Source organism: Fringilla coelebs (genome assembly GCF_963513975.1).
Source record: "Fringilla coelebs genome assembly, chromosome: 3".
Classification (NCBI taxonomy): Eukaryota; Metazoa; Chordata; class Aves; order Passeriformes; family Fringillidae; genus Fringilla; species Fringilla coelebs.
The window spans coordinates 1,316,829-1,388,022 of NC_140030.1; the positions used below are offsets into that span (position 1 = coordinate 1,316,829).

Below are 71,194 nucleotides of genomic sequence, written 5' to 3' on the forward strand. Positions count from 1 at the left end.
AAAAAGGAAAAAAGGCCATTATTCTGACCATTCAAATTCAAACTTGAGCAAAGATGCCTAACCCACCAATTTTTGTATATGCCTAACCGTGCTGACCTTTACACTAATGAAAATACAGTACGTGATCCTTGTGATAATGAACTGAGGGAAAATGATTCTTTACTTCCCTCAAGTTCCCTTCCCTGCACTGGGTAATTAGATGTGAGCTATAGCGCTCATCTTGATATTTCCGGCTGTTTGAGGGGCGTCCCCAACAACTGCATATGTCCCATGTTAAGGTACAGATTCAGGACAAAAAACATTTGGGGTTTCAATTGCTTTGCCTTCCCCAGTAACCAACATATTTCTTTAGCTGTCATTTGGAGTTGTGCGTGCTCCCAAAGCATGCCCTACAAATATACTCTATACTGAAGGGTACAACGCCCCATGAGGAAGCATCTGTCCGTGGCTTGGACAGGAGCACTCTTTGTTGGGTTGGGAACTGGCTGCATGGCCAGGCCCAGGGAGTGGTGGTAAATGGTGCTGCATCCAACTGGCGGCCAGTCACCAGTGGTGTCCCTCAGGGGTCTGTGCTGTGGCCAGTTCTGTTTAATATTTTTATTGATGACATGGATGAGGGTTTAGAGTCCTTCATTAGTAAATTTGCAGATGACACTAAGCTGGGAGCGTGTGTCGATCTATTAGAGGGATGGAGGGCTTTACAGAGGGACTTGGAACGGTTGGATGGATGGGCAGAATCTAATGGGATGAAGTTCAATAAGTCCAAGTGCCGAGTCCTGCACTTTGGTCAGTAAGCCCCTGCAACGTTATAGGCTGGGGATGGTGTGGCTGGACATGCTCACGTGAAAAGGGACCTGGGGGTGCTGGTTGACAGTTGGCTGAACATGAGCCAGCAGTGTGCCCAGGTGGCCAAGAAGGCCAATGGCATCCTGGCCAGTATCAGGAATAGTGTGGCCAGCAGGAGCAGGGAGGTCATTCTTCCCCTGTACTTGGCACTGGTGAGGCCACACCTTCAGTATTGTGTCCAGTTCTGGGCCCCTCAGTTTAAGAGGGACGTTGAGATGCTTGAGCGTGTCCAAAGGAGAGCAATGAGGCTGGTGAGGGGCTTGGAACACAAGCCATATGAAGAACGACTGAGGGAGCTGGGGTTGTTCAGCCTGGAGAAAAGGAGACTCAGAGGTGACCTTATCACTCTCTTCCACTCCCTGAAGGGTGGTTGTGGTGAGCTGGAGGTCGGTCTCTTTCTTCGGGCAACAACAGACAGAACAAGGGGACACAGTCTCAAGCTGCGCCAAGGGAGATACAGGCTAGAATTAAGGAGGAAGTCTTTCCCAGAAAGAGTGGTCAAATACTGGAATCATCTGCCCAGGGAGGGTGTGGAGTCACCATCCCTCAATGTGTTTAAAAAAAGTCTGGATGTGGTACTTGGTGCCATGATCTAGTTGAGGTGTTAGAACACGGGTTGGATTTGATGATCTTAAAGGTTGCTTCCAACCCAGAAATTCTGTGATTCTGTCATTCTGTGATCTTTGAGGGAAGACACTTGTGCCCCAATATCTGTGAGAAAGGTTGTGGAGGCTTTACAGAGGCCAATAGCACAAGTGATTAGTAAATCTCCTTTTGAGTTTTTAGAGAGCCTTCTGATAAAAAGCCACCCTTCCTCCCGCAGTTCACCTACTGGGGATTAATAACTGGGTTTCCCAATGTCTTTCTTTTTGTGGATCTTCTAAGGGAGAAGCTGTAGTGGGGCAGGAACTTTGGCTGGTCCCTCCTTTTTCAGCCACCCTTTCACTAAAAACTCCAGGCTATCACTAGGCTGACCATCCATGACTGTTTTCAGGATCCCCTTTTGCAAACCAGACATCTAAGGACTATTTTTTTTTTTCTGTGTTCATCACTCCCGTTTACTCGTCCTCCCTGTCCAGGAGAAAATGTCACCTTTTTGGGTATTGTCAGGGGCATTGTTGTTTTCCATTCGCATCCATCAGAAAACTGATTTGGAATCAGTTCATAATCAATTCTTCTGCCACTTCTCTCCAGGCCCAGATTTTATGCTCTCTGTGACTATGATCAGGGGTTATAGCCCCTTCCAGGGTGGCAGCAGGTCTTTCCCCATTTGTGAGGCTTACTATCTGACCTTGGAGCTGAACACCCACAGGTTTTAGGGACTCTGGAAGTCCTCTGACAAGGGGAGTGTTTATTTCAGAATCTACTAGTATCACCTTGGGAGATTCATATTGAAGTTTTAATTCTCGGTCATGCACCATTTGCAAACAGGCAGCTTTTTGCACATTCTCTGCTCTTTGATCAGTAAGTCTTTGATCAGTCATCACCAGGGGATCTCCCCTTTCCAGGGGATTTAGTCTCCCAGCCCTGTAAGCTGCTCCCTGTGTGAGACCAGGGAGCTTGGTTGTCTCCTGCAGTCAGGGAGACCCTGAATCCCCAATAGCCTTTAGCCTTTTTATTTGACAATAAATGTGAACACCTCCACTGAGGCACACTCTCCAACATACTTCTCAGGCTCCTTAGAGGTTTGACCATATTCATGGTCAAAACTCTAGGGAGTCTGAGAAGTAATTAGCTATATTTATAATATAGCTAATCCAGTAGCCAGGTATGGGACTTCTTGAGTTGATATTTGAGATAACTCATCCTTTGGGCTGTCACACACATACTCAGTTTTATTTAGTGGTCCTTATTACCTAAATTACCTAAAGTTTGAGAGAAATTTTTAAACACAGTTTTGTGTATCAGAAAGCAGCCATTTGTTATTGCAGCACTGGTCACTCGGAATACTCCCTCTAATCGAGAGTGCTGAGCATGGGGTGACCAGAGTTGTTCTCATATACATGACTGCATATTCAGTAGCTATTCTCACTTACTTGATGGATATGTATTACTTTATTTTACATATTCACACCCCTTATGGGTAGCTGGTATGTGAGGGCTATTAGCTACTCCTTTGTGTGGCTTAATAACTGGCTATCTATTATTCCCCTCCCCAACAGCGTTATAATGATAACAAGAAAAAAAAAATCACTGATAAGCTGTAAGAAACGGTCCAAGGTTTCCCTCATTTGCTTCACAACCATCGCAAGGACAGAGACTAAGACCCTGAAGACCCTGACTGGAGTTCTGGCCTGGTTGAGGTGGATGCTTGCCAAGTGATTGTTTGCAGGTGGGCTTGCTGTGCCACCACAGTACATTGCTTGGAGCAGGGACTGGCAAGAAGCAGCTTGCTGCGTACCCTTACACCTGCTCCATGACCCCTACTCATCACAATAGCCTATGAATCTCCCTGCCTCTTGGCCAGATGCCACTTGCTTTAGAGAAAGACTTTATAAAGTAACTTTCTCCAAGGTAACTTTTGTGATCGCCCATGGAATGAGGACAAATACATTGGTTGGGCCACGAGGATTTCATCTCTCCATTGGTAGCTCTATCCCCCTTCTCGCTCTCTTTTCCTTTACTTTGTTTTCCTTAAATCTTTCTCTCTCTTTCTCTCTCTCCTGTCGCAAAATTGTTGTTGATGCCTGATAAAAGTGCACTGCTGTGATTAAACTGAAAGTGCCCTGCTGTGTGTCTTTTGCACTCTGAGATTGCTGAAATGAACCATCATGACCCCGGCTTGTACTGGCGGATTGTGACATAAGCCTAAACAGATAAGTGGGACCCAGATAACTAGGAGAAATGAGGCTCGCTCTTTATAATTTTTAAGAGTTTTTTAAGGAATAATAAGGGACAAATTAACAGTGCTGGGTGCCTGGCGATGGCCAAAAGCACACCAGTTAACTTAGAACAATTTTCTTATATACCTCTTCATTACTATGGTCAAATGCATATTCATGAGGATTATGCATATTCAAACATTCCTTTGATTTTACATGTTCTGTGAATTCTTCTGCTTGGTTTGACACTTGACCTGTCTTCTTAAAGCAGTGCCACTCTGTAGATGAAATTTATATATTTTATTTTCTTACCGGTCCCCCTGTTCCATGGTTTGACTGTTCTTGATAGCTAGAGTCAGTGGTGAATTCCTCCTTGCATTCTTTTTTTTTGATCTTTATTAACCTGTACTTTCAATGTTATCTTATACACGTAAGATACTCCACAAGTATATGAAATCAATGTTAGCTATTTCACACAATTATCTGAGTTATTCTCACCATTGTCAGTTAGCTACACAAAAAAACCCAGAAGCTACTTCTGCAACAGTTAATGTTATAATAGACAGCACATTGTCTCTATTTTAATATTTTGTGGGAGCCTGAACAATACTATATTAAACACACTAAAATATATCATCTACGCTGGGATTATGGTAAAAAGGCTGACAAATTATACTGTACAAAAAGCAGTTAAAAAGTGATTACAAACTGTACTATATCAAAATAATTTGCAAAAGCTAATATGTTAGTGAAAACCGATGACTACATAGTTACTTCTTACAGACCCCTACACTCCAGTAGCAGCACAGCAATCTCACTGGGTACAAGAGTTGACACCATGGCCAGGGACACCTCCACTCCCAATCTGACTCCAGCAGCTGGCCCAAATCCCCTTCCAGCCCAGGTATCCCAGTCCCTGGCACTTAGCCCGTGCAGCACACGCTCACACTGCCCAGCTCTGGCTCCTGTTGCTGGCCCTGGTCTGCTTGGCCAGGCCTGGGCTTGGCAGAGTTGGGGCCCGTTCTCCTGTTGTCCTACAGGTTTCCAGCTGAGCAGGGATTCCTTGCTGGGATCAGCTTCTCAGCCCTCTCTGTGTGTGACAGGCCAGGCTTGGTTCTGAGCCCTGCCTCCCTTGGCATCTGCCACTGACATTGGTTTCCCTGGATGTTGTGGTTTGGGTCTCCTCCCCTCTCTGCTGTCCCTGCAGCCAGTGAAGCTGCTCCTGGAGCAGAGACCCTGAATAGAGCAGAACCTCTGTTGTCACCCCCATTCTCAGCGCCACCCCCCTGTCCCCTGCCTATTTGCAAAACACAGAGCTCAAGTCATCCCCAACTGTGGACTCCCTGAACACAAAGGAGACACAGAGCAGTCCAAATCAACTCCTTTATTAGCAGAGCCTGCAGGGGATGAGGCTGAAGCAGCCCTTCAGCAGCTCTCCAGGAGGGCTTGGCCCTCCCATTGCCAGCGGGGTTGCAGCACCTGCACAGCAAAAGCCCCCACGGCTCCCTGGGGCAGAGCCAGCTGGTGCCACCTTCTCCAGAGCACGGCTCCGGTGCCACCAGCCTGCCTGAACTGCACCAGCACTGCCCCAAGGGCTGCTGCAGAAGGTGCTGGCAGACAGCATTCTCCACATGGAGCATTCCAAAGGCTTTTGCTCAGCAGAGAGGCCAAGAGCAGGAGCAGCTCCTGCTGGGGCTGAGGGCTGGAGGGAAGGGCAGCAGCCCCAGGCACCTGAGCAGGAGCGGCTGCCCTGGACAGAGACACAGCAGCCCCGAGACAGGGAGTGAAAGCACTGCCTGAGCCCTGGAGCGGTCATGTCACTGCTTTTCTGAGCCTGCAGGCACAACAGCTCCTGCTGGGAGAATGGCCTCAGTTGATCCAGGAGGCTGCAGTGAGGGAGGAAAGGATGACACCCAAAAGCCAAGCAGCCCAGCTTGCAGCCAACGTGGAGTTGGCCTCAGACCCTGCAGCCCTTTCTCTGAGCAGGACAGCTCCTTGCTGCAGGAAATCTGCCTTTGGGGCACTGTCCCTTCTTGTCTCACAGCAGCCAATCCAAGGGGTGCTTTGAGTGCTGCCTTTGCCCCATCCCTGCCCTTGGGCTCAGGATGGCCACAAGGCCGATTGCCCCAAGGAGGGGGTTTGGTTTGGCTCTAGGACAAAGCAGAGGGAAATATTTATGGCAAACAGGCAAGAGGAATCCAGCTTTCTCATGAAGCAAGGGAGTTGCTGAGTGATGGCCGCAGTAAGGTACCTTTGTTCACCAAATTTGGGAGCAATTGGATAACATTGTCTTCATTGGGCTTGAGAGCATCATCACTGTAACTGCACGCTGTGGAGAGCCTGGTACAAACTTTGCCAAAACTGCAAAGCTACTGTGGTTTTTCCTGCCCATGGATGTGGCCTAATGCTTCCTCAGCTCAGACAGTGCTTCCTGCTTGGTAATTCTCTGCCACGCCTCAGGGATTTCTCCTTTGCCCTGAAATTTCCGATGGTAAAAAGCTTCCAGCTGTGTCCTGAAATGAGACACAAACCATTTCCAGTACGCCTGCATGGATGAGTCAGGAAGAATGTTCCATGTGGAATAAGGGGGTCCTGCATTACGGTATGTTTTGTAAGGGATCCATGGGCCACCACCAAATCTGAATGTGCAGTCACTTGCAACAAGGCTGGAACAAATATCAATGACCATGTGGTTTGTCCCATGCCAGAGGTGTCCCATCAAAGCTTGTGGGCGATGGAAGACCACCTGATGGTCTCCATCGTGATTCCATATTGTATTTGTGCAGACAGCCCCACAAAAGGGACACTGCTCCCAGCACCGTGAAAAATGCCATGCCAGGATGATGTAAGGCTGCACTGCAAATGAGCTCAGGTCAGCACCAGCCAATTCTTTCATGAGCCTGTCCTTCAGGTCATCTAGAGCTTCTGCCACGGCACTGCTCAGGAACTCAATGTCTGTGACCTCCAGGTGCTCGATGCCCTTCAGGTTACTTCTGGGCAAGCTGATAATCTCTGACAGTTCCCTGCAAAATTCATCCAGCCAGAGAGAAACTTTGTCTTCTCTGTCTTTTCTGTCTTTGACAATTTGGGTTGATAAAGAAACAGCTGACAGGATGTTTCTATAGAGAATATCAAGGGAGGACCCTAAAAACATCCCCAGCCTCCTACTCCCATCCAAACAGTAATCTCTAACTCGTGTCTCAATGTAACTCTCACAAAATTGTTTTGGAAACCTAAGGTACTGCTTGAAATACTCAAAATTTTCCTGTTCTGCCAGGTATCTCAGGATGCAAACTTCCAGATTGGCTCTGCTGCCCTGGAAATCTGGGAGTTTGTCCCGCATGTCCTCAGCGATGTCTTTAGCTGCCCTCTCATAAACTGTATCGAGAAGAGCTGGTTCAATCTTGTCACAAAGGAAAACAGCAAAAGTTGTGATCGAAGTGGCTCCTTGGCAGGAAATCTGGAAACACTGGAAGAAGTCTTCTCTCTTGCTGCTCAGGTACACAACTGGGTCATTTGTCTTTTGGAATGCTTCGTGCATAGCTTTAAACCTTTCTGCTGCTATTTTGCACAGATATAGAGACAAATCTCTTGTATACTCTTTGTTAAAAGTGCATTTTGCCTTGATGGGGACAGAGTTGACACCTTTCTGTACTTCATTGAGTATTTCATGAATAAAACTTTGACAGTAATCTCGTTTCTCCTCTTCCTTCTTAGCAATGTTTGCTATCACACATGCTATAATGTTGTCTGTGATGTGCTGAAAGTTGATCATATCAGCATTGGAAATACTCCTGGGATCTGGGATAATGCCAAAAACCCTTTTCTTCATGATGTGTTTCTCTGGATCTAAGGAAAATTCCCTGCCTTTGGGAAATGACATGATCTGTGCATGGATACCTGGCTCCTTAAAGTGCTCTAGAAGGACATCTTCGATTTGTGCATCGATATCCACCTGCTCTGGATGACGAGAAGCACAGGAGACTTCAGCAATCAACTTGCTCCAGACAAGAGTAAAGTTGTCCTTCAGTTCTCTCTCACTGAGGCTCTTCCCTTTCAGACTCACAGCCAGCTCCCGACTCCTTCTCAGGAGCTCATCTTCATAGTCCAACTTCCTTGCATCCAGTTTCCTCTGCTCCTTCTGTAGCTCAATGAGATTCTCACATTTCTTTTTTGTTTCATGAAGAAGAGTCTCTTTTAATTCTTTCAGCTTCAGCTCTGTGCTTGACTTCCACTGGACCAGTGTCTCACGGTCTTTGTCTTCACCAAAATACTTTTCCACTTCTTTCTCAATGACATCACTTGTCTCTTGCACCAGCCCTTCAAGGTCTTCTCTGGTGACATTCTGCCAGTCCCCATTCCGAATTTTCTTGTCCAGTCTCATCTGCACATCTAAGATGTGACTCCTCAGCCTCCATGTCCACTGACTAAAGGCACTTTCCAGTTTCCTGTACACAGCAATCTCCAGGGAGTTCTTGAAGCTGAACACAAAGTTTTCATTCACCAAAGCATTCCAGAGGTCACCAATACGATCTTTCAGGCTGGAGAGCCTCAAAATGCTGCGCTGTGACTGCTTCTTGGCAGTCTGGAGGATTTTGCTCTTGAGTTGCTGGACATTCTGGCTATAGTTGGGGTTGGGTGGTGCCATTGGGGGGTTTCCTTCCCACAGGTGAGCAAAGTAGTGAATGTGGGTGTTCACATCAAAGCCAATGACATCGCTGAAGGAGGAGATGCCACAGAATTCCTGCTGAGCAGCTACCACGGTCATTTCATCCAGCTTTTCCTGCAAATGCCTTCGTCCTTCCATGTTCTGCTCCTTGGCAGTTGCTTCTCCCACGTTTTGGTGGACAAAGAGGCAGCTTGGGGAAAGATTGACTTGCTTCATCCTCAGGAAAGCCTGCACGGCAATCTGGAGAACATCTTGCATTTCTGATGGATTTTCTCCAAAGACATTGATCACAGTCATGTTGCCGACACCAATGACAAAGGTGGCCAGCTCGTTGTCATGGTTCAGGGACTGTTTATTTGCCATCTCGATGGCTCGAAGTCCCTCTGTGTCAACCACCAGCACAAAATCAAAGCCCAAGTCGTGCTGCAGCTCCTCGCTCACCGGGATGAGCTGCATGAAGGCCCCGCGGGTGCATCTCCCTGCGCTGACGTTGAACTGCAGACCAAACATGGCATTCAGCAGGGTGGACTTGCCTGTGCTCTGGATGCCCAGCACGGAGAGCACAAACACTCGTTTGTCCCCCAGCCTCTCAATTAAGCTGTCAAAGATTGCTCCCACCCAGCGCAAGGGCAGGTAAGAAGCGTCCCCATCCATCAGCTCCACAGGATACCCTGAAATCATCAGATCTGCTGCAATTTCTGACAGTTTGAGAAAATTGTCTTTTGTGGATTTCATAAATTGCAGAGCTTCATAAATCTGCCCTACCTCTCTCAGAAGGTGCTCCAGGCCAATGGATGAATTATTGATTTCATCAGAGAGGGCATCCAAGTGACTCAGTAACTCATCATTGCCACTGCCTTTTTTCATTATCTTCTTTCTTGACAGGATTTCACACCATAACTTATGATAATCTCTCCTCAGTTCTTCAAGGCGACCACAGGACACTTCATGCATAAAGACCTTCATCCACTGCAGAAAGTATTTCTTGGTATCAGCTGGCTGGTCATGGAGAAACTCAAGGAATGATTTCATCAGTGTGTTGAGAGGGAAAGCTTGCTCAAGTTGCTTTCTTCTTATTGCTTTCTTCTCATATTCAATTTGGCTTCGATGATGCTCAATGCTCTTGTTCCTCTTCTCCTGCAAGCGAGTGAGTTCTTTGTCCTTTTGGCACCACTGGTACCACAGTTTTCCTTGAAGCGGCAGCAGCTGGGATTTGATCTCAGACAGCTTCTCTTTCTTCAGAAGCTCCACCAGCTCCTTTGCCTTTGCTTTGGCTGTCACACACGCAGGTTGATCTGCGTCCACTATGAATCCGTGCTGGCGAGCTTTGTCCACGCAGGCATCCAGGCTGAAACATGGATAAGAATCTTCCAGGAGATTCCCAATTGTCTTGGTCAGTTGGTCCATCAGTTCTGCTTCGTTTCTATTCTTGATCCCTATTGTTATGGTTTTGCTGGCTTGTCCAGCTGCAACGTTCTCTTTTTCTGTGAGAAGACAAACAAAAGGCCTTTGTGACAGCCACAGGCCCTGCAGAATCTTTTTCCCCCTGTTGTCCATGTGCTCCCAATCTGACACAAGAGCCACATTGACAGCAGATATCTCCTGCAGGAACTGCAGCTGTGCTCCGTGGTCCCTGGCATCTCCATGCAGGTTACAGAAAGCCACACAGCGCTCAAAGCTGTCATCAGGGCTTCCACGGGGGCAGTACCAGGCAATCTCCACCAGCCCTTCCATCAGCAAACGCTCTCTGGTGCTGCCTCTGCAGTGGCGGTGGAAGAAAGTGTCGTGTTTGTGTTTGCTCAGCAGAGCGTTCAGGAGCTGGGACTTGGAAGAGGAGGCTGAGCTGCCAATGCGGATGAAGGACACAATGGGTGTCTGTGCCTGAAAGATGAGTTTGTTGCTGAAACTCTTTGTTTGGGTCTGCTTTCCGGATTTCTCCACCTCTTTCCAGCTCCTTTGGATTTGGCTGAGGGCGTAGAGCGGGAACTCAATGTGTGAAGTGCATGGGTTGGGCACCAGCAGAGGCAGCGCCAGTTGGCAGAATGCCAGCTTGGTTGCAAGGGTCTGTCTCAGGAAGTCATCAGCACAATGGAAAATGGCCATTTGCAGGTCCATGGGGTGCACATGACTGTTCTTGCTTTCACATTCAGTGACTGCTTCCATCAGCTTATCAAGAAAATTTTCAAAGGAGTCTGATTGTTGCTCCTCTTGCTCTGTGGTTTGTGGCACGGGTGCAAGGCCTGGGTTGCTCCTTTCCCAGCAAGTCAGGTACCTCACCCGATAATCCACCGTTAACAGCTTTTGCAAGAAGTATAGTGGCAGTTCTGTGTCCTGGCTGGGCTGGCTGTCCTGCAAAGATGTCTTGCAGATGGTGCGGAAATCTCCCATCCCCATCTTCCTTGGATAGTGACTTTCCAGTCCAAGGCGCTTGAGCAGCTGGAAGAACTCCTGATTGGCAATGGCTTCATTATCTTTGTATTGGCTGCTGTCTGAGTTGGACTGGGACTGACTGGGTGGCTCAGGTGTTGGAAAAGTGTCTTCCAGGTCTCTGAGTATGTTCTTCATCCTCTGTTCATCCCATTTGTCATCCAAGCACCCACTGACCAAGGAGTCCAAGGCCCGTTCCAGCCTCTCCCAGTCTTCGTCTCCATGGTGCTTTTGGAGGAGATTCTTTATCCGTGTGGACCACAAGCCTTCCATGTGATCTTCCATGAAGACTAAACACTCCCTCTTCTGCTCAAGGGACAGCTCTTGACTTTCAGGTGTCATAGTCAGACCCGTCAGCAGGAGGAAGGCCTCAGCTCTGTTAGCATCTTGCTCCTTCAGGTTCACATACTCTGCATGTGCCACTTCCATTTCCTTGGCCATGTACTGAATTTCTGGGTGTCCAAGCAGGTGCTGAAAAGTGCTGCTTTCCACCTGGTACCCTGCGCTGGTCACAATTAAGAGCACCAACAGTTCCATGTCCTTCTGAGCCTGTTCCTGGAGAGACTGGAGTAAGGAATAGATGGCGAGGCTGCTGGTCAGGGTGGCTTCTATCTTTGCTTCATGAACGTCAGAAGCAGAGCTTCCTGGTGCGTAGGTGACAGCATGGATGTGCTCCTTCATTTGCTGCAGTGTTTTGATGAGCTCTTGAAGCTCAGAGACTTTGGGAGATCTGGGAAGCGGGTGCTCAGTCTGGAAGACCCATTGCATAATGAAGGAAGCCTCAGGGAAGTCCTTGACAGAGTAGATGTGAGGATTCAGGAGGCTTCTCAACATTGTCTTGATAAAGGTGATGTTTTCTGGAGGTGACTCCTGGCATCTCCGCACGGTGTTCACCAGGAAGTTCTGCAGGGCTTTGTCCGACAGGCACACGTTGATCCATACACTGGGGTTCCTGGTTTTTGCACTCAGATCATCTTTTAGCTCCATCAGCATGAGCAGCTTCCTTTCATCCACCTCCTCCTTCCAGGCCTTCGTAGTCCCCATGAAATCTCTGGCCTCTTGCACTGCACTGTCCAGTTCCTCTCCAAAAATGGTGCCAACGCCCTGATTTGTCAGCACTCTGTATGCAGCCCTGAGGGTTCTGCTTATCTGTCCAACAGACTTAAAATCTCCACCGTGATTGTACCGGATGATGTCCCACACTGGGATCAGCTCAAAGCCACGGTCAATAACGCACCACGTTGTGTTATCAGACATGAGCCCCGTTTTCCACTGAGGAAGGGAAGCTGTGTCTGCTGGGCCCCCTGTGTTGACCACGTAGAGCTGAACAGCTGTATGAGAACTCTCTCTGGCTCTGCCCTGTACAGAAACCTGTGAGCTGGATTTGGAAACATCCAGGGTCCCTTCTGCACTGGCCCCAAAGCCACCCCAGCTGGCCCCAACAAAGCTGTTCAGTGCTTCAGACGTTTGTCGTTTCACCTCTTCCTGCTGCTCGGCTCGGAATCCTTCTGTAGACGCCTTCCACCAAAATATCCCCCCAAAGTGGAGGGGACCCTGGTTTATGTGAGAGCCAAACCTGCTGAAGAAGCTCTCACACATCTTCACCAAGGTGGGGCTGTCTTCTCCCTGACTGAAGCTCAAAAGCTGCTCCATGTCTTGCAGCTCCTGCAGAGCCACATCAGAGAGGCGAAGCTGATGCCTTTGGAAGTAGCAGGAGGCCAGAGGGATGTACTGGTACTTGGTCATGCAAAAGTAGCTCTGCTCAGAGTGGCACTGGTGTGTGTCCTCTGCCTGTGAGGAGCTGCTGTGATCTACACCCGCTCCCAGATTAATCCCCCAGAATGAGCATTTGGCAGAAACACTCATGCTGAACCCCAGCTGCTCCATGGACTTGGTGAAAGTGGATTCTGCTGCAGAGGAGGAGAACTCCTTCCTCTCAAGCAGCGATCCTTGCTCTGGACCGGCGAGCTGGAATCCCTCAGGAACCCTGAGGAGCTGCTCTCGCTTTGCCAGCACATCTTCAGGTCTGCTGGTTCTATAGATGCCCTGCAGGGCCAGTCCCCCCGACGCTCGCCTCAGCACCTCTGTGTCAGGGATGTTCTCCCTCCTGCCTGCTGACAGCTCCTGCTGCTCCAGCTGTTTCTGGATGCTCTCCAGTATATCTGCCAAGGGTTTCTCTGCTGGTGGCCAGAACTCTTTGGGAATCTCTATGGCTCGCCACAGAGTCTCTGCTTTCTCCCTCAGAACCTTCTGGCTGTGGCAGCTAAGCATTTCTGTCAGATTGTTCAGAGCTTTTTTGGCCTCATCTTGTCTCTGCTTTGTCTTCTCCAAGTTATGCTTTTGCAACTCCTCACACGTTTTCTTATCTGCTATATTCAGGAGTTTCTGGAGTGCCTTTTTCTCCCAGGGATGCCGTACCTCACACTCCAGCCTGAGGTAGTCTTTATATTCCAGATGTTGCAGGGCTTCTCTGCACTTGATTCCCAGGATCTGTGTCACTTTGGGCAGCCAGAATCCAGCATCCAGTCCTTCCTTCTCAAATGCCTCTGCCAGAAGCTGTGCCTTTGCATCCTCCTCCTGTGTGTCCTCCTGTGAAGCCATGGCTGTGGAGGAAGAACAGAGACTTTCCCTAAGATGTTTTCAGAGGCCCCAGGCTCCTGGCAGAGGCTCTGCAGCAGCTGCAGCTCTGGTGATTGCTCCCACCAGGCTGCTGGACCCAGGCCTGGGATGGCACAAGAGCCAGGGTCTCCTTCCCAGCACCTTGGATGTGCCTGTTGTTTTCCTGTTTGCAGGATCAACCCTGAAGATGAGTGTATATCCTAGAGACAGCACAAACACACAGAGACAAAAACACAGACACAGACACACAGACAGAAACACAGGCACACACAGACTCACTCAGCCACACAACCTGTCCTGGACAAGGTGCTGCCTTCACCATCACCCACATCCTCCCAGCACAACTCCTCAATCCACAAGTGCAGACAGCCGGGACCATTCCTGGCTCCCTAGAGCACTGGCACAGCCCCTCTGCCCATCCCACAGCCCTGCCTGCATCCTGCACCCTCTGCCCAGCCCTGCTCGCTGCCTGGCCCAGCCTGCTGCTCCCAGCACCCAGACACAGTGCTCACATACTCCCCAGATTACATGGGGACCCCACACTCCCCAGACACACTCCCGCCATGCCCCCCACGGGCTCTAAGCTCTGCTCCTGCTCTGGCTGCCAGCACAGGCCCTCCCTTGCCCCTCTCTGGTCTCTTCCCAGGAGCTGCTTCCTGGCACACTCAGGGGCCCACCCCAGTGCAGGGGAAAATCCACCTTGTCCCTGCCCACAGCTGTGCCTGGGGTAACCTGGTGACCCATCAGAAGTGACTGGAGACTTTGGGAGCCAAATCAGAGAGGTGCCTTATGTGATGTACTGCTCGTTAACAGAGAGGGTCTCGTCAGGCAGGTGCCGATTGGTGGCCATCTAGGCCACAGCCACCATGGAGCCACCAAATATAAAATCTCTGGTGACAGGAAGAAACGTGCCCAGCAAACCTTCAACCCTGTCCTTGAGGGGAGCAGACTTCAGGCTACTTAGGGGTGAGTTACATAGGGCCCCTGGAAAAGAGTTCTGAAAGTTGCTGGTCACTTTTGTTTGAAAAATCTCTGAAGGATGAGTCAGTCATGGGTCACAACTAAAACAGGCTCAGGAGGGGGAAGTCCTTCTTGTCACACTGAATTTCTTTTTGTAATAGACGAGTAATGAGATGGTCTGGTCTCACAATTAAGAGGAGAATGCTATATGTATGTAAAGAGAAGTTTTGTAGATGTATAGGTATGTTACTGTAATATGTTCTGTCCCATCCCCACCTCCTGCGTGGTATCACAGGATGGCCTTGGTAGTCAGGGCATTTGGGGAGGGTTGGCTTGTTCCTATAGTAACACCTAACCTCCAGTCAAGATGGAAGAAAGTGATCTCTACCACTGGACTGCAAGGAAGGAGTTGACTGACAAGACTCTAGGAGGGGCTAGAGATATAAAAGCGTGAGCATCCATTTTGAAGAGGAGCACGTGTCTGGTAGTCACAGGGGCTCCCAGTGTTTAAAACCTTTTCCTTATTCATCCTTTGTTGTAATCTTTATTAAGGTTTAATAAACCTTTGAAATTTTAAAAGTGACCAGTTGTTTCTCACAATGGTCTCTTATCTGGAATAAAAACTTCATCTCTGTGACTATAGGAGATTTGAAAAGAGAAGTGCACCATGCCACAATTTCGGCAGCTTGGTGGAGTTCTACTGTGCCCATCGGTGAGTGCAGGTATCCCCCAGGAACAGCAGAAGACTAAATAACGAAAAAGAAGAAGGGCACAAAAAAGCAGATGAAAATTTTGTGTATTTGCATGTGTGTGAGAGTGAGAGTCAGAGAGTGTGCTTGGAGTGTGTGTGAATTACCGGACTCAGGGGTGCTTGAGAACACGTGGGGTGAAACCAGTTGAGAGCCACCAGACTTGGGGGCTTGAGAACACCAGGTGGAGAGTTACCGGACTCATGGGTGCTTACAAAAACCTGGGGGAGACAGGTTGAGAGCTGCCAGACTTAGGGGTGCTTGAGAACACGTGGAGGACCAGATTGAGAGCAACCAGAATTGGGAGTCATCTGACCGCGCTTGTGCAAGCGGTAGGAGTCCATATAGGGCTCCATGTAGTGCAGCAGCTTGGGCAGCACCCAGGGTGGAGGCTGACTCTGGTGCATAGCTCGTGTATAATTTTCTGAGCCAGCCAAGGCTGGGGTCACAGTGGGGTAGGCCTGCTGCTGAGCAGGGAGAGGGGCGGAGCAGCCACTTGCCACAATGGGAGTGGGGCAGAAATGCCGCTCACTGAGCTGGAAGTGGAGCCACAGCTTGCTGAGTGGGGAGTGGGGTGGAGCTGCTGCTTGCTGAGCTGAGCGGAGAGTAGGGTGAAGATGCCACTTGCTGAGCTTGGACCAGGGTGGGGCCACCACTCACTGAGAGAGGAGCAGGGCAGATGCCAGGCTGTACCAGCTCCCCTGTAATACCTGCTGGCATAAGGCTGTGGGACCAGAACATCAAGCTGAGGCGGAGAGGAATGGCAGGGACCAATCCAGTGATACAGAGGCCCTTGGATCATAGGCAAGGTTTTTTTCACTTTTTGGAAGAAAGATAAGGTTTTTTCTCTCTTTTCTTTCCTTCTCTTGCCTCCTTTCCTTGTTTCCTCCCCCCCTCCGCCCCTGTCCTTTTCCCTTCTTAAGAAGGTGGGCCTCGCTGGGAGAGTTTGTGGTTAGCTGGGCTCTGTTGGGAGATCCTGTGGTTGGAAAGACTCTGCTGGGGGAAGACGTGTGATCAACCTGTCAGGATGTGACTATGGGTAAGTAGAGTATCCCAAAGGAGGATACCAATAGGTATACCTCCAGAGAGCCAACTGGGAAGGACACTAGCCTGGCAGAAGTATGACCCCAATGCCAGAGATAAGGACGAGCTCAAAATAATTCAATATTGCATAACAGAATGGACCAGAAAGGAAATCAGGAACAATCATGTATAATGGCTGAGATATGGATCAGAAGAAGGCTGGCTATGTCGACCATTAAACATATATGTAAGAGCTAAGAAACCATTCAACCAAGAAGAGAGATCTATGCTGCCTTCTGGGAAAGAGAGGCTTTGCCCTTGAAGGGGATGTTCCAGATTGCAAGGCAAGATGTATTCTATTCCCATCTGTTTGGCAGTTGTCTGCTGTCAAGTGGGCGATTATCTCTCTTCCTGAGTGATCATAATCATGGTCCCTCAGCAGGGAACATCTGCTGATAAGAAGCTATTGAATGTCACCACATGACTGATAAGAACTATAACATCCCATTGTGAGACGCTCCGCCCAGAGGGAGGAGCCAAGCATTCCTACCCCAATATAACCTGGAAGATTCTGACACACCAACACAGCTTTTTCCTCTACTGGACTCCCCAAAGGAACAGCAGCTGCTACTTCCATGGATCTGCGGAGGAAGAATACACCCCTTTCTTACAGAACTCCCTTGCTCCAACAGAACCACGCCTGACACTCCAGGAGGACTGCAGCCTGTTTTTCAAACTGGACAGCAGGGTGTCAGGTTGTGTTCTGACTCTGACAGTGTTGTTCTAGTGTATTGCATTGTTGTATTTTATAATTTTTTTTTTCCTTCCCTATTAAAGAACTGTTATTTCATGCTCCCATGTTTTTTGCCTGAGAGCCCCTTATTCATACCAATTCGGAGGGGTGGCGAGGGTTTGCATTCTCCATTTCAGGGGAGGCTCTTGTCTCCTTTAGCAGGCACCTGTCTTTCCAAACCAAGACAGGTGAGCGTGTTTAAAGTATCAGAGAATTAAGAATGGCATACTGTTGTGGTGCCTTTTTATTTCATGGATTGTTGATGTCAATAGTCTGTTCCAGTTCACCCCCTATTGTATTTTGTATTTCCCTAAACTGGCCTGTTCCCAGGTTATATCCCTCCGCTTTTACCCTTCAATCATTGCAATCCCCACCCAGTATTCCAGTGCCTTCCCTATCCATCACTGTAAACTCTGCCCCCTGCTCTGGACCCTTCCCTGTCAGTCTCCTGCAAACCCTTCCCCTGCCAGTTTTGCCCCCCTGGAATTCCCCTAATGTGCAATGCCCTATTGGTCCATGTGACCTTCCCTCTCCATCCCCTTACTCCCATTCCACCCCGCAACTCCCTGAATTGTATTCCTCTCCTGTTGCTCCTCCCTCTCGGATTCCCTATTGGTTTAGAGATTATACCCACCTCCAGTTCTAGTGTGGTATAAAATTCGAAACACACTGGTGCTTGGGGCTCTTCAATTCCTGTTCCCTTTCGGGAATAAGCCCTTCTAAGAATTTCACACCAAAGCCTTCCCTCTCCTCTTTTGTCCACTCCCTGACACTGATAACCATTCTAGCTGTAGAGGAGGCGGTTCTAAGGTTCAGTTCTCTATTTTGAGGGGAAGCTATTCCCCATTCATGGCACTCCATTGCCCCTGAGCTAGCTGTGGATTCCAGTGCGGTGTTAGTTGGCGTCCAGTGTGCAGCCTCCCCTCAGGTCCCCAGACCCCATGAAGAGATTGTATGTTTCTTTGTAGATTACAATTAAACCCTTTGGCCATCAGCCACCCCAGTTGTAGCAGGCCGGTTTCTGCCCAGCAGTGCTCCTGGGGGTGGAGATGAGATTCCTTAAAGCACCAAGGACTGTCTATGGGAGCAGAACTTCATCTGCAGTGCCTCTCTCAGGTCGAGACTAAAGGTGAGTATCCCTCAGTGGAGAGGGATCTTTAGGACGGGAAGGGTATTTTGTCTTGGGGAACCTAAAAGCCACATTGTGTATTTGGCTGTGGAATATACCCAATCCTTTGGGATAGTCTCCTGGACCCTTATTTTTAGTTAGCTGTTTTCACGTTTAGCTGTGGGTGAAGTTAGAGGTTGCTCTGTGGACTGGGAATCTCAAATGGGTGCTAGGTTATCCATGTGGTATGGAAGAGCTTGGCAGTTGGCCTGCAAGCAGAGCTGAGTTCGTAGAAGAAATAACAATTGATGATTTTTGAGCATATCCATAGCAAGGAAGAAGACAAGGCCGTCAACATGGAAACAGATTAGAAAAGATACATGGAAATTTTTGTAAGCTAGACTACATGCATAAGTAAATGTGTAAACGTGCCTTTTTAAATTTCTGTACAACTTTTGCCAGTTATATTGATGCTAATTGCTTTGCACCAATGAATATAATCAGTTATTGTGATGTAGTTAATGTCTTAAGATCACGCTTTGTTAATAGTATATAAGCTGGAGAACATGCAGAATAAAAAACTTTTTTCTTCTTGGACCTTGATCACGTGTGAATGTAACGTCTGACATAACGGTGACATTTGGTGACCCCGACGTGATGGAACTGCTGGGCGAGGGGCAGTGAGCTCAGAGCCCAGGGAAGCTGAAAGCAACGGGGTGCAGCTGCCAGTCCAGACCTGATTTTGACACCTGGGAAAAAAGTGACCTTCTAGGAACAATAAGAAATAATTTAACAAGCGAAGAACAGATTGCTTTATCTACATGGAAATCTTTGTTAAAAAGGAAAAGAGTTAAAACAATAGACTATGCTCTGCGTAGTTATTCAATATGGGCAAAGTCTCAAAATTTTAAGACTGATGTAACTACTGCTTTTAGTGTTAGAGCTTAGAAATAAGTTGGAGAAACACTCTGGGAAGTAATTCAGAATGGGAATAAAGAAACTGCAGATCTATCTCCTACTTGGAGGTTGCCTCATAACATCTTAAAAGAATGGAAAGTGCAGCAAGATAAAAAAGACTTGGAAGAAGTAGAAGGAGAATCAAAGGAAGAACTTGATGTTGCTGAGGGGCAGCAGAGGGGAGAAGCTCAGCCTGAGAGTTCGGCTGGAGTTTTTTCTGCAGAGACTGTAGCTAAGTGTCTTGCTACTGGAAATGAACAACAAGTTGATAATGCTTCTTCATATTTGTCTGCAAAAAGCTTTAAATCCACGTACCCTTCTGCTACACAGCAATTAGCTGAACTTAATGTTAAATCTAACTCTGAGTCTCCAGCACAGCAACTGGCTACGATGACCTTAAAAAAGAAACAAATTGAGCCACCCTCTACTTAGCTTGCTACTAATTATGAACTGCACAAACAAATGAAAGCACTAAGTCCTTCTCCTCCTTTGTTTTCTGAATCTGATAGTGACAATGAGTAAATTACAGAGATTAAAAAGTCTGAATTAATGCATATTTCTGTTTGCTGTAAAACTGGTACTGGTAAGCTGGGTAAAACTTGTAATAGAAATAGGCTTAGTGTTTTAAAAACTCTGCCTTCTGATAATGTTATTATAACTGTTCGGCAGTCTTTTCAGTGTTGAGACTATGTTAAAAGGAAAGCAGTTGAGATAGGAGACTGAAATTTAGTAAAAAAAATAAGCCCACCAAAAGGCTCAGATGCTGTTGATATAGATGATGCTAATGGTAAAATAGCTTTTCCTGTGTTTAAAGCAATTACTAATTCAAAACAAAATGTGAGTCAGGAGGTTTTTGCATAGAAAGTTGTGCAAGACCTTCAGTCTAAAGTAGCTAAATTTGGTATTAATTCTGCTAAAGTAATGCAATTAATTTGTATTATTAATACAGATTTGCTGTCCCTTTATGATATTGTGCATTTGGCTACAGTTTGTTTCCACCAGTACCATATAGAGTATCTCAAAACAATTGAAAGTAATTACCTGAGCAAAGAGCTTTAAATAATATGTAACTACCTCAGCAAAACCCTTGTCGTACTGTAAGAGTTGATATTTTGCTTAGTCAAGGGCCTTTTTCTAATCCAGATTTACAAGCATGGTGAAATCCTCTAGTTTTAACACTCAACAATTAAGTATGAGTGCTATAACTAAAAAAAATGGAAATAGCGGCTCCAAAACCAAAATATGTCACTATAAGACAAAGTCTTAAAGAGCTTTTTCTGCAATTTGTAGAAAAAAATTGCTGCAGCAATTAAAAAACAAGTAGAGGATGAAAATTTAGGGCAAATTCTATATAAGCAGTTGGCAAGAGATAACGCTAATGAAGATTGCAAAAAATTATTGAAGCCCTGCCAGGAAATCACTCGGTCCCTAAGATGGTCACAGCATATTCCAAAGTTGGCACAGCTGAACATAAAATGACTGCATTAGCAGCACCTCCAAGGCCTCCACCAAAATGTTTTACCTGTAGAGAACAAAGTCATTTACGATCGCAGTGTCCTAAAAATGTTGAACAAAAAGTGAAGTATAAACTGAATCTTACTTATAATCAATGTGGTAAAAAAAAGCACTTTGCAAAAGAATATTAATCAAAATACCATGCAAATAAACAACTGTTACCAAAAAAACAAGAGAAAAAACCGTAAAGGGGCATATATGGACACAAATACCTCAGCAACCACAAGCCCTCCCAGCACTGCAAAGTTATCCATTTGTGAACAATACTCAGAGGCAACAATTAGCTCAGCAAGAATTGATATACCCACCACCAACACAATAACTATTAATACTCATGATGTTGTTAAAGTACCTTCGCAAACATAGAGACCTATTGGGTAAAGTCTCAGTGCTCTTTTGATTAGAAGATCTAGTGCTGCTTTAATAGGACTTAATGTACATATTGGAGTAATTGATGCTAATTACACAAGACAAATTTGTGCAATGACTTCAAGTAATTTTCCACCAGTTACTATACCTAAAGGAACTTGTCTTGCTCAAATTGTTCCTTTTTTAAATTGTGTTCCCAAAACAGAAAATCAACTACATTCCACTAGAAGCTTCAAATCTACTAGGACACCTCAAGTTTGCTAAGCACAATGAATGACAGCTCAGCGACCTACATTAATGTGCACCTTGACACATTAATGTAAAATTCAAAACCTCAGTAAATAAAATTGAATGGTCTGCTAGACACGAAAGCTGATTTACAATTGTGTCTTTACACTCGTGGCCACCACAGTGGCCGGTGCAAACAAGTGACACTGGGATTGTTAAACTAAAAGGCACCACAGTAGGTAGAATTTCACTTAACAATCTTTTGATCAGAAATACTGAAAAGCAAAATGCAACTGTACAGCCATCTATTACCTCTATTGTCATGAAAAGCCCTGTGGATAGAGCAACTGTTTTTACAGATGGTTCTAGGAAAACAAAAAAAGTTGCAGTAACTTAGAAAGTCAATAGTATTTAGCAACATGTAATCAAATTTCAAACAAGATCACCTCAAATTATTGAAGTGCAAGCCATGACAACAGCTTTTCAGTTGTTCCTTCAAGCTGTGAACATTATCACAGATTCTGCTTACGTAACAAATTTGTCCAAAAAGTTAGATAAGGTTGTTTTATCTGAAATTAATCATTGTCCTTTACTTGGGGTGTTGCTGGAATTGTAGAATACAATTCAGCAACACACTAAACCCTATTTTGTACTACACATTTGTTGTCACCGTTCTTTACCAAGACTTTTCACTGAAAAGAACGCTGTAGGTAATGCTCTTGTTGCCAATACTGCTTTAACAGTTCCTAACTGTAAACAAAAAGTGTGTTTTTAATCTGTAGTGATCATGCTTGAGTTGGTATTCCAAGAAAGATAAGAAAAAGTTCCTGCAGTTTGGAGCAGTTAACTCTATTGACACCCAACATAACAATGATGCATCAAAAAACATGAAGCAAGCAATCACTTCAACATAAATGTGCTTCTCAATACCAGGATGAAGTGGCTTTTTGAAGACCTGCATCTATTACTTCTGCATGAATTTTTACACCTGGTGTAGCTTCAGCTCATGCTCTATCTTCCTTAAAGAAGCTTAGTTGTTGGCTTGCTAAGCAAAGCAATAACACATCTGTGGCTTTAAGTAGATTACTGCTAGGTGTAAAGAGCATTAGACATGCAACATTACAAAACAGAACAGCTATAGATTTCTTATTGTTATCTCATGGTCACGGATGCCACAATTTTAGAAGTATGTGTTGCATGAATTTATCAAATCACAGTAAATCAATCTACAAAAGTATTGCAAACTTGAAAGAGTCAGTAACTTACAAGTAAATGACAAATGGAGATAGCTGAATTTTCCAAAAGTTAAGGCATCACGAAGTGGCTTAAGGCCTTGTTGAAGACTAGATTGTTAATTTTGTTGGTAATTGTAATTATTGCTCTGTGCCTCCCTTGTCTGCTTGGATTTTTGCATCAGGCCCTGCAAAAATCCTTGTCAGCTGTGTGTGTCTCTCAAATGCAAAAAGTATGGAGGGGCTTGACAGCTGGCCTGCAAGCAGAGCTGAGTTCGTAGAAGAAATAACAATTGATGATTTTTGAGCATATCCATAGCAAAGAAGAAGACAAGGCCGTCAGCATCAAAACAGATTAGAAAAGATACATGGAAATTTTTGCAAGCTAGACTACATGCATAAGTAAATGTGTAAACATGCCTTTTTAAATTCCTGTACAACTTTTGCCAATTATATTGATGCTAATTGCTTTGCACCAATGAATATAATCAGTTATTGTGATGTAGTTCATGACTTAAGATCACACTTTGTTAAGTGTATATAAGCTGGAGAACACACAGAATAAAAAACTTTTATCTTCTTGGACCCTGATCACGTGTGTATGTCATGTCCGACCTAATGGTGACAAACAACAAGGGTTCATTTGTGAAAGTAATGCAGTCATAGCTCAAGACATTTGTTTGGACGCAGAGGAAAATATCTGTCACTCTGAAATTCATCCTAATGAGACTTCTGAAACAGTCCTTATAAACATAGGCAATGGGTGTGCATGCTTTAGAACCGCTTGTGATATTGTATTGGTAGCAAACGCAGTAGTGGATACTAAAAATCATTCCAATGCTTGTAACTTTACCAGAATTGCAGCGTGTGATTTTTCTTATGAAGCTCAGGTTACCTCTCACTACCTTTTACAATCCAACTACACACTGATTCCCAAACTGATGCCTACTCCTGTGGGAACGCAGGAAATTCCTCTGGCTGCCCTGGAGGACGTGAGACCCTGTCAGGGGGCTTGGAGACCTTGGCACAGAGCCCAACACCCCCGTGCCTTTGATTTACCCCTTGGAAAAAAAAAATTTACCAACCTTTATATGAAGAATTACAAACCACGAAAGTTTAAGCAGAATGGTAGTGAATTTATTACAAGGTGGAAAAATAGATTTTTTGGGGTTTTTAGAATGGGGGTTCAGGGGGCAAGATGGAGGAATCTGGGCATGTCCTTCTTCTTCTTCTTGGCCTCCATCTTCTGTTCTGATGTTGGCACTTTTGGATTGGTTTAAGGTAGAAGCTATCTGTCTAACATAGGTGATAGGTATTGGAAAGTAATTGTAAAGAGTGTACACATAGTTTTTAGTATAAAAAGATAACCCCAGCCCGGAGGCAGGCAGAGTGCCTTAGACTGTCCTGCTGAGGGGACCTCGGCAGGACAAGAGAAAGAATTTTACAGGTAAGAAACAATAAACAAACTTGAGACCAAGAACTGAAGAGCTCTGACTCCTCCTTCGAGCGCCGCGCTGGGAAAAGAGACTTTCTAGCGCATCTCGGGGTCACTCTGAGCAGCAGAGATTCCAAGATATTCCCATTGGGATGAACCTCACTTTGGTAAAGCAATTGTTGCTCCATCAAGACTTAATAAAAATTTTGGAAAAGGTCAAGAAAAACAGACTGAAAACCCCGGTAACTGTTCATCATAATGTGAGACAAATATACCGAGTCATGGAAAGATTAAGGAAAGATGTCAAGCATAGGTGATGGGATACTCTTTTTGGGTGGTCACTTACTGCCACAAGTATCCTGAGCAATATATCATCCCATCATTATCCTTTTGATTCCAGTTTTGATTAGTGTTATTTTATCAGCAATCTTATTCATTAGGAATAGGAGAGTGATGAAACGGTTAACAAAACTGACATCTATAATTAATGCACACAACTTGGCTGATGTCCTCTTCAATGTGGACTTCCACAAGACTGTTAGCACAAGGCGATTATAAATTAGAGTGTGTGTTTTGAAATAATCTTCAATTTCCTTTTATGATTTGTGAAAATGACTTCTGATTTTTAGTGAAATGTTTTAAAAGAAATTATTTTAAATTAATACTTATTGGATTTGTTTATTGCTTTTGATTATTTGTGATTTGTTTTGATTATGTGAAAAAACTTTAAAAAAAATTGTTTTAATTAATATAAACTATATTTGTTTGTTGTTTCCCTTTTTCCCTTTTTCTATCTTTTCCTTCTTTTCTCTCTCTCTCTCTCTCTCTCTCTCTCTCTGACATACTGTCTCTGATTTCCAGGATATGCTACCAACGATGATTCCTGAAGACTTCACAACGACACTGCGGAACCCTGCTGATGAAGACCCCTTGAAAAGTGTTGTGAGTCATGAGGTGGTGTGAGAGACAGTCTGGAGTTCCCCTCATTTGCCTCTCGACAACCCCAAGGATGGACATCGAGACCCTGGGGACCCTGATCGGAATTCTGGCCTGCCTGTGGTGGATGAACACCAAATAATCCTGAGGCCCCTGAGCAGAGTTGTGGCCTGCCCAGCGATTGTTCACAGCTGTGTCTACAGTGACCGCTTCTGGCAGGGCCTGCCAAGGGGGTGACACGCCCTATATGCTGGCACCTGTTTCGCAACAATAGCTTGTGAATTTCCCCACCTCTTGGCCTGGTTAGACTTTCCTGAGGTAACCTTTGGTGGTCTCTCCACGGAAGACCCCTCATCTGCTTTTAAACCACCGTGACGGATGGACTGAGATGGGAGCAGCCTCTCCTTCAAAGACTTAGACATGAAACCCCTCTATGGAGAAGCTCCTCATCCTCCCAAGGACCTACACTGAAACCCCTAACATGGGGGAGGTGTGTGGGGAGCTGACCTGACCAAAGTGAGATGTTTGCCTGCAGGTGTGGCCATTGGACCAAGAAGACAACGGTTCTCTCCTACTGCTGAGAACATTCTTCAATGCCTTCTTTCCCCCTCAGCGATTTCAATAGACTTATTCTTTCTTTTATCTGTTCCCCCTCAATAGTTTCAAGATCTGTTCCCCTCCCTCAGCAATGGACTATAATAGAACCTTGAGTTAACCAGGTTTTTCAAGATCTCTCTGACATGACAGGCGGATTCCTTCGGCTGGACTACAAAGGACTTCATCTCTATGTTTGGCAGCTATATTCCTCTCTCTCTCTTTCTCACCCCTCTTTTCTGTTCTTTTCCTTTCCCTAATTCATTTAACACATTTGCTGTGGCCATTCGATAAAGGTGCATTTGTTCTGATTAATGCTGCAATCCCCTTTCTGTGTTGGTTTTTGCACTCTGAGATCAGTAAAATGAACCATCATGACTCCCTGCTGGGAGAGCAGATCATGACACAATGGGGGGAACCATAAATTCCATAGAAAGTCCACTAATTGACAGATTGTTACTCACTCAAGACTGTGTGATATATCTGGATTTAGAGAAAAAGAACAGACACAAGGAAAAAATGAAGGGGGGGTTATACATCAGAGCATTAGAAGGGGGTCTGTATGAGGTGTTTTGGGAAGCCTGTATGTCTCAAGTTCTTCAGTCAATGGGGAAAGAGAGAGGGAAATGCAGCTGGCAAATTGGGACAAAAAAGAAGGCTGTGTCCCCCAAAAATGCTGAGAGACCTCAGGGGAAGTGCCCCATGGCCTCTCCCTTTATTGGAATAAAGTTACAGGATTCCTCTGTCTCATTTTGGACATAAACCTCTGGTGGTTGTGGATCTCGAGAATTGTGCCATTATCAATTCACTTGGATACTGGAGAGATTTATTTAATGCACCAACCCTTCCCTGGATTCAGCTTCCATTCCACCAAGGCCACAAGACCCTTAACAGCACAGGAATCAATCCCAGGGACTTGAACTCAGGTATAGATCTGAGGGCTCCTGCATGCCTCCAGAGCCTTCAGGGGCAGCTTTCCTTTGGGAATCCCTGCAAATCTGGGCAATGTGTGCAAGGGCTGTGGGCTCTGATTCCCCTCACTCACCTCACAGCAGATGCTCCCAGCCTTGGCTTCTCAGCAGATACTGGCAGCCAAGGGCCCCAGGTGCCTGGCCCAGCAGAGCACAGCAGCAGCGGCAGGCCTGGGGTACACGGTGGGTGTGGAGAAGAAGATGGGAAACACTTGAGAACTCAGGAGGAAGAACAGCAGGGAAAGGAAAGGCCCAAAATCCTGAAGAAGAAGAGCAGACAGTCAGCAGAAAGCAACCCATGAGTATGGCAGATTCATTCCAGGGAGCACTGGAGGCCAACCCTTCTCCTCCACTGGGGATTGCCCAAGCAGCAAAGACTCCTCAGGGCTCTTCTGGGGAGACAACGAGAGCAGGGTTTCACCTGGGACCTACATCCATTCTCTCCCACCAGAAGGAAGCTGGACATGCTGGAGAGGTGGGACAGAGCAAAGCCCCTGAAGGTCACCAAGGCCAAATGCAGGTGTTGCCCTTGGGTTGGTACATGTTCATGCACAGACACAAGCTGGGAAGAGAATGGATTGAGAGTAGCCCTGAGGAGAAGGACTTGGGGATGCTGATGGGTGAGAGGCTGTGCAGGGAACATCTGTGCTCTGGGGGCAGCAGACAAGGTGAGGAGGGGGCAGAGCCAGGGGAACAGCCCTGCCAATGGGGCAGCAGGGCCCTGTCCCACCACTGCCCACATCATGCAGGCGCTGCTGGGAGGAAGCTCAGGGCCCCAGAGAGGGGGGAGAAGCAGCGCTGGGCTTGGATCCCAGCAGGCACTGAGCCCTCCAGCACCTAGTGTGCTCCCACCAGCAGGATGGGGACAGGAGGGGGACAGCAGAAACAGGAAAAGCTGCTTTCTTAAGGTAATGGAAGTTCAGCAGCAGAGGAAAGCTGGGTGTGCTGGCAGAGCACAGGAGGGATTTCAGACACCAGCTGTTTTCTTTGGGCACATGTCCAGCTGCTCCCTGGGCAGCAGAGCCTCAGTGCAGGATGGCTGCTCAGGAAGGGAACTGCTGGCTCAGGATCATTGCTGGAGCTTGTCCACTTGAGACACTTGTCCCAGCCCTGTTCCCTCCCTCCCTGTTCTCTCCCACTGGAGCACTGTGAGGACTGGTTCAGTCTCTGGAGTCAGACTGCCCTGGATAACATTTACTCCAGCTCAGCCACACCCTGAACCTGTCCCCAGGCACCCTTGGCAGTCCCTGCATGGCTTCCCAGTGCTGCAGGAATAGGGAAAAAGCCCCATGTGACTGCGCCAGTGCCCGCTGAGAGGCACTGAGCACATTTAGGGCATAACTCAGGACCCAGATCCTCCTTGAAAGCAAATAAGGGAAGCAGCAAGGCTGGCAGCAGGACCTGCCACGGAATGCCTGCACCCCGTTTTATGGGAACAACCCCCCAAGAGTGATTTCTGCAGCCCTGCCCCAGGGAAAGGGGCTCTGGGGACACTGCTGCCTTTGTGGGGCTGTCCCAGGGACCACAGCGCTCGGGGTGGTGTCGTTTAGAGTGTAAGAGAGGAGAATCCCACCCTCCCTGCATGGGCAGGAAAAGGAATGATCCCCCCGGCTGCTGCCTTCAGGGGAGCGCAGCCATCCGGCCCCAGCGCGGGGCTGGGGGTGCCCGGGCCGGGTAGGGTCGGCCCCGCCTGCGGGGAGCATTTCCCGGCCGGGCACGGGCTGGTGGCAGGGAAGGGGCTCCGCTGGGGATCTGTGCCCGGCCAGCCCCGCTGCCAGCTCTCGGGACAACCTTTGCGCCTCTGCAGCCTTCCCTGAGCCCCTCCATCCCCCGCATCCCTCCTCCTTCTCCCGCCGCTCCGCTCCCCCCAGCTCTGACCCCGGCCCCGCCCCAGCTCAGCCCCCGCAGCGCACACGGCTCCCCCGAGCTCCCCCAAAGCGGTGCCAGCAAAGGCGGCTGCCTGCAGCCCCCGCTCGGAGCACACAGCGCCTGCCCACTGCCCTCAGCCCCCTCTTCTCCTGCCCTGACATCTCCCCAGCCGTAGGAAAGCACAGGGAACAGGAGGCAGGAGAGCAACCAAATCCCGCTCCCTGCTGCTCCCGGCTCCCAGCCCGCAGTTCATCCCCACCCCCATCCCCATCCCCATCCCCATCCCCATCCCCATCCCCATCCCCATCCCCATCCCCATCCCCTACCCCATCCCCATCCCCATCCCCACCTTCTCCCTCTGGTCCTCACAGCTCCAGGGCTCGAAGAAGTCCAGCACAGCCCAAACAGCTCCGGCTCTTTTGGAGGGATCTGCTCCTGCTTTTATTGGGCCAGTGGGGGAGCAGCTACAGCTTTCCTGGAAATCTTGTGTTTTCCTGCAGCAGTGGGAAAGTGAAACTGCTGCTGCCTGTTTTGGGATGAAGATGTCCTTTATAAGAGTTGGACTTGATGATGTTGGAGGTCTTATCTGACCTTAATGATTCAATGATTCCATGGATGGCAGCAGGAGCTGGGCAGAGCCTCAGGCTCCTGGCTGGAAACCACCCACCCTGCTCCCCTTAGCCTGGATCATGGAATCTCAGAACTGCACATCCTGTGCCAAGGCCTGTTCACCCTTATAGGGAGGAATTCCCAATATCCCATTCATCTCTGCCCTCTGGCAGTGGGAGCCATTCCCTGTGTCCTGCCCCTCCATGCCTTGTCCCCAGTCACTCTCCAGCTCTCCTGGAGCCCCTTCAGGCCCTGCAAGGGGCTCTGAGCTCTCCCTGGATCCTTCTCCTCTCCAGGTGAACAGCCCAAGCTCTGAGGAGAGGAGGGATGGCGAGAGATGCTTGTTGGTACCATCACATCAGCTCTGTGCTTTGAACAACCCAGGGATACCAGAGACAATCCCCACAGCCATTTGTCCCTGAGCTTATGCAGGCCAGAGGGCTCGAGCAGGGCCAGAAGAAAGATGGGAAACAGGGACCCTCAGCACAGCTCCTGCAGCCAGAGCCATCCTGGCAAACCCACAGAACATCCATTAATAATACCCAGGGGACAACAAGGGCAACTCCCTTGGCCCAGGGGTTGCCACCAGCAGCTCCCACTGTGTTTTCCAGCACAGGAAGAGGGCACAGATGGTGCCAGCACACAGGATCTGGGGTGCCAGGCCATGGGGCCAGGCTGCTCCCAAAATATCTCCATCTGCTTTTGGCATAGAAGAAATGCTGATGCTCTGGAGGGGGTTACCCCTCAACACTGGCACAAGGCTGCAGGACCCCTTGGAGCAGGAAGATACAGGGTAGGAGGGAAATGCCCTGGATTTGGGGTGTGAGGGATTAAAGGACAAACACAAGAAATGGGATGTTCCTATTGGAAATTGTCCAAAATTTTATGTAACTTTAGTCAGGGGTTTTGTTCAGCTTTGTTCTGCAGGAAAAAGATCTGAAGTTTCTTTTCAAAGGACTGTTTCAGCACTGGAGGCCTGATAAGCTCAATATCTCACTAAACTGGGAGTAGCACAGAATATACACAAAAAATAAGGACCAGCAAGGAACATCACCTCTGGCACAGTCAGATACATGTGGTCCAGAAAAAACTGATAAGAGAACCAAGGAATGAAGACCAAATTAGCATCAGAGGCAATGAAATCTGTAATCAGTAGAAAACCATACACTAGCAACAGCATAACTCAGGATCAACAAACATTGAACCAATGGATTTCTATGGGTTTGGACTGTATAAAGTTTGGGGGGAAATCTACTAAAGATCATGTGTGATGGAATGATTTCTTATGCAAAAGTCAGGCTATGTGTGGATGAAAAAATATTCCAGAGTAATTCCAGGAAATCAGGCATCTTATTGCAGCAGAGTAGTGAAAGTGAAACCCCTCTTTTGGAGTCAGATCACTGACTTAGGATCGACATTCCATGCCAGCTGTGGTGTGAGGTGGCTCACAGAAAACTCTCATCTTTTGATGACCTCAGACCCTTAACTCCTGTATTGACTTCTGGTGATAATATTGCAAACTATGATAATTGGATATATAGGCACGTAAAAAAAAGCAGGAGAGGGACTTTGGAGAAAGGCCTGGAGGGGCAGGACAAGGGGGAATGGCTTCCCACTGCCAAAGGGAAGGGATAGATGAGATACTGGGAAGGAGTCCTTCCCTAGGAGAGTTGTGAGGGGCTGGAATTCCCACAGAAGCTGTGGCTGCCCCATTCCAAGAAAGGGACACCTTCCACTGTCCCAGCTTGCTCCAGGCACCGTCCAACCTGGCCTTCCTTGGACACCTCTCCAGCAGAGGAAGCAGAGCAGGAGCAGGGCCTGGCTGCAGCTTTCTTGGCAGGGGACACCCCACACCTGACAGTAAGAGAGCCTTGGGGTTTGGCAGAGGACATTCAGCACCCAACCTGAGCAGGGGGCCTGGATTGCTTTTCCCTTGGCATGTGGACACACAGATCCTGCTCCATGGCCTCAAAACAAGCACTGGAGTTTGGATATTGAGACCTCCAGCCTGCCAGGACCAGCCATCACCTGGGCCAGGCTGACAAGTGACAAGAGCTGCAGCAGACACAGCTGGCATTTGTCCGGCCTCAGGGGAAGCCTCAGCAGCTGCCAGGCAGGGCTGGACACATCACCTACAGAATATGGATTTGGTCCCTCTGTTCCCAGTTTAGCTGAGCCTGTCTCCAGAGGGATATTTCCTCCAGCCAAAGAATTCCCTGCTGCAGGAATGTTACAGGCAAAGAATCCCAGGATGACTGAAGTTGCAAAAGACCTCCCAGACCCTGAAATCCAACCTGTGCCCGATCCCCACCTTGTCCCCAGCCCAGAGCACTGAGTGCCATGTCCAGGCATTCCTTGGACACCTCCAGGGACGGGCACTCCAAACCTCCCTGATCAGCCCCTGCCAAGGCCTGACCACCCTTTCCAGGAAGAAGTTTCCTCTGATGTCTGCCCTGGCCCAGCCTGAGGCCGTTTCCCCTTGTCCTGTCCCTGTTCCCTGGGTGCAGAGCCCGACCTCCCCTGGCTGTCCCCTCCTGTCAGGGAGTTGTGCAGAGCCACAAGTTTTCCCCTGAGCCTCCTTTTCTCCAGGCTGAGCCCCTCCCCAGCTCCCTCAGCCTCTCCTGGGGCTCCATTCCCTTCCCAGTTCTGTTCCCTTCCTTGGACACGCTCCAGCCCCTCCAGGTCTCTCCTGTCAGGAGGGGCCCAGAGCTGCCTCCAGCACTGGAGGTGCCCGGGCAGAGCCAGCTCAGGGGACAGGCACTGCCCTGGCCCTGCTGCCACCCCAGAGCTGGCACAGCCCAGGGACCAGTGGCCTCTGGCACACCTGGGTTCACGTCCTGCTGCTGGCACCAGCACACCCAGGAAATCATCTCCGTCACCATTAAACCATGACACCCCCTCCCTGCACTGCACCTTGTGCTGCACGGCTTCCTCAGGCTCAGGAGCTCCTCAGTGTCCCTTCAGGAGCAGCCAGAGAACCGTTCCCTCTCTGCCCCTGCCAGCCTGGCACAGCAGGAGCACACTCCTGCCTCGCCCCCAGCCAGCAGGAACGTGCACACTGCAAACTGAAACCATCTGCACTCCTGACTCCATGGCACGAGTGACCCAGCCAGGGCTGGAGAGGGCTGGGGATCATCCTGCATGAAGCTCCTCTGCTCCTGCTCTCTCAGCTCCAGGGACACCAGCTCCTCTCCAAGGACAGGCTCCTTCCCTGTTGGGGACATGTTGCCTACTCCACATTCCCTCAAATCCACTGTGTCTTCTCCAAATCGATGCTCTGTGGCCAGAGAGCTTCTACAGGCACAGCTCAGAGGCTGAGGCACAGCCAGGCCCTGGCACAGGGTGCCCAGAAAAGCTGTGGCTGCCCCTGGATCCCTGCAAGTGTTCCAGGCCAGGCTGGATTGGACTTGGAGCAACCTGGGATAGTGGAAGGTCTCCCTGCCCATGGCTGGGGGTGGCACTGGATGAGCTTTAAGGTCCCTCCCAGCCCTATTTGTCAGTCTGATAAGGCAACCCAGCTTTGGAAGCTGCAAAGGGCAGAGCATGCCAAGCCTCAATGCCTAAATCAAGGCTGGAATACGCGACCCAGCACCGAGATTTGTGCTGGATCAGCCACTTTCCCAAGGCTAAAATAGCCAGGAACAAAGCTCCCCAAGGAAACATGACACAGAGCAAGCAAGGAAGGCAGCAGGGCAGACATGAGTGGAGCTTAGATTGGAGCGCTAAGTGAACCCACCCACTCCTGTCCAAGACTCTACTGACTCAGTAAAGCCACAGGCTCTGGGGCAAAGCTCCTCCTGTCCTCAGGACACAGAGCCCTGATCCCACATTCCAGCCCTGTGTCACCAAAGCAAGGCCAGGGAGCACCCCACCAGTGCCTAACTGGGGACAGGGAGTGGCTGATGCTTCTGTGCTGCATGGGACTTCCCTCCTCACTCTGGGTGCCTTTCAGGGTTCTGCTCCCTGATTCAACTGCAGCAGCATTTCTGTCAGAGGTGCCTTCAGGAAATAACCTGGCAGCAGTTTTGGTCCCTGCCACATGATCCAGATGGGTATTGAAGTTGGAGACCCCCTCGTCCCTGCACAGGTGCTGAGAGGGACAGCAGCAACCCCACCAATCCCTCCAGCAGGACAGGAAACAGGCTGAACATCCAACAGTCTCCCTCTTGGAGCAAAAGAACTGTCTTTGCAGGAGCCAAACCAGTCCCTTTGGGAGGCCTGGCCCACAGCTGAGTGTTTTGATTACCTTTCTCCAGCACCCACACAAACCCACAGTCGTTCCCTGCCTTTCTAAACACGCAGACATTTTCCTGATGAATCCCCACACAGCCAGCCTTCCACAGGGAATCTCGTGCACCCTGACACATCATCCCAAGTCACTCTCTCAAACACATTTCTATTCACCAGGGTGCAAGAGGACTGTGAGCAAGCCTGGCCACCCCAGCACCCACGGATGGCTCCAGCAGGAGCTGTGCTCCCTGAAGGCCTCAGACTTGTCCTGATTGTCCCACATTCTTAAGTGACACTCCATGAGCCACCCTGGAAGGATGACTGGGACATGGGCTCACATGATGGGTCCCACAACAAGAGCAAAGCAAAGAAGGTGAGGTGAAGCCTTTTTACTTCACAGCTGGTGTGGGAGAAGAAACAAATATGGAAAACATTCTCCTCCCCACATAAACACTGGATTCAGCATTCCCCCGTGTTAAGGATGTCGCCTACTTTGGCCCAAAATCAGGCCTCAGGGATTTAAATGCCACAGCAGAGCCTGTTGGCGCTTCCAGCAATTCCTTCCAAGGTTCCCAGACTTTGAACAAGACACAGCTTGACACGAGGAGATGGGAAAGACGTGGGTGTGATTGCATAGAACACCCACAGGGCAGGAGCACAGCAGTCCTGAGCTCCATGGGGGCAGTTCCTGGACTGGCCCTGCTCCTGGGAAAACCACAGTCCCCTCTGCAGTCCCTTCATGGGGGAACAGCCCCAGAGCTTGCTGTGTGCAGGGACAGGTCACCACTGCCTCCCTAGACCCCAGCCCAGGAGGAGGAGAAGGTCCCAGTCACACCCTGATCATTCCAGCAAGGAGGGGTCCATGTCACACACGGTCCCACCTTCACCACACTGCTCCTTGCTGCACCCACAGCCCCCCAAATCCCAGCTCTCACTCACTGCAATTCCTCTGTCACACAACCCCGGGTCTCTCTGCAGCCTCCCAACCCATAAACCTCGGGTTTCACTGCAGCCATCCCCCCAAACCCTGTGTTTCCCTGCAACACCCCCAAACTCGGGTTCCACTGCAGAGCTCTCTGTACCCTGAAACATCTCACTGGAGCCTCACCCCAAAACCCAGGTTTCCCTGCAATGCCCTGTCCCCAAACTCCAGGTTCCCCTGCACTCCCCTGCCACCATCCCAGGTCTCACTGCAGCACCAACCCCCTGTCCCCAAGCCCCTGGGTGTCACTGCAAAGCCACCAAACCCTGCGGCTCACTGCACCTCCCACCCCTTCCGGGTGGGTTTCAGGTCTCACTGCAGTCCCCCAAAACCCCGCACACCGCTGTAAACCCCCCTACCCCAAAACCCCAGATCTCACTGCAGACCCTCCCAACACTCGCACCGCCCTACACTTCCCCCTCACTCCCTTTAAATCTCAGGTTTCACTGCGGCCCATCCCTCCGCCCCAAGCCCCGGGATTCCCTCCATCTCCCCTCCCCACACCCCGGCTCTCCCTACAGCCCCTCCGGAGATCCCACCCCGGCTCCATGCCCCGCTGCAGCCTCCCTTCCTCCGTGCACCCCAACCTCCCCTCCCAGCCCCGGCCGCCCCTCAGCGCCCCCCTCACGGCGCCAGGCCCCGAGCCCGGCCCCCGTCAGCGCCGCTACCTTGTACTTGCTGAAGCCGGCGAGCTGCTCGGGGCTCACGTACTCCATGCTGGCGCTCCGCTGTTGCCGCTGCCGCCGTTCGCAGTGCTACCGGCGCTCCCGGTGCCGCCGTTCCCGCTGTTCCCGGGGCCGTTCCCGCTGCTCCCGGGGCCGCCGCCGCCGCATCGGCCCACCCGGCGTGGCAGTGACGTCACCGCACCCCGCCCCGCCGCGATGGCGCCGCCTGGCGGCCGGGAGGGCCCCACGCGTGAGGGGAGCCAGAAAAGCGGGAAAAGAGATCCCAAAAACACATCCAGGCCTGGCCTGGCTCAGCGTGGAGCGATTCTCCGTGTCCTGGCACTCCAGCCCGGCTAAGAAGTCTCTCTTGGATCTCCGTTAGGTACCAGAAAGGGCTCAAAGGTATCCCTGTACCACTCTCATCTCCCTAAGCCCTCATGGATTCCGTGTGGGAAGAGACCCTAAAGCCCATCCAGTGCCCCCTCTGCCATGGGCAGGGACAACTTCCACTGTCCCCGGGTGCTCCAAGTCCCGTCCAGCCTGGCCTTGGACACTGCCAGGGATCCAGGGGCAGCCACAGCTTCTCTGGGGAGGGAGGGAGAAGAAGGGGAGGAAGGGAAACTAAGAGCAAAATTGTTTTTCTCAGACATCCCCACCTGCCCTTCCATCCCCATCCCAGCTCCTCCCAGCCAGGCACCCCAGGCCTATCCCCCTCCTTCTCCAGCCCCGTCCATCCCAGCATGTGCAGCAGACAGACCCCACAGAGAGTTCCTGCTGCACTTTACAGTCACACCTGTTGGGAAAATCAACCCACAAACATCAGAGGTTTATGTCCAGAAAAGAGACAGAGGAATCCTTTTGCTTTATTCAAATAAAGGGAGAGGCCATGGGCCATTGCCCTGGGGTCTCTCCAATTTTTGCAGGACGCAGCCTCCTTTTTATCCCAATTTCTCGGCTGCATTTCCCTTCTCTCTTTCCCCATTGGCTGTGGTACTAGAGAGGTACAGTCAGCATGGAGCTGGCCTCAGGCCCTGCAGGCCTCCAAGCAGGACAGCTCCTTGCTGCAGGAAAACTCTCTTTGGGGTTGTGGTAAATAGGTGTGATTTGTGCTGATAAAATTGAAACAGTAATCAATATCTGGAAATAATAAAGCAGTTAAAAGGAGTAATGCCAAGAATGAGAGAGGAGGGGTTCCACACACCCTCCCCCTTTTCCTGCAGGTGTTCAAGGCAGGACGCAGCAAGAGATAACACATACTAAAATTACCAGTAGAGAAGGAGAAACTGGTTAGGTTTCAAGGATATGTTAATTATATGAGATTTATTGCTTTGATGCTTGGAACATGGTATTATCTTAGTTTTGGCTTACATTATACTAGCTTGGCTCACATTATACTAGCTTGGTGCGCATGTGTAACCCAAAGGTGAATGGGAGGACAGTGATGAAGAGGAGGGCCTTCGTCCAGTGGTGACCCCCAAAGAGGGCTGCGACCACCTAAATGAGTGGCGGAGCATGCACACTAAAAGGTGGTGACAGGACAGAGGTAGAAGTGTGATGAAGCTAAAATGGGAGTATGGTGTATTGCCATTGGGCCGCTTCTAGCCGGATAGCGAGAGAGGACCAGGGTTCCTCAGGCGAGCAGTCTTGGGCCGGGCAGCTCAGCCTTCAGCAGGCCGAGTGTCCAAACCCTAAGTGCCCTATAGCCTGACACCTTAGCAAGCTCAGTGATTAACAGCTCTTAGTGATTTTCAGCTCTTATAATTTCAGCTCTTTGCTTGCTAAGGTGCTGGCCTCAGTGACTTCCACAAAGCAGACGAAGAGAGAGAGGAGAAGGCAGCCTTGGAGATTCCACGATGGTTTATTTGCAGGGAGTTTGCGAAGGGTTCCAACGGCAGCTCTTCTACCCAGAATAGCCAGGGTCACTACTTATATAGGGTTAGGAGGGATTGAAAACTGACCAGTTGTAAGGGTTAGGGCAAATAGCCTATAGGGTCACAGAGAGATAAGCTAGGCCGGAGGGCCTAAGTGAAGACTCCAGGCTTAGCTACTCTGACTCAGCATTTCCTTATCTCTAGGCTTACATCCTCCACAGGGCTCAGCCATCTCAGTGTCTGCTACATGGGAGGAGACGGCTTCAACAGATAAAATAAAAAGAGGAAATTTGGTTTGGCATGCTTGTACATCAAGCGCTGAAGGTCCCGGACCTTCGGCCTGCGTACCCCGTACGGTAAGATATTTGCTTATGCGCTATTATTGTAACCAAATTATCTCTTATTTCAAAGTACCTCATATTTTAACCCAATTATATTGTTAATGTATCAAGTGTGTCTAATTAAAATTGCTGCTACTTTGAATCTTGTTTGGCTTCTATTTGATGGGATAATTGGGCAAATATAACAGGGTGTTGGATTTTAGCCCTTTTCTGATCCAGAGATGGGGCAACTGAGAGGCATTTTAAAACTTTTTAATTTTATTTTTCAGTCTCATATGAAGGGTGAGACAATACGGATATTCCAATTCACACCATCACAATTAGAAGCTGACTATTTCTTGATTACAAAACACTATAAGCATTTCTTGCCTTGTTAGTTTTTTGCTACACTATGCTGTAGATGCCTTAAAGCCAATTATTTAAAACTGCCCCTTGTGGGTGCTCTTACAAGGCATTTTTTATCATTCTATTTCTCTAAAGTGTCTAACCTTATTTGCAAGCCATCATTCAAAACTTTTTTCTAGCTCTATTTCTCTCTCAACAGTATCTGTCTCATTCTATAGCATTCCTAAGTCAGCATTTCTTATCTCAAAGTTTGCATACAGATGCATACTGGGTGGGTCTTTTGTCAGGCCTTGAGAACTCTCCACAAATCTATTTTTAACATTTCCCCTCTCTCTTGGATAGAAAAAAACTTTTTTGATGGCCTTGTTCATCATTTTTTGTGCACAGTGAATTACACAAAGCTCTATTATTAACATTGTTATGATAACAGTCAATACCTATAAATCTATTTTGCAAAGTTCTTTTAGCTGAAGTGTAAAACTCCATCTTTCAAACAAGTCATCTATCTATGATCTATCATTTGTTTTAATTTGATTTGCAAAATCTCTCTGTTTTTGAAGTTGTTTGTGGATGGACACTGAATGGTCAGAAAAGTTCAAACAGCACAGTCCTTCAAAATCCTCACAACTATGTTTATGTGCCACTAAAGGAAAATTGATGGCAGCTCTGTTCTGTAAGGTTGCATGTTTGACAGCACTAACATCTGTCATCGTGTTACTAATTGCAATGGAAGTAGTATTGACTTTGCTCAGCCAACACCCCAATTGGTTTAATTGTTTTAATGCCTCAGCTGAGAGAAATTGAGGTAGAAATAAAGCTGATATAAGTTGTTTTGCAGGGCTCTAGGGTTTGAAATTGCTATTACAGTTTTCTTCATAATGATGGGTAAATCTTTTTTCTCTATGTTTTCTCTTGATGGCTTTTTTTAACATTAGGTGCTATAACAGTGAACTGTCCAATGCTATACGGGCCACTTTTAATTTTTGAGGGAATGCCTTGCCAGGCTCTAACTCTACAAATCAGGCAATATCTTTTTGGCAATTGCCGTGGGGACTCATCTAGGTCAGCAATTTTACCCTAAAGGAACACTGGGGTAACACAACTGCACCACAAGCTTGAGTTTCTGCACACAGGATGATGGGGAGTAACATTTAATTCTGGATCTCCCTGGTACTGAAACTCAGCACAAAATTCCACTGCTAATGAACCAAAAATTTCTGATTCTTGAGGTTCACAAGGTGCTTTAAGAAGATCAGGCAACAAGGCAAGAGGATTCTGGCTTTCTCATGAAGTGAGGCGTTGCTGAGCGATGGCCACAGTAACATTATTTCACCAAATTTGGGAAAAGTTAGATGCCATTTTCTGAACAAGGTTTCAGAGTGTCATTATGTAACTGCATTTTGTGGAGAGCCTGGTACAAAGTTCTCCTAAACTGCAAAGCTTCTGTGGTTCTTCCTCCCCAAGGATGTGGCTTAACGCTTCTCCAGCTCAGACAGTGCTTCCTGCTTGGTAATTCTCTGCCACGCCTCAGGGATTTCTCCTTTGCCCTGAAATTTCCCATTGTACAAAGCTTCCAGCTGTGTCCTGAAATGAGACACAAACCATTTCCAGTACGCCTGCATGGATGAGTCAGGAAGAATGTTCCATGTGGAATAAGGGGGTCCTGCATCCCGGTATCTCTTATATGGGATCCATTCACTGCCATGAACACTGAATGTGCAGTCACTTGCAACATCGCTGGAACAAATATCAATGACCAGATGGTCTGTCCCATGCCACAACCATCCCTTCAAAGCTTGTGGGCGATGGAAGACCAGCTGATGGTCTCCATCGTGATTCCACATGGTGTTTGTGCAGACAGCCCCACAAAAGGGACACTGCTCCCAGCACCTTGAAAAATGCTCTGCCAGGATGGTGTGAGGCTGCCTTGGAAATGAGCTCAGGTCTGCACCAGCCAATTCTTTCATGAGCCTGTCCCTCAGGTCATCCAGAGCTCCTGCCATGGCACTGCTCAGGAACTCAATGTCTGTGACCTCCTGGTGCTCGATGCCCTTCAGGTCACTTCTGGGTAAGTTGATAATCTCTGACAGTTCCCTGCAAAATTCATCCAGCCACAGAGAGACTTTGTCTTCTCTGTCTTTTCTGTCTTTGACAGCTCGAGTTGATAAAGAAACAGCTGACAGGATATTTTCATAGAGAATATCAAGGGAGGAATCTAAAAACCTCCACAGCCTCTGACTCCCATCTAAACAGTGACTCCTAACTCGTGTCTCAATGTAACTCTGAAAAAATTGTTTCGGAGATGTAAGGTACTGCTTGAAATACTCAAAATTTTCCTGTTCTGCCAGGTATCTCAGGATGCACACTTCCAGATTGGTTCTGCTGCCCTGGAAATCAGGTGATTTCTGCATATCCTCAGCAATGTCTTTAGCTGTCCTCTCATAGATTGCCTGGCGAAGAGCTGGTACAATCTTGTCACAAAGGAAAACAGCAAAAGTTGTGACAGAAGTGGCTCCTTGGCAGGAAATCTGGAAACATTGGAAGAAATCTTCTCTCTTGCTGCTCAGATACACAACTGGGTCATTTGCCTTTCGGAATGCTTCGTGCATGGCTTTAAACCTTCCTGCTGCCATTGTGCACAGATACAGAGACAAATCCATGCTGTACTCTCTGTTAAATGTACAGGTTGCATTGCTGGGGACAGAGCTGACACCTTTCTGTACTTCATTGAGTATTTCATGAATAAAATTTCGACTGTAGTTCCGTTTCTCCTCTTCCTTCTTAGCAATGTTTGCCCTCACGCACTCTATGATGTCATCTGTGATGTGCTGAAATTTGGTCACATCAGCATTGGAAATGCTCCTGAGATCTGGGATAATGCCAAAAACCCTTTTCTTCGTGATGTGTTTCTCTGGATCTAAGGAAAATTCCCTGCCTTTGGGAAATGACATGATCTGTGCATGGATACCCGACTCCTTAAAGTGCTCTAGAAGGACATCTTCGATTTGTGCATCAATATCCACCTGCTCTGGAGCAGGAGCAGCACGGGAGACTTCAGCAATCCACTTGTTCCAGACAAGAGTAAAGTTGTCCTTCAGTTCTCTCTCACTGAGGCTCTTCCCTTTAAGACTCACAGCCAGCTCCCGACTCCTTCTCAGGAGCTCATCTTCATAGTCCAACTTCCTTGCATCCAGTTTCCTCTGCTCCTTCTGTAGCTCAATGAGATTCTCACATTTCTTTTTTGTTTCATGAAGAAGAGTCTCTTTTAGCTCTTTCAGCTTCAGCTCTGTGCTAGATTTCCACTGGATCAGTGTCTCATGGTCTTTGTCTTCACCAAAATACTTTTCCACTTCTTTCTCAATGGCATCACTTGTCTCTTGCACCAGCCCTTCAAGGTGTTCTCTGGTGACATTCTGCAAGTCCCCATTCCGAATTTTGTTGTCCAGTCTCATCTGCACATCTAAGATGTGACTCCTCAGCCTCCATGTCCACTGACTAAAGGCACTTTCCAGTTTCCTGTACACAGCAATCTCCAGGGAATTCTTGAAGCTAAACACAAAGTTTTCATTCACCAAAGCATTCCAGAGGTCACCAATACGATCTTTCAGGCTGGAGAGCCTCAAAATGCTGCGCTGTGACTGCTTCTTGGCAGCCTGGAGGATTTTGCTCTTGAGTTGCTGGACATTCTGGCTGTATTTGGGGTTGGGTGGTGCCATTGGGGGATTTCCTTCCCACAGGTGAGCAAAGTAGTGAATGTGGGTGTTCACATCAAAGCCAATGACATCGCTGAAGGAGGAGATGCCACAGAATTCCTGCTGAGCAGCTACCACGGTCATTTCATCCAGCTTTTCCTGCAAACGCCTTCGTCCTTCCATGTTCTGCTCCTTGGCAGTTGCTTCTCCCACGTTTTGGTGGACAAAGAGGCAGCTTGGGGAAAGATTGACTTGCTTCATCCTCAGGAAAGCCTGCACAGCAATCTGGAGAATATCTTGCATTTCTGACGGATTTTCTCCAAAGATATTGATCACAGTCATGCTGCCAACACCAATGACAAAGGTGGCCAGCTCGTTGTCATGGTTCAGGGACTGTTTATTGGCCATCTCGATGGAACGAAGTCCCTCTGTGTCAACCACCAGCACAAAATCAAAGCCCAAGTCGTGCTGCAGCTCCTCGCCCACCGGGATGAGCTGCATGAAGGCCCCGCGGGTGCATCTCCCTGCGCTGACGTTGAACTGCAGACCAAACATGGCATTCAGCAGGGTGGACTTGCCTGTGCTCTGGATGCCGAGCACGGAGAGCACAAACACTCGTTTGTCCCCCAGCCTCTCAATTAAGCTGTCAAAGATTGCTCCCACCCAGCACAAGGGCAGGTAAGATGCGTCCCCATCCATCAGCTCCATGGGATACCCTGAAACCATCAGATCTTCTGCAATTTCTGGCAGTTTTACAAAATTGTCTTTCTCGGAGTTCTTTAATTGTACAGCTTCAAAAATCTGCCCTGCCTCTCTCAGAAGGTGCTCCAGGCCAATGGATGAATTGTTGAGTTCATGAGAAATGGAATCCAGCTGATTGATCAAATTGTTGTTCACAGTGTTTTTTTCCTGGTTTTTCTTTTCTGTCAGGTTTTCAGACCATAACCTATGATAATCTCTCCTGAGATCTTCAAGGCAACCACAGGACAGCTCATCCATAAAGACCTTCATCCACTGCAGGAAATATTTCTTGGTATCTGCCTGCTGGGCCTGGAGAAAGCCAAGGAATGGATTCATCAGTGGGTTGAGAGGGAAAGCTTGCTTGAGTTGCTTTCTTCTTATTTCTTTCTTCTCATATTCAATTTGGCTTCGATGATGCTCAACGCTCTTGTTCCTCTTCTCCTGCAAGCGAGTGAGTTCTTTGTCCTTTTGGCACCACTGGTACCACAGTTCTCCTTGAAGCGGCAGCAGCCGGGATTTGATCTCAGACAGCTTCTCTTTCTTCAGAAGCTCCACCAGCTCCTTTGCCTTTGCTTTGGCTGTCACACACGCAGGTTGATCTGCATCCACTATGAATCCATGCTGGCGAGCTTTGTCCACGCAGGCCTCCAGGCTGAAACACGGATTAGAACCTTCCAGGAGATTCCCAATTGTCTTGGTCAGCTGGTCCACCAGTTCTGCTTCGTTTCTGTTCTTGATCCCTATTTTTATTTTTTTGCTGGTTTGTCCAGCTGCAACCTTCTCTTTCTCCGTGAGAAGACAAACCAAAGGCCTTTGTGATTTTAAAAGGTCATCCAGAATCTTTTTCCCCCTGTTGTCCATGTGCTCCCAATCTGACACAAGAGCCACGTTGACAGCACATATCTCCTGCAGGAACTGCACCTGTGCTCCGTGGTCCCTGGCATCTCCATGCAGGTTACAGAAAGCCACGCAGCGCTCAAAGGTGTCATCGGGGCTTCCACCAGGGCAGTACCAGGCAATCTCCACCAGCCCTTCCATCAGCAAACGCTCTCTGGTGCTGCCTCTGCAGTGGTGGTGGAAGAAAGTGTCATGTTTGTGTTTGCTCAGCAGAGCATTCAGGAGCTGGGACTTGGAAGAGGAGGCTGAGCTGCCAATGCGGATGAAGGACACAATGGGTGTCTGTGCCTGAAAGATGAGTTTGTGGCTGAAACTCTTTGTTTGGGCCTGCTTTCCTGATTTCTCCGACTCTTTCCAGCTCCTTTGGATTTGGCTGAGGGCATAGAGTGGGAACTCAATGAGTGAAGTGCATGGGTTGGGCACCAGCAGAGGCAGTGCTAGTTGGCAGAACGCCAGCTTGGTTGCAAGGGTCTGTCTCAGGAAGTCATCAGCACAATGGAAAATGGCCATCTGCAGGTCCATGGGGTGCACACGGCTGTCCCCGCTTTCAGGTTCAGGGGAGGCTTCCTCTGAATCATCTAAAAACTGTTCAGCGGAGTCTGACTGTTGCTGCTCTTGCTCTGTGGTTAGTGGCACAGGTGCAAGGTCTGGGTCAGTCCTTTCCCAGCTAGTCAGGTACCTCACCCGATAATCCACAGTTAACAGCTTTTGCAAGAAGTATAGTGGTAGTTCTGTGTCCTGGCTGGGCTGGCTGTCCTGCAAAGATGTCTTGCAGATGGTGCAGAAATCTCCCATCCCCATTTTCCTTGGATAGTGACTTTCCAGTCCAAGGCGCTTGAGCAGCTGGAAGAACTCCTGATTGGCAATGGCTTCATTATCTTTGTATTGGCTGCTGTCTGGCTTGGACTGGCACTGGCTGGGGGGCTCAGGTGTTGGAAAAGTGTCTTCCAGGTCTCTGTGTGTGTTCTGCATCCTCTGTTCATCCCATTTGTTATCCAAGCACCCACTGACCAAGGAGTCCAAGTCCCGTTCCAGCCTCTCCCAGTCTTCGTCTCCATGATGCTTTTGGAGGAGATTCTTTATCCGTGTGGACCACAAGCCTTTCATGTGATCTTCCATGAAAACTAAACGCTCCCTCTTCTGCTCAAGGGACAGCTTTTGACTTTCAGGTGTCACAGTCAGACCCATCAGTAGGAGGAAGGCCTCAGCTCTGTCAGCATCTTGCTCCTTCAGTTTCACGTACTCCGCATGTGCCACTTCCATTTCCTTGGCCATGTACTGAATTTCTGGGTGTCCAAGGAGGTGCTGAAAAGTGCTGCTTTCCACCTGGTACCCTGCGCTGGTCACAATCAAGAGCACCAACAGTTCCATGTCCTTCTGAGCCTGTTCCGTGAGAGACCGGAGTAAGGAATAAATGGCGAGGCTGCTGGTCAGGGTGGCTTTTATCTTTGCTTCATGAATGTCAGAAGCAGAGCTTCCTGGTGCGTAGGTGACAGCATGGATGTGCTCCTTCATTTGCTGCAGTGTTTTGATGAGCTCTTGAAGCTCAGAGACTTTGGGATATCTGGGAAGCAGGTGCTCAGTCTGGAAGACCCATTGCATAATGAAGGAAGCCTCAGGGAATTCCTCAACAGAGTAGATATGAGGATTCAGGAGACTCTTCAACATTGCCTTGATAAAGGTGGTGTTTTCTGGAGGTGACTCCTGGCATCTCTGCACAGTGTTCACCAGGAAGTCCTGCATGGCTTTGTCTGACAGGCACACATTGATCCACACACTGGGGTTCCTGGTTTTTGCACTCAGATCCTCTTTTAGCTCCATCAGCATGAGCAGCTTCTTTTCATCCACTTTTTTCACCTCCCAGGCCTTCACAGTCCGCATGAAATCTTTGGCCTCTTGTACTGCACCGCCCAGTGGCTCTCCAAAAACGGTGCCGACGCTCAGATTCGTCAGCGCTTTGTACCCATCCCTGAGAACTCTGCTCATCTGACTAACAGACTTAAAATCTCCACAGTGATTGTACCGGATGATGTCCCACACTGGGATCAGCTTAAAGCCACGGTCAATAACGCACCACGTTGTGTTATCAGACATGAGCCCTGTTTTCCACTGAGGAAGGGAAGCTGTGTCTGCTGGGCCCCCTGTGTTGACCACGTAGAGCTGAATCGCAGTATGAGAGCTCTCTCTGGCTCTTCCCTGGACAGAATCCTGTGAGCTGGATTTGGAAAGATCCAGGGTCCCTTCTACACTGGTCCCGAAAACACCCCAGCTGGCCCCAACAAAGCTGTTCAGTGCTTCAGATGTTTGTCGCTTCACCTCTTCCCGCTGCTCGGCTCGGAATCCTTCTGTAGACGCCTTCCACCAAAATATCCCCCCAAAGTGGAGGGGACCCTGGTTTATGTGGGAGCCAAACCTGCTGAAGAATCTCTCACACATCTTCACCAAGGTGGGACTGTCTTCTCCCTGACTGAAGTTCAAAAGCTGTTCCATGTCTTGCAGCTCCTGCAGAGCGGCATCCGAGAGGCGAAGCTGATGCCTTTGGAAGTAACAGGAGGCCAGAGGGATGTACTGGTACTTGGTGGTGCAAAAGTAGCTCTGCTCAGAGTGGGACTGCTGGGTGTCCTGTGACTTCGAGGACCTGCTGTGATCTATATCTCCTCTCGGAAGGAACTTCCAGACCACAGCAGAAACACTCATGCTGAACCCCAGCTGCTCCATGGACTTGGTGAAAGTGGATTCTGCTGCAGAGGAGGAGAACTCCTTCCTCTCAAGCAGCGATCCTTGCTCTGGCCCGGCGAGCTGGAATCCCTCAGGAATCCTGAGGAGCTGCTCTCGCTTTGCCAGTGCATCTTCAGGTCTGCTGGTTCTGTAGATACCCTGCAGGGCCAGTCCCCCTGACGCCCGCCTCAGCACCTCCGTGTCAGGGATGTTGTCCCTCCTGCCTGCTGACAGCTCCTGCTGCTCCAGCTGATTCTGGATGCTCTCCAGCATATCTGCCAAGGGTTTCTCTGGTCGGGGCCAGAACTCTTTGGGAATCTCCATGGCTCGCCACAGAGTCTCTGCTTTCTCCCTCAGAGCATCCTGGCTGTGGCTGTTGTGCATTTCTGTCAGATTATTTTGGGCTTGTTTGGCCACTTGTTGTCTTTGCTTTTTCTTCTCCAAGTACTCCTTCTGTGCCTCTTTAGTGATTGATTTGTCACCTGTTACATTCAGGAGTTTCAGGAGCGCCTTTTTCTCCCAGGAATGCCGTACCTCACACTCCAGCCTGAGGTAGTCTTTATATTCCAGATGTTGCAGGGCTTCTCTGCACTTGATTCCCAGGATCTGTGAAGCTTTGGGCAGCCAGTATCCAGCATCCAGTCCTTCCTTCTCAAATGCCTCTGCCAGAAGCTGTGCCTTAGCATCCCCCTCCTGTGTGCACTTCTGTGAAGCCATGGCTGTGGAGGAAGAACAGAGACTTTCCCTAAGATGTTGTCAGAGGCTCTGCAGTAGCTGCAGACCTGGGGATTGCTCCCACCTGACTGCTGGAGCCTGGCCTGGGATGGCACAAGAGCCAGGGTCTCGTTCCCAGCACCTTGGATGTGCCTGTTGCTTTCCTGTTTGCAGGATCAACCCTGAAGGTGAGTGTGCATCCCAGAGACAGCACAGACACACAGAGACAAAAACACAGACACAGAGACAGATACAGACACACAGACACACAGACACAGAGACAAAAACACAGACACGGAGATGTACGACACACACACAGACACACGCACACACACACACATGTACACACTGAATCACACAAGCTGTCCTGGACAAGGTGCTGCCTTCACCATCACCCACATCCTCCCAGCACAACTCCTCAATCCACAAGTGCAGACAGCTGGGACCATTCCTGGCTCCCTGGAGCACTGGCACAGCCCCTCTGCCTATCCCACAGCCCTGCCTGCATCCTGCACCCTCTGCCCAGCCCTGCTCGCTGCCTGGCCCCGTCTGCTGCTCCCAGCACCCGGAGGCAGTGCTCACACACTCCCCAGATTACATGGGCACCCCACACTCCCCAGACACACTCCCCCCATGCCCCCCACGGGCTCTAAGCTGTGCTCCTGCTCTGGCTGCCAGCACAGCCCCTCCCTTGGGCCTCTCTGGCCTCTTCCAAGGAGCTGTTTCCTGGCACACTCAGGGGCCTACCCCAGTGCAGGCGAAAATCCACCTTGTCCCTGCTCACAGCTGTACCTGGGGCATCCTGGCGGCCCTTCAGGGGAGACTGGAAATGCTGGGAGCCAACTCTGAGAAGTGCCCTCTGTGATCTGCTGCTCTTTAGCACAGAGGGTCTCATCAGGCAGGTGCCCTTTGGTGACAGTTTTGGCTTCAGCCACCACAGAGGCACCAAGTTCAAAATCTCTGATGACAGGAGGAAAAGTGCCTGCAAACCATTTGCTGGGCACCTGCCTTTTCACCTTTGGGGGTACTAACACTGTCACACAACTCTGAAGACTGTCCCACACTCAGTTGACTTGGATACTGGAGAGATTTATTCCTTGCAAAAAATTCTTCTGAGCATTCACCTTCTGTCCTGTTGCAGTACAAACTGATTAGTACTGCATTTTAATCCAGTTATAAATAAGAAACCCTGCCCAGTTCCATAAACCGGCCTCTGGGCTGTCTGACAGAGGTTTCAATTAATAATAAATCTCCTAAACTACGAGTATTTGACCAGTTCATAGTCTAGGCAGCATGGAGATTAGGCCAATAGCTGTTTAGAGCAGTGAGCTTTGAATTTCTTATAAAAGCAAGTTCTGAACAATAAACAGGATCTTTGGCTGTTGAACAATGAGATCTGTTGGTTGTTACGTCTCAGACGCACGATTACCACATGTCACCATTCCACCAAGGCCACAACACTCTTACCAGCACAGGTGTTGATCCCAGAGGCTTTGAGCTCCTGCACCCTTCCAGAGCCTTCAGGAGCAGCTTTCTGCTGCAATTAGTGTTTCTGTTTCCCCAGTTTTAATTTTCGTAATCCCGATTCTCTGATAATGGCTGCTTCCAAAGCCCTCCCTATGTTGTTCCAAGTGGGTATCTCCCTAAATTGTATCCACCCCTGATGTAAACCACTCCCCTTTCTCCTCCCCTTTGCTGTCATTGGAACTGGCTCAATAAACCACTTCCATCACTCCTCCCCTAAGGTTATCCCATTGGCTGGCTGTTTGTACCTGCCCACCAGTTTTGGCCTGTATATAAACCACTGCAGAGCTGCGCTTTTTCTCTTTTGCTTCTGAATCTCTGGAGTAAAGACTTTCTGAAATACGTGGCAGAGAGCATCCGTTGACTCTTTTACTTTTCTCCCTGATGCTGGAAAAGCTAATCCCACTGTAGAGCCGCAGCTCTGAAGTTCAGCTCCTGGTGAATTCATCCTGGAGTTGTTCCATACAACTTGGTATGGCTGCTAGTGTTCTAAAATAGCTAGCTGAAGACTCCAGTGGTTGCATCACTTTCCCACGGGAATCCCTGCAGATTTGGGCAATCTGAGCAAGGGCTGTGGGCTCTGATTCCCCTCACCCACCTCACAGCAGATGCTCCGTTTGCTCCCAGCCTTGGCTTCCCAGCAGACACTGACAGCCAAGGGCCCCAGCTCAGGGGACACAGCACAGCAGCAGCAGGCCTGGGGTACACAGTGGGTGTGGAGAAGAAGATGGGAACTCTTTGAGAACTCAGGAGGAAGAGCAGCAGGAAGGAAAGGCCCAAAATCCTAATGGAGAGGAGCAGACAGTCAGCAGAAAGCAACCCATGAGTATGGCAGATTCATTCCAGGGAGCACTGGAGGCCAACCCTTCTCCTCCACTGGGGATTGGCCAGGCAGCAAAGACTCCTCAGGGCTCTTCTGGGGAGGCGACAAGAGCAGGGTTTCACCTGGGACCTACATCCATTCTCTCCCACCAGAAGGAAGCTGGACATGCTGGAGAGGTGGGACAGAGCAAAGCCCATGAAAGTCACCAAGGCCAAATGCAGGTGCTGTCCCTGGGTCGGGGCAATTCCAGGCACAGACACAAGCTAGGAAGAGAATGGATTGAGAGCAGCCCTGAGGAGAAGGACTTGGGGATGCTGATGGGTGAGAGGCTGTGCAGGGAACATCTGTGCTCTGGGGGCAGCAGACAAGGTTGTTAAGAACAAGAAAAAGGTTAACCATTTTTTTAGATTGCAAGGTTTACAACTAAAACCCAGAACTGCCAAGTGGGAGTCCTATTGAAAGTTTATAATTTCAAGTTGTTGTAATGTTCTGTTAACAATGTACTTTTTGCTGCCTGTTCTAAGTGACTGCGGGGCTGCCCAGGAGTGGTGGGGCCCGACCCCCCACCTTCGTCGCGGTCCCGCCGGGGCTGGGGATGATGTGGGAGCGGCCCCTCCCCAGCGCGGGTCCCGGCGGGGCCGGGGCAGCCCCCGCGGGCGGTGTCAGCGGGGAGCAGCCCGTCTGGGAGCATCCCGGGAGCGGCGGGCTGCCCCCCCCATGGGGCACGGGTACCAAGGGGGAGGGGGCACTCCGGGGGTGACAAGGGGGGGGGAAGAGACAGCTGCTGGGCGTAGCCCGCTGTCTCCGGAGTGCTGGCACCCCAACAGATTGATATGCTAATACGGTCGTTAACGTTGTATTGTGTCAAGATCACCTTGCCTAAGCAAAGTAAGCTACTGTTTCTCGATGGGATGGAAGGGCGATATCAAGACATGTAAATGAATCCTAGACCCAAGGTGCAACGGGGGTGAAAACCCCCAGACTCGTCTAATAAACCCCCCAAAACAACGAGCCAACTCAATTAAGAGTAGAGTGGGGTCTGGATATCAAGGACAGACTCCCAAGCCTGCAGGAATGCTGGAAGCCTCGGTCGCCCCTCACCCTAGCTGAAGAAGACCACAGCGCAAGTGAGGACCCCGGGACTGGCCGGCAGAAACACGGGTATACCCTAGCACTCTTGTGAGGACGGGATCCCCAGCTCTGCCCCTCAGGGGACAAAGCTGCTGCACTTTCCTCCTCCGCTGAGTCACCGTGGGAGCAGCGATGGCGGAACCGCGGACCGGCTGAATGCCCCTATTCTGAGCTGATCACTTTTAATAAAGGCATCAAAAGGAGAACGGTCTCCTGCCCATTTATTACAAGGTGAGGAGGGGGCAGAGCCAGGGGAACAGTCCTGCCAATGTGGCAGCAGGGCCCTGTCCCACCACTGCCCGCATCCCGCAGCCGCTGCTGGGGGGAAGCTCAGGGCCCCAGAGAGGGGGAGAAGCAGCGCTGGGCTTGGATCCCAGCAGGCACTGAGCCCCCCCCCCAGCAGCTCGTGTGCTCCCACCAGCAGGATGGGGACAGGAGGGGGACAGCAGAAACAGGAAAAGCCCCTGGCGTGAGACAAGGGCAGTTCAGCAGCAGAGGAAAGCTGAGCATGCTGGCAGAGCACAGGAGGTGTTAATTTCCCGAGTTTAAGTTAAGCTGGGATCTGATTGCTGGCTGGGAGAGTTCTTTTGTTAGCTGCATGTTGTAATCACCTGTTAAGGGTCATCGTTAACCCTCTGTTGAGGAGAATTGTCCTTTTCAGTACCACCCTTGCCTGCTGCCAAGAAGATGACAACCCCCATCCCAGCCCTGATGATTGGAAGGTAGGCAACCTCAGGAGACACATAAATGAACCCTGGACCCCGGATGCAATGGGATAAAACCCCCCAAACTCATCAAATAAACCCCCAAAAGCAATGAGCCAAACAAAAATTGAGAGATCAGGGTGGTGTCTAGATGTCAGGGACAGAGTCCTGAGCCTGCAGAGATGTTGAAAACCTCAGTCACCCCTCGCCCCAGCTAAATAAGATGTCAGTCAGAGTGGGGACCCCTGGACTGGCAAGGCAAATTGAATGCAGGGTATATCGCATTGCCTTTGGGAGTATAGGACCCCCAGCTCTACCCCATAGGCGACAGAGCTGCTGCACTTGCCTCCTCCTCCCAGTTACTACTGGGAGTGGAGACAGAGAGCCACTGACCTGTCAGTCCCCCAATCCTGAGCCGGTCACTTTTAATACAGGCATTGAAAAGGAGAAAGATTTCCTGCCCTATGTGTTTTGGGAAGGTCTTTGGGCACCAAGTGCCCTCAGCAGGCTCTTGTCCCACAGCTCCCTGGGCAGCAAAGCCTCAGTTCAGGGCGGCTGCTCAGAATAGGAACTGCTGTGTCAGGGTCACTGCTGCAACTTGTCCATTTGAGCCACTTGTCCAAGCCTCTCTTCTCCCACATTCTCTCCCACGGGAGCACTAACAGTGTTGGTTCAGTCTCAGGAGCCAGAGGCTGCCCTGGACAACATTAATTCCGGCCCAGCCACACCCTGAACTGGCCCCCAGGCACCCTTGGCAGTCCCTGCATGGCTTCACATTGCTGCAGGAATAGGGAAAAAGCCCCATGCGACGGTGCCAGTGCCCGCAGACAGGCACTGAGTATATTCAGGGCATAACTTGGGACTGACTTCCTCCTTGGAAGCAAACAAGGGAAGCAGAAAGGCTGGCAGCAGGACCTGCCACGGAATGCCTGCACCCCGTTTTATGGGAACAGCCCCCCGAGAGTGTTTTCTGCAGCCCTGCCCCAGGGAAAGGGGCTCTGGGGACACTGTGGCCTTTGTGGGGCTGTCCCAGGGACCAGAGCGCTCGGGGTGGTGTCGTTTAGAGTGTAAGAGTGGAGAATCCCACCCTCCCTGCGTGGGCAGGAAAAGGAATGATCCCCCCGGCTCCTGCCTTCAGGGGAGCGCAGCCATCCGGCACCAGCGCGGGGCTGGGGGTGCCCGGGCCGGGCAGGGTCGGCCCCGCCTGCGGGGAGCGTTTCCCGGCCGGGCACGGGCTGGCGGCAGGGAAGGGGCTCCGCTGGGGATCTGTGCCCGGCCAGCCCCGCTGCCAGCTCTCGGGACAGCCTTTGCGCCTCTGCAGCCTTCCCTGAGCCCCTCCATCCCCCGCATCCCTCCTCCTTCTCCCGCCGCTCCGCTCCCACCGCTCTGACCCTGGCCCCGTCCCAGCTCAGCCCCCGCAGCGCACACGGCTCCCCCGAGCTCCCCCAAAGCGGTGCCAGCAAAGGCGGCTGCCTGCAGCCCCCTCTCGGAGCACACAGCGCCCGCCCGCTGCCCTCAGCCCCCTCTTCTCCTGCCCTGCCATCTCCCCAGACGTGGCAAGCACAGGGAACAGGAGGCAGGAGAACAAGAAGATCCCACTCCCTGCTGCTCCCGGCTCCCAGCCCCGCAGCTCATCCCCACCCCCTTTCCCATCCCCCTTCCCCATCCCCATCCCCATCCCCATCCCATTCCCCATCCCATTCCCCTACCTTCTCCCTCTGGTCCTCGCAGCTCCCGGGCAGCACAGCCCAAACAGCTCCGGCTCTTTTGGAGGGATCTGCTCCTGCTTTTATTGGGCCAGTGGGGGAGCAGCTACAGGTTTCCTGGAAATCTTGTGTTTTCCTGCAGCAGTGGGAAAGTGAAACTGCTGCTGCCTGTTTTGGAATGAAAATGTCCCTTATAAGAGTTGGACTTGATGATGTTGGAGGTCTTATCTGACCTTAATGATTCAATGATTCCATGGATGGCAGCAGGAGCTGGGAAGAGCCTCGGGCTCCTGGCTGGAAACCACCCACCCTGCTCCCCTTAGCCTGGATCATGGAATCCCAGAACTGCACATCCTGAGCGAAGGCCTGGCCACCCTTACAGGGAGGAATTCCCAATATCCCATCCATCTCTGCCCTCTGGCAGTGGGAGCCATTCCCTGTGTCCTGTCCCTCTATGCCTTGTCCCCAGTCCCTCTCCAGCTCTCCTGGAGCCCCTTCAGGCCCTGCAAGGGGCTCTGAGCTCTCCCTGGATCCTTCTCCTCTCCAGGTGAACACCCCAAGCTCTGAGGAGAGGAGGGATGGCGAGAGATGCTTGTTGGTACCATCACATCAGCTCTGTGCTTTGAACAACCCAGGGATACCAGAGACAATCCCCACAGCCATTTGTCCCTGAGCTTATGCAGGCCAGAGGGCTCGAGCAGGGCCAGAAGAAAGATGGGAAACAGGGACCCTCAGCACAGCTCCTGCAGCCAGAGCCATCCCTTCAAACCCACAGAACATCCATTAATAATACCCAGGGGACAACAAGGCAACTCCCTTGGCCCAGGGGTTGCCACCAGCAGCTCCCACTGTGTTTTCCAGCACAGGAAGAGGGCACAGATGGTGCCAGCACACAGGATCTGGGGTGCCAGGCCATGGGGCCAGGCTGCTCCCAAAATATCTCCATCTGCTTTTGGCATAGAAGAAATGCTGATGCTCTGGAGGGGGTTACCCCTCAACACTGGCACAAGGCTGCAGGACCCCTTGGAGTAGGAAGCCACAGGGCAGGAGGGAAATGCCCTGGATTTGGGGTGGGAGGGATTAAAGGACAAACACAAGGAATGGGATGTTCCTGTTGGAAATTGCCCAAAATTTTATGTAACTTTAGTCAGGGGTTTTGTTCACCTTTGCTCTGCAGGAAAAAGATCTGAAGTTTCTTTTCAAAGGACTGTTCCAGCACTGGAGGCCTGATGAGCTCAACATCTCACCAAACTGGGAGTAGCACAGAATACACACAAAAAATAAGGACCAGCAAGGAACATCACCTCTGGCACAGTCAGATACATGTGGTCCAGAAAAAACTGATAAGAGAACCAAGGAATGAAGACCAAATTAGCATCAGAGGCACCGAAATCTGTAATCAGTAGGAAACCATACACTAGTAACAGCATAACTCAGGATCAAAAAACATTGAACCAATGGATTTCTATGGGTTTGGACTGTATAAAGTTTTGGGGGAAATCTACTAAAGATTATGTGTGATGGAATGATTTTTTATGCAAAAGTCAGGCTATGTGTGGATGAAAAAATATTCCGGAGTAATTCCAGGAAATCAGGCATTTTATTGCAGCAGAGTAGTGAAAGTGAAACCCCTCTTTTGGAGTCAGATCACTGACTTAGGATCGACATTCCATGCCAGCTGTGGCGTGAGGTGGCTCGCAGAAAACTCTCATCTTTTGATGACCTCAGACCCTTAACTCCTGTATTGACTTCTGGTGATAATATTGCAAACTATGATAATTGGATATATAGGCATGTAAAAAAAAGCAGGAGAGGGACTTTGGAGAAAGGCCTGGAGGGGCAGGACAAGGGGGAATGGCTTCCCACTGCCAAAGGGAAGGGATAGATGAGATACTGGGAAGGAGTCCTTCCCTAGGAGAGTTGTGAGGGGCTGGAATTCCCAGAGAAGCTGTGGCTGCCCCATTCCAAGACAGGGACACCTTCCACTCTCCCAGCTTGCTCCAGGCACCGTCCAACCTGGCCTTCCTTGGGCACCTCTCCAGCAGAGGAAGCAGAGCAGGAGCAGGGCCTGGCTGCAGCTTTCTTGGCAGGGGACACCCCACACCTGACAGTAACAGAGCCTTGGGGTTTGGTAGAGGACATTCAGCACCCAACCTGAGCAGTGGGCCTGCATTGCTTTTCCCTTGGCATGTGGACACACAAATCCTGCTCCATGGCCTCAAAACAAGCACTGGAGTTTGGATATGGAGACCTCCAGCCTGCCAGGACCAGCCATCACCTGGGCCAGGCTGACAAGTCACAAGAGCTGCAGCAGACACAGCTGGCATTTGTCCGGCCTCAGGGGAAGCCTCAGCAGCTGCCAGGCAGGGCTGGACACATCACCTACAGAGCATGGATTGGGTCCCTCTGCTCTCAGTTTAGCTGAGCCTGTCTCCAGAGGGATATTTCCTCCAGCCAAAGAATTCCCTGCTGCAGGAATGTTACAGGCAAAGAATCCCAGGATGACTGAAGTTAAAAAAGACCTCCCAGACCCTGAAATCCAACCTGTGACTGATCCCCACCTTGTCCCCAGCCCAGAGCACTGAGTGCCATGTCCAGGCATTCCTTTGACACCTCCAGGGATGGGCACTCCAAACCTCCCTGGGCAGCCCCTGCCAAGGCCTGAGCACCCTTTCCATGCAGAAATTCCTCCTGATGTCCACCCTGAGCCTGCCCTGGCCCAGCCTGAGGCCGTTTCCCCTTGTCCTGTCCCTGTTCCCTGGGACCAGAGCCCGACCCTCCCCCCGGCTGTCCCCTCCTGTCAGGGAGTTGTGCAGAGCCACAAGGTCCCCCCTGAGCCTCCTTTTCTCCAGTCTGAGCCCCTTCCCAGCTCCCTCAGCCTCTCCTGGGGCTCCATTCCCTTCCCAGCTCTGTTCCCTTCCCTGGACACGCTCCAGCCCCTCCAGGTCTCTCCTGTCAGGAGGGGCCCAGAGCTGCCCCCAGCACTGGAGGTGCCCCAGCAGTGCCAGCACAGGGGACAGGCACTGCCCTGGCCCTGCTGCCACCCCAGAGCTGACACAGCCCAGGGACCAGTGGCCTCTTGCCCACCTGGGCTCGTGTCCAGCTGCTGGCACAGCACACCCAGGAAATCTTCTCTGACACCATTAAACCATGACACCCCCTCCCTGCACTGCACCTTGTGCTGCACGGCTTCCTCGGGCTCAGGAGCTCCTCAGTGTCCCTTCAGGAGCAGCCAGAGAACCGTTCCGCCTCTGCCCCTGCCAGCCTGGCACAGCAGGAGCACACTCCTGCCTCACCCCCAGCCAGCAGGAACGTGCACACTGCAAACTGAAACCATCTGCACTCCTGACTCCATGGCACGAGTGACCCAGCCAGGGATCATCCTGCATGAAGCTCCTCTGTTCCTGCTCTCTCAGCTCCAGGGACACCAGCTCCTCTCCAAGGACAGGCTCCTTCCTTGCTGGGGACATGCTGCCATCTCCACAGCCCCCAAATCCACTGTGTCTTCTCCAAATCAATGGTGTGTGACCAGAGAGCTTCTACAGGCACAACTCACAGGCTGAGGCACAGCCAAGCCCTGGCACAGGGTGCCCAGAGAAGCTGTGGCTGCCCCTGGATCCTTGCAAGTGTTCCAGACCAGGCTGGATTGGACTTGGAGCAACCTGGGACAGTGGAAGGTCTCCCTGCCCATGGCAGGGGGTGGCACTGGAAGAGCTTTAAGGTCCCTCCCAGCCCCATTTTTGAATCTGACAAGGTAACCCAGCTTTGGAAGCTGCAAAGGGCAGAGCACGCCAAGCCTCAATGCCCAAATCAAGGCTGAAATATGTGACCCAGTACCGAGATTTGTGCTGGATCAGCCACTTTCCCAAGGCTAAAATAGCCAGGAACAAGACACAGTTTGGCATGAGGAGATGGGAATGATGTGGGTTCCAGGGGTGTGACTGCAGGGAGCACCCACAGGGCAGGAGCACAGCAGTCCTGAGCTCCATGGGGGCAGTTCCTGGACTGGCCCTGCTCCTGGGAAACCCACAGTCCCCTCTGCAGTCCCTTCATGGGGGAACAGCCCCAGAGCTCGCTGTGTGCAGGGACAGGTCACCACTGCCTCTCTGGACTCCAGCCCAGGAGGAGGACATGGTCCCAGTCACACCCTGATCATTCCAGCAAGGAGGGGTCCATGTCACACACGGTCCCACCTTTACCACTCTGCTCCTTGCTGCACCCACAGCCCTCCAAATCCCAGCTCCCACTCACTGCAATTCCTCTGCCACACAGCCCTGGGTCTCTCTGCAGCCCCCCAACCCACAAATGTCAGGTCTCACTCCCCCCAAACCCTGTGTGAGCCATCCCCCCAAACCCTGTGTGAGAAATGAAGATCACTCTTTTAAAATTTTAAGAATTTAAAAAATGAGAATAAGGGTGTCCTGGTTTAGGACAAATTAGGGGGAATCTCCAAAAGGGAGTCCCCTAAAAAAAACAAACCTCCAACCACCCCTCCCCCAATACCGGGTTCGGGAAGGAATTCCTCGGAGGAGCAAAGTGGAAAACAAAACCTATTTCTTGACAAATAATAAAGGAACACTCCCCAACACAAGAAAAGAAAAAGAAACCAGGCGGTGCTGTGGAGGGCGCTGAGCTTCTCTCGCAGACTCCGGGGGTCCTGGACGTCCCAGGTCAGGTCCGGAGCCGGTACAGTATCTTCAGGGGAGGGTAAGAAAGAGGGAACGAAAGAAAAGGAGGAAAAAAAAAAGAACAGCGCAGAAAGCAAGCAAGCAGCAGCAGGCCAAGGCAAGCAGCAGGAGCAAGCAAGCAAGCAGCCAAGCAAGCAGCCACACGCCAAAGCCAAGGTGCCCGGTCACCCTCACCCCCTCCCTCCCCGCCCCGCCACAGCAAGACGGCTGGGGGAGGGAGGGGGAAAGGCGCAGATGCCAGACACAACACACAATATTGGGATAAAGGCTGTCACCCCACGACAAAGGGATAATAACTAAAGCAAGAGTTACAGCGTACGCTCAGTGCATGGCAAAGCCAGTGGCACACCTACTTCTTCAGTCTGCAGTCTTTTACAGTTGTGCTACTTCTTCAGATGATTTTGCAGACTTTTTGTGGGCTAGTTTACTACAATCTTGCTCCAGATTTTTGCGCTGTTTCCACAATTTAATTATTGCAGACACTGGTCTTCTGATGCCAGCTTAAGCTTGATACTTTTCCATTTATGTTCTTCTGCTCTCTGCCTATGCTATCTTGGGTATACATTTTGCAATAGCAAGCATATCTTAAAATACATCTTTTGCAAGCCCTCTTACATCTTGTGAAAGCCTTGCTTTTGCTTTTACTCTCATTTCCCCATTTACCGTGCCCACAAGGGATTACAAATTTTATCATATTTAAAAGCAGTTAAAAATTTACAATAATTATTTGCAAACAATTACAATTTCAAACTTAAAGCAAATAAATTGTAGCGTGAGCCAGCTCCTACATAACTGTTTATAACACCTGTGTTTCCCTGGAACCACCCTCCAACTGGGGTCTTACTGGAGAGATCCCCCTACCTTGAAACCCCAACGTCTCACTGGAACCCCACCCCAAAACCCAGGTTTCACTGCTCTTGCAGTGTGTTGCAATTTCCTGTTTTAGACTTCCTAGTCCTTTCCCAGGTTTGGCAATACCTTCTCCCTTCCCCTCCCCTTGCCTCTTCCTAAGTGACATCCATCAAGCTTAACATTCCAGCAAGGGCGTCGTGTGATTGGCAGAAGTTCAAAAGATGCTTCTCAGCCCTGGGCCATTGGCCTGTCTCAGTGTCATTGTCCCCTGAGACTCGCCCTCTCCCACCTGGTTGGTAGCTCACCTATTCTCTCCCTTCCCCCTCCCCCTGGGCTTAAAAGGACCTGGAGACCATGCGGCCGGGATTCTACTGTAGCTGTTACCAAGATTCAGAGATCTGAGACCCTGGAATAAAGCTCTGGATTAAACCCTGTGGTAGAATCCATCTCCTTTTCTCTTCACCTAGCCTAAGGACTTTCACCAGAGGTAAACCTGAGTGCCTACTAGCCTGGACTTGTTCCAAGTGCCTAGCTGCAACATCCAGCCAGTCAGAGGGATCTCTGTGGTGAAATACCACAGCTGCTGCCTCTGGTCAAGCAACAAGGGCCAGATGAGCCCAGGCACGTTCCATCCGGTAATATTGGAATATTATTCCAATACAGTGCAACCTCCCCTTCCCAAACTCGAGGTTTCCTTGCAACATCTGTCCCGCATCCCCAGTCTCACTGCAGCACATACCCCTCCCCTCCACTGAAACCCCTGTCCCCAAACCCCTACATATCACTGTGTGAGGAGCCAATTTACTTTTGATTTGTCTCAGCCTTGGTTGTTAGAGGCCTGTGGGTGAGGGGTTGCACATGTGCCATGTGCAGGAGCTCAGCTGTGTCAGGGCAGGGTGAGCGAGCGACTCTGGCGGATACCTGGCATTGGGCCAGTGTCAAACCACGACACATGACCATTTGTTTGCAAGGCATGCTAACAATTCCAACATGAGCAACACAACTAGCTGTGATTTGCCAGATGGCTTTTGGTGGTTGTGTGGAAATGAAGTAGCCTTGAAGCAGCTACCTGGAAATTGGAGAGGTCAGTGTACTATGGTATATCTCATCCCACCTATAAAAGTTATAAATCATACTAGTTTAATTACAAGAATCATTAGAGGAATTTGGAAAAACCGATTTAGTCAAAGTTACCTTCTAATCCTCCGACTAGATATAATACAGGCCTTCACAGCCTTGTCAGAGCTTTATTCCCAACTTTAGGAATTGTAGACTTAGAAAGAGCAATAGTGAACATCTCAGCAGAGGTGGAAATAATTGCAAACTCAAGAGCACATGCCATTGGATGGTTGCAAATGGAAATGAATTCTTTAAAAGAAGTAGTATTTCAAAACAGTATGGCAGTAGATATGATCACAGCACAAATGGCAGGAGTCTGTATGTTGATAAATATCTGTTGTTGTAGTTACATAGGTCAATCAGGCAAATAACAACAAATATACACACACTCTGGCAACATGCAAAGATGCTCCATGAAGTAACAAAGGATGATACATCTTGGTCAAACTCTTTTATGGGAGACATTTATGTCTTGAGTCCCTGATCTGAATTGGTTAAAACAATTATTCGTAAGGATCTTGTTGTTAAGAATAATCATTATATTTAACCAGTGCTTTTTGTGGTGTGACAGTGAACCACAATGTCTTATGATAATTGGAAGAGATATAAATTGAAATATAGAGTAGAAAGAGGAACATATTTCTGGAGAATAAATGCAAGATATTTTATGACAGAATTTAGAAAAGGAGAAAAGAAGGGGGGATTGAAACCTAAATATGTAACAAAAGGTTAACCACAAGTAATATTGCAACAAGAAGTGCAGGTAAAGCAAACAAGATAGCAAAGAAAGCAAGATAGCAGAGCAAACAAGATAGCGGAGCAAACAAGATAACAGAGCAAACAAGAGAGTAGAGCAAACAAGAGAACAGGGCAAGGGAGATAACAAACGCCATCAAGAGCAAGACAGCAAGTTTTAATGGAACTTGCAAACTGCAAAATTAGCTAAAACCAAGTTAAACTGAAAAACAAGAAACACCAGGCATGCACTGAAGATAGTGGTAAAAAGATCAAATGTGAGGAAGTGTGACAGTGATTGCAGGGGTCCCAGGATGAGGGAAGAGATGAGAAAATGGACTCCATGTTCAGAAGGCTTGATTTTTAATTTTATGATATATATTATATTAAAAACTATGCTAAAAGAATAGAAGAAAGGATTTAATCAGAAGGCTTGCTAAGAATAGAAAAGGAATGAATAACAAAGATTTGTCTCTGACCAAGACAGTCTGGACAACTGGACTGTGATTGGCCATTAATTAGAAACAACCACATGAGACCAATCACAGATCCACCTGTTGCATTCCACAGCAGCAAACAATCATTGTTTACATTTTGTTCTTGAGGCCTCTCAGCTTTTCAGGAGGAAAAATTCTAAGGAAAGGATTTTTCATAAAACATGTCAGTGACAAGGAAGACTACAGAAGCCTTTGTCAGAAGACCACCAGAAGACTGATGACCACCGCAGACAGAACTGATGCATGAGTGAAAGCAACAAACTGTTGTTAAACCACGACACAGCTTTATGCAATTATGAGTATGCTAATAATATATTGTAATTGTGACATTGAGTGGAAGGACTTTTAAAATGCAACTGTAGACTAAAGAAGATTGAGTTTTTGGCGGAGAGATCCCCCTCACTCCCAGCGCTAAAAAAACCAATACCTGCTCTGAAGGTGTCTGATTATAGAGTTTTATTTTCTTGCCCAGTTTTGGCTTCATAAGCAATGATAAAAAATCCAGGTACCTGTTTTCTCCAAGATCCTAAAGTGCCCATTCATTGTTGTAATTCTTCCTGAGCTAATCACGATTCCACATGCATGGTTTCACCATTCAATCCAGACTGAAGAGAGTGTGGAGGAGCAACAGGGCTGGACTGGGAGGACTGTAAGGAACTGAGCTGCTATAGACAGGGAGCAGCTGCTGCTTTTCCAGCTGTGCTGTGATGTGGACACGCTCCCCCATACCCTGGAAGAGGTCTGGGAGCAACAGAGCCCTGGGAATTCTCCTCATCTCCTCCCTCTTAGTGACAGACACCAGAGAGCGCCGACTCAGGAGTCCCTGCCTAGCTGCCCCCTGGCCCAGGACAAAAGGAGAGGCAGCAGGAATTCTGAGAGGATATGCCCAGGAAGCACAGGGACAGAGCAGAGAAAGACAAAAGGCCTGGAAAATTGGCCAGTGCCGTGGGGTTCCCCACTGTATTGGGTTTACATGGCCTAATTTTTGGTAGTGAGAGGGCCACAGGGGTAGTTTCTGTGAAAAGCTCCTGGAGGCTTGTGGTAGTCACATATCCTCTGAACAGAGACATAGCTCTCTCCCAGGATTTTCCTGGGAAGATGTGAGAAGCTGTGAGAAAGCTCAGAGAAAAGAATGAGAAACAATTCTTATCTCCACTTGCTGCACCTGTTGTTGTGCACACGTGCAATGTGTTATGGAGATTGTTTACCGAAGGGTGGTTTCTTAATTGGACAGTGGCTGGTGTTTGGATTGATTGACCAGTTAGGTCAAAGCTGTATCGGACTATCTGTAAGGGTTATGAGCTTCTTCATAAGTATAGTATAAGATAAAATATAATAGAATAAAGCAATAGATCAGCTTTCTGCAGTCAATGCTAATTATTACCCGGCTGGGGGCCTGCGGTAACAGAAGCTTCCACCATGTCCAGAAGAACCAATCTCTGATGGCTCTGAAGATGCTGCTGGGCCAGTTAGAGAGGTTGGTAACACCTCTGTGATGACATATTTAAGAAGAAAATCAAACAGTGCTCATAGAGTTTTTTCCAGGAGTGACGTGCTGCTGGGGCAACCTGGTGCAACGCTCAGTGATGCACCGCCTCTGCCACCACTATTTCGGCCTGGTCTGCAGTGAGTTTTGTCCTCCTGGCCACCCTTAGCCAGCCACTCTGTGGACAGAAGGGCAAGGGCAGCGGTGACTTTTCTTTCCCAGTGCCCCTTGTGACGAGGGGCGTTAAATAGCGCCAGTGCCGCGGCACCCACCAACACTCATCCACTGGCGCCAGGGGCCATGTGGTGGCTTGTTGGAGCCCAGGGCACAGGGAATATTTCTCTGCCTGCCTTGAGGGGTCCTGACCCCCAGGGAAACACTGCCTTTAACCTTCACCCATGGGGAAGGCTTCCAAGACTTTGGAATGGATTGGAGCCTACAAGTGTGCAAAATAGATAATAGAGAATAGTGTAGTTTGTCACAGGGTGAGAATTTAGAGTTTTGGGATTTTACTATAGATGTAGATAGGAGACAAGATGGAGGAACTTGGGCATTGTCTGAGCTTCTTCTTCATCGACTCCATTTTCTGCAGTGTTGGTCTCACGGGGTGATTGGTCATGGGGAGCCGCAATGCAGAGGTTCCATGGACAGAAGAAGGATTAGTAATTGGTAGAGAGGTAGAAATAAAGTATGTTTTGAGAGTTAAGTGGATAAAACAGCTTTAAAAGACCTTGAAACGGTACATCCTGTGACCATTTTTGCTGTACTTTCTTGTGTACTAAGTCTACGGCAGATGGCGTGCCAAACTTCTGAAAAGATAAAAATAAACAGCAACTTGAAGACTGAAAAACGTCCCATGCATCTCTCAGTCCTGGCACAGAACTGTTAAAAATAGGTTTTCCCCCATCAGGGCAACCTCAGGGGCCCAACAAGGGGCTGCAGAGTGGCTGGCACTGTGATTGCACTGTGAACATGCCGAGTGATTCCCCAGTGCAGAACCTAAACAAAATCAAACTTCTCAGCAGTGCAGGATGCTGCAAGAGTCTTCGAATTAGTGGAATTTGTTGATACCTACAGGCAGCAGTTTTTCTTTTAGACAGAGAAGAGGAAGAAGTGAGGACACATAAGAGAAAACAGTATGGCGGCAGCAAGGTCAGTGGAGAAGGAGGGGGAGGAGGTGCTCCAAGAATCAGAGCTGAAAATCTTCTGCCAGCCATGTGTGCTGGTTTTGCATTAATTACGTTACATGATAAGGACCATGGTGAAAAAAACTATCCCCCAGTAATCCATGAAAATTCCATGGGGGGATACAGAGATCCACTCGCAGCCCATAAGAAAAGTGCTCACATTGGAGAGAGTGGATGCCAAAGGAAGCTGTAATGCAGGGGGAGAGCCAAAGAAAGAGAGAGAGGGCCCTTGATTCCAAACTAGAGCAGCCTATCCTGGTCTAGTGACCTGTAGCCACAGCTCTCTCCATAGAGAGCAGCAGGCACAACTTTCCCAGGCATTTTCCTGGGGAAGGCTGTGAGAAGATCAGAGAAAAGAATGAGAAACAATTCTTATCTCCACTTGCTGCACCTGTTGTTGTGCACGTGTGCAATGTGTTATGGAGATTTATTTACCAAAGGGTGATTTCTTGATTGGTTACTGGTGATGGTGTTTGGATGGATTAATGAATTAGGTGAAAGCTAATTTGGGGATTGATCAGCCTTCTGCAATCATGGAGTCAATGCTAATTATTACCCGGCTGGGGGCCTGCATCGACAGTGACCCACACCATAGCAGTTCTGGGAAAAGTGCTTTGCTTGTGGGAAGGACCGCCATGGCATAGCAGAGAAAAGCCTCCTCTCCCTAAGCTAACAGAATGAGATTGTGAGTCACAAACTGACCAAAACCCCCCATGCGCTGTCTCCCTGTGCGGTTGGTGGGAAAGGGTAGAGAGAGAAGTTGGAATTGAGCTACAGGCAGTGGGATGCTGTAAAAGAAGTTTTCTTCAGTCTGAAGTTTTCCTCATTTGCCTCACGATGGTCGCAAAAACAGAGACCAAGACCCTGAAGACCCTGACGACCCTGACTGGAGTTCTGACCTGGTTGAGGTGGATGCTTGCCAAGTGATTGTTTGCAGCTGTGTTTGCAGTGCCACCATGGTACACTGCTTCGAGCAGGGCCTGGCAAGCATTGGCTTGCTCTATATGCTTACACCTGCTTCATGACCCACACACATCACAACAGCCCGTGAATTTTCCCACCTCTTGGCCAAATGAACTTTCTGGGGTAACTTTGGTTATCGCCCACGGAAAATCCCTCATCTGCCTCACTACCACCATGATGGACAGAGATTGAAGCCCCCTCCCAAGGACTGAGACTGAGACCCCCTATAATTTTGACACAGGGGCGCTGGCTGGACTGAAGCAGGATGTTTGCCAAATGTTGCCTGCAGGTGTGTTCGCTGGACCAAAACTGGTTTCCCACAGAAACCAATCCTGAAAACAATGGTTCCTGCTCACTGCTGAGATTGACGTGTCCTACTTTTGGAACGTGGACTGTCTGTACTTATTTTTAATAGAGACGTTCTCCATTGTCTTTTATCTGTTCCCCCTTGGCGGAGGACTATAATAGACCCCTGAGTTAATCAAGACTTAGAGATTCTCCTCAATGTGACAAGACAGATCTATCGGCCAGACCACAAGGATTTAATCTCTCCATTGGTAGCTATATTCCACCCTGTCTTTTTCTCTCTCTCTCTCCTTTATCTCCTTTCTAATCCTTCTATCGTATTTGCTGTGGGCGCTCAATAAAAGGTGGATTTGTTTTGATTAATACTGAAATCCCCTTCTGTGCTGTTTTTTTCACTCTGAGATCAGTTAACGAACAATCACAACCCCCACTTGTAGTAGCGCCTGCAGAACGCCATGGCAGCACAGAGAATCTTGTCTCCACCTGGCCTTGGGGGGAACAAATGCGATGTGGCAGATGCCCTATGGATGATGCCTTGAGTATGAATAAGTTCAAATAACAGCAAAGTGAGGAGATAATAATCTGGGAGGATGGGACTGCATAACCTGGAGCTGTAATTGGACAATTAATCCCAATATGGAAATGGACCAAAACTTATAAAAGGGAGAAAACTCGTGACCCAGCGTTCATCTTGGGTATAGCCACAGCCAGGTTTTTGTACTACCCAAGGTGTATCCTGTGAAGGCCTTTTAATAAATCCCTAGTTTTTTATTCCTTTAACTCTGTGTAATTGCTGTTCTAGGTGGCCTCTCAAGGCATCATGGACATTAAATTATGTTGCTGACATGGCAATGTGTGATAGGTTGCTTAGTGAAGAAATACTTTATAAGGAAATAATGTGTCTTGAAGAAGTGGGTAAAACCAGCTTTTTTCTTGCAATCAATGTCTCAGTATCCCTACTGATCTGAGTTCATGTATTAATGGTTCACAGGAAAGAGGAAGGGGCTGAGGGGGGAAAAGTGTTTTAAAAGCTTCTTTTATTTCTCATTATCCTCCTCTGACTCTGTTAATAATAAATTCACTTTATACCTTTAAATTTGATCCTGGTTTGCCCTTAGAGTGTTTTTCTCTCAATCCTCATCTCAGCTCATGAACCCTTTGGTAATTTTTTTTCTGAAGGAACAGCTTTCGTAGGTGCCTGGTGTTTGGTCAACATCAAACCACGATAGCCTGGATGTGAAACTGGTTTTTATTGACTGATTGGAATAGTAATGTCCTCATTAAAACATGTCTGAGATGTCCTCAGTTCTTCAGTGGGGGTCTTGCGCACCGGGAGCTGGGAAAGGCAGTTCTGCAGCAGTTGGATATCATGGACAGCTGAGGACAGAACCCTTCCTGAGGACACATGGCCAGAAGGACTCCAGCCACAAAATTACCAATTCTAAAAAAATACACAAAGAATCCAGAAGGACACTGGGAGCCCACACTGTGCCAGAGGGGCTGTGAGCCCTGGGGATGTCCAGCCACAGCCAGCTCTGGGTGGGTGATGTTGGGAAGATGTTTCAGCTGTGGGACACGTCCCAATCTCTGCTGGAGCCATGGGAGGAAAGGGTAGGGTCTGGCCGTGGCTCACCCCAGGCCTCTCTGTGGGACCTGCTGGGTGTAGCAGTCTGAATTGCTGCTAGCATAGTCCAGGGTAAGGAAGCAAAAAGGACCTTTACATAACATCCACAGATGTTTTATTCAGATGCGCGGTGAGATGTTCAGGTCCCAGCACCCACACCCAGAGAGGCTCACTTTCGCTCTCTCCCAGGGCCTGGCAGCTGACCCTGGTCTTGGGGCAGTACAAAGAAAAGGGTCAATCACTGAATCGGGAGGGAGTGGCTCAGGACATAGGAACAGACATAGGATCAGGGGAAGGAGACAATGGGGTCTAACAGTTTTTTGAGGGAAGCTTCTTGTGTCTCCCCAGACCAGGGAAGGCCTCTCCAGGGTCTCCACAATTCCCTGGTTTTTATATTATTAAGAAAGCTTCTCTGAAGAATCAACTGAATCAACACAAAATGACAAAAGCAATCAAAAGCACTCATAAGACAATTTTTCAAAATGCAAACAATTCTGGGTTCCCAATGTCCCAACAGATTTCCTGGAGTGTCTTAGAGCTGGCAGGAGGGTGTGGCATTTTCTTAGCACGTTTTATCAGGAAACTGAATCAATCAGCAGGGATTGATTCTCTGACACCTGAGGCAGTGTTGCTGGCTGTTAATTGGTTGGTGGCTCTGTACGAGGTAGTGTAAGTGGTGGTGTGTCTGCTGGAAACTCCAACTAGAAATCATTTGCTTTAAGAAAAAGGTGGTTACTTTAGGGAATTTTTCCTTTCTTTCCCTCCCAAAGGAACTCAGGGGGAAGGGATTACAAAGGGGGAAGGGATTAGTGGAGGGAGGCCATGGAAAGGGGGAAAAGGAAGTAGGAATTTGTGGGAATATAAAAAAGGGGTAATAGGACAATGGAAAGGGAAAGTGGGTGCGGGGCAGGTAGGCCACAGGAATTGGGGAAGGGTATTAGAAGAAGTAGGACTTATGGGACTGGAAGGTTCTTTCTTTATGGAGGTGGACTCTTGGATGGAGGACAGCTTCTCGGTGGTCTGTGCTCTTTCAGCTTTTAGGCTGTTGCTGGGGCTTGGTTGTTGGTTTTGGGTTTTATTTCCTTGGTAGGAGTGTGGAGGACTTCTATTACGTGGGTAATATGTCGCAGGTTTGCAGTTTGGTGCATGTTTATTACCTTGCACTGGAACTCCACCAGGTCCTGTCACATCAGCTGCTTGGCCTTTTCTTCCTTGTATTATATTAAATTCCACAATTTCTCCATCTCCTAGACTGTGGAGGTGTTTGCTGGGGTTATTCTTTTTTATAGCAGTCTGATGAACAAATACATCTTCTTTGATATCATTCTGGGTTATGAAGCCATATCTGTTTTTTACATTGAACCATTTCACTGTCCCCAAAATGTCCACAGCAAGGACTTTTTTACCTTTGAAAGTGGTTTTGTGTTTGTGTTGCTGGATCTGTTGTTGGTGTTGAGTTTGGTGTGCTGCCGTGCAGGGTTCGTCCTGCTCCCAGTGCTGGTGGCCGTGCTGACACCTGGCTTTTTCTTGGGGGTTTCTCTCAGCGGAGGCCCCTGCGTGCTGCCATCACGGGGTTTCTAGAGCAGTGGCAGTGGCTTGGGCCCCGCAGGTGGGCGGGCGGCAGTGGTTTCACTACCAGAACTGCGGTTCTGAGCCATCCCCCAGCAGGGCTACCTTCCCACCGGTCTTGCCCACCCATCTTTGGCCCCATTGCTGCGGGCTGCCGCTACTTGGGCTCAGGCATGGGTTTTCCATGGAGGCAGCTGTTCTGTGTGAGTGGAGACGGCTCTCGCCACCCGTGCTGTGTCCCGTGGTAATATAGCAACCAAAGTAAACACGTCCGTTCTTTTGTTTACTGTCCTTTCCTGCACTGCAAGTGCCCGAGGGGTTTCTTTCCCTTCTGTTGTAGGAAAGTGGTGCAGCTTTATATTGCCAAACAGAGGCTGCTCCTCTGAACACCCCCCACCCCCGACCCCCTCACTTCCCCCCCCTTCCCCCCCGCTCACTCCTGGCACTGTGAAAGCTGTGGGAGGAGGTGTGGGGACAAGAGGGTGGAAGGGGAAACCCTGTGGCTCCAGCCATTTGGTCTCCGCCATCTTGAGCACGTGAATGCCACGGCCATGCAGTGACAGCAAACCTGGGCAGAAGGAGAGAAGACAGGAGAGCTTGGAGAAGGGGTTTTCAGCTGGGGTTCACTATATTTTAACTGTTCCTCAAGATTCTGAACGCATATCATCATCATATTAAAAAAAAAAGATAGAATTCTTTATGGAGTTCTTCCTCATGTCTTAATATTTCCCAAACTACTTCCGGAAAGTCCTTGGTTAGGACCGTGTTCCACAAAATATAAGGAAAATGCCTAAGTAACCAGTGTACAAAACACTTCAACTCCTCCTCTAAAAAACCAAATCTTTAAGAAAAGACATTTTAAGGTGGAGGTGAACTTCTTGTTCTGTGTGGGTGAGTGTTGTTTCCATCTTAACTCAGTCTCTTCCCAACACCCGAGAGTAAAAGGAGGAAGGAACTAAAATTTCAAACTCACCACACTGGGGTAAGACAATGAAATTCTCGACGTGGTCTAGTGCATATGTTTTCTAGAAGAGGCCCCTGTTCGATCGCCATTTGTAGCAGGCTAAATTGCTGATAACATAGTCCAGGATAAGGAAGCAAAAAGGACTTTTGCATAATATCCACAGATGTTTCATTCAGCCGTGCGGTGAGATGATCAGGTCCCAGACACACACACATTCAGGGTCCAGCTTTCTCTCCCCAGGGGCCCAGGGGCTGACCCTGGTCTTGGAGCAGTCCAAAGATAGGGGCCAATCAGGGAATCGGGAGGGAGTGGCTCAGGGGCATAGGAACAGGGGAAGGACCCAATGGAGTCTAACAGCTTTTTGAGGGAAGCTTCTTGAATCTCCCTAGACCAGGGAATGCTTCCCCACCGTCTCCACAACAGGGGACATTTCAAAGACAGCCCCAAATGTACTGGACTCAGGTCGTAAGTGGTCAAGGACCTAATATGGTCCATTCTACCCAGGACCACCAGCAGCATCCTCCTGAAGGCCTCTCAATAGATGTGGAGCTGTGTGTGGAATAGTGGTGGAAACAACTTGTTCAGTTATCTCATGGAAATCTGGGACTCTTGAAGTGACAGTTCATTTAAGGCCCGTATTTGTTTACAAATTGGTTTTTCTGTTTACAAATTTTTTTTTCTGTTTGCGATTTGTTTTTACGGTAATTGGGGTTTTTTCTAATGGTTCTAAGAGTTAAATGGTTTCATAGTTTCAGAGTTAAGTTGTAACTTGTAACCATAAGTAGTTAACCTATACCATGCTAGCCTGACAGACAGTGATCTCACTAGCTGTTGGAACGGAGTGCTTGCAACTCCAGTAGTACATGGAACACTTTGTCAGCTGGGAAAGCTAGGTTTGTCAAATTAAATAAAAGACCTCATTCAAATTAAAATCATGTTTGTGGTATTCACATATTCCTTGAACAGAGTAAAACACAGACTTTTCCAGGATTTTTACCCAGGATTTACCTGGGGAAAGTCTGTGAGAAAGCTCAGTGCTATTGTCAGGAGGGGAAAGGTTAACGTTACCTCTCCCAGAGAGGGGAAGGTGTCCAGTTACAAGCTGTCTGTGCAGAGCATGGCTAGTCCCAGTGAGGGTGACAGCATCCTGGAGAAATCCTGAAGGAATCCCAACGGAGTCCTGGGCAGGGAGGCAGAGGAGTCCTAATAGCAGCACCCATCCCGTGACTCCACGATGGATTGCCGGATACAATTTCCATGAGGGTTCCGCAAACCATTTGTCATGATCCGTCCTTACGGACAGGTTTCGTGATGGTTCGTGATCTCAGAGTGCAAAAAGAACCGACAAGGTACAAGGGGGTTTGCAGCAATAATCAAAACAAGTGCACTTTATTGAAATAAAGTCAGTAAAAATGTGTTGGGTAAGGGTTGTGAGAAGGGAAAGATAAGGGAAAATAAGGGAGGAAAAGGAAAGGGTATATAGCTACCAAAGGTGGAAGAGCAAAGGTCCTTCAGTGTCCAGCCAATGGAGTTCACCAGTTCACGTCTGGGGAGATCTCAGAGATGCAGTTCATCAGGATTCCAATTATACTCTTTTTCGATGGCGGAAGGGAATGATTTTGAAATGGAATCTATTGTATTTGAAAGACGGGTACGCACAGTCCATATCTAAGTGGGCGAGAGCCATTGTTTTCATGGTTGTTGCTCGCACCTGCAACATTGCTTTGGTCAGCTCGCCTCCTCCCGTGCACCTCCCCCGGGCCGGGGGCTTCAGTCCCAGTCCTTGGAGAGTGTGGGAGGAGCCTTTTCACATGGGGATTTCATGTATCTCAGTTTATCTGTCATGGTGGGTGTAAGCGAACAGAAGGGGTCTTCTTTGAGGGACCACAGTAAAAGTCCAGCCAGGTCACGAATCGGGAGAGAAGAAATCTCAGAGCTACTGTTGCAAAAAGGTCAGAATGTTCCTCTCCTGGAGCGCAGTGTAGCATGCAGCAAAATACACACACCTGTGGCAATAGCAGCTTAGCAGTGCTCCCAGGTCATCATGCCCTCCTGGCTTACGAAGCCAAAGACCTGTGGACAGGGGGGATTTTCAGTGGTCTCTCAATGACCATTGTGAGGCAGTTGAAGGATATTTCAGACAGACTCTCACACCATTCCATGTTCAGCCTCGGCTGTGAACTCAGCTGGATCCATCAGGGTCCTGGTTCTTCAGCCTAGGCTTTAGCCAAAGTTGGAGGTCACCACTTTTTGCATCAACCCCCTGATCAAGGAATTGATTCCATGATTTCAGAAGACTGAAGAAATGCTTTATTAAGCTATACTACATACTACATTAATACTACACTATACTAAAGAAAAACCTGTGACCCTTACAGACAGCCACAACACAGCTTTGACCAACTGGGTCAATCAATCAGAACACCATCAGCAGTGTCCAATTCAGAAATCCCTTTTGGTAAACAATCTCCATAACACATTCCACATGTGCCAAACAACAGATGCAGCAAGTGAAGATAAGAATTGTTTTTCTTCTTTGTCTGAGCTTTCTCACAGACTTTCTCCAGGGAAATCCTGGGAAAATCTGTGTCTGTCTCTGTTCAAAGAATATGTGAATATCACATCTCACACTGTTTACTTTAATAAAAAGAGAAAGAATTGCTGCATTTGCAATTCTTCTGCTGGGCCCTTGCAGAAGAGAGAACAAACACAGCTCAAGAGTGTGGGAACTCAGCACATCGCTCCGGATGTCCAGATCTACCGAGAGAACCCTTGGTGGGGGGGCACAGAGGTCTTGGAATGTTGCCAAAACCACTTGGTGGCTTGACTTTGATCCTTCTAGGGATGTGCCACCTGCATATGAGGATATGAGAATCACTGGGGTTTAAATGATGTTGAAGCAGTATATTTGCAAGGTGAAACACAGGTTTTAAGGTGTTGGTACAGGGGGCTTATGGAGACAAGATGGAGGAATTTAAGCCTATCTCATGGTTCTTCTTTCTTCTTCTTGTCACCCATTTTCAGTGTGATGCAGGCACTTGTAGATAGGTTCTTGGTGAAGGTACACTTGCCAACAAGGGTGAAAGGTATTGGGGATAAAAGGTAAATATGATTTATGCAGGTTTTACTATAAAAAGGCATGACTGCCCTGTGGGCGGTCAGAGTGCCTTTGGTTGCCTTGCTGTTCAAATCCCGGCTGGGCAGAGAGAAAACTTTGTAGAATAGAAATAATAAACAACCTTGAAGACCAAAAATCTGAGAGTCCAGTCTCGTCTTTTGAAGCCCGATCTGAATGAACCATCCTACGCGTGTCTGGGCAGAGACAGACAACAGCCGACCCAGACACAAGAGATTCCCTTAGCAATTTGCTGGTTGTCAATCAGAACCTC

The 71,194-nt window shown here is 49.1% G+C and overlaps 2 protein-coding genes across 2 annotated transcripts; both read right to left on the reverse strand.

The window, feature by feature from the left end:
- Window positions 1–5,327: 5,327 nt before the first annotated feature.
- LOC311152531 (interferon-induced very large GTPase 1-like) lies at window positions 5,328–34,772 on the reverse strand. Its single transcript, XM_084203702.1, has 4 exons — window positions 34,612–34,772; window positions 28,472–28,648; window positions 26,328–26,513; window positions 5,328–13,367 (listed from the first exon to the last, which is right to left on the reverse strand). Exon 4 carries the CDS (start codon window positions 13,363–13,365, stop codon window positions 6,070–6,072), a length of 7,296 nt encoding a protein of 2,431 aa, XP_084059828.1. The 5' UTR covers window positions 13,366–13,367; window positions 26,328–26,513; window positions 28,472–28,648; window positions 34,612–34,772; the 3' UTR covers window positions 5,328–6,069.
- Window positions 34,773–38,637: 3,865 nt separating this feature from the next.
- LOC311152254 (interferon-induced very large GTPase 1-like) lies at window positions 38,638–45,930 on the reverse strand (the record flags this gene model as incomplete). Its single annotated transcript, XM_084203178.1, has 1 exon — window positions 38,638–45,930. The coding sequence occupies one exon, from the start codon at window positions 45,928–45,930 to the stop codon at window positions 38,638–38,640; it is 7,293 nt and encodes a 2,430-aa protein (XP_084059304.1).
- Between the last annotated feature and the right edge of the window lie 25,264 nt (window positions 45,931–71,194).

Coding starts and splice junctions, on each gene's coding strand:
- LOC311152531 (XM_084203702.1), bottom strand. CDS start 13,365: ATGGCTTCACAGGAGGACACACAGGAGGAGGATGCAAAGGCACAGCTT.